The sequence below is a fragment of the Vicia villosa genome, linkage group LG6, assembly GCF_029867415.1.
Source record: "Vicia villosa cultivar HV-30 ecotype Madison, WI linkage group LG6, Vvil1.0, whole genome shotgun sequence".
Classification (NCBI taxonomy): Eukaryota; Viridiplantae; Streptophyta; class Magnoliopsida; order Fabales; family Fabaceae; genus Vicia; species Vicia villosa.
In genome coordinates, this window is record NC_081185.1 from 12,013,181 (window position 1) to 12,085,269 (window position 72,089).

General features: G+C 35.8%; 1 protein-coding gene across 1 annotated transcript; it reads left to right on the forward strand.

The window, feature by feature from the left end:
* The first annotated feature begins 38,007 nt into the window (after window positions 1-38,007).
* On the forward strand, window positions 38,008-39,597 carry LOC131613202 (uncharacterized). Its single transcript, XM_058884891.1, has one exon. It carries the CDS (start codon window positions 38,008-38,010, stop codon window positions 39,595-39,597), a length of 1,590 nt encoding a protein of 529 aa, XP_058740874.1.
* Window positions 39,598-72,089: the final 32,492 nt, after the last annotated feature.

The window sequence follows — 72,089 nt, forward strand, 5'->3', positions numbered from 1 at the left end:
CGAACTTCATGAATTTTATGTATTATAACACACGAAAATCTTCCAAAATACCAACGTATCCAAGTTTATCATACTTCGTGTATTTATGTCGTATAGCAAATGAAAATTTTCCAAAATACCAAAGTTTGCAAGTTTGACCAAATTCGTGGATTTTATGTAGTATAGCACATGAAAATCTTCAAAACTACTCAAATTTGCAAGTTTAACCAACTTCGGGAATTTTATGTAGTATAACACAAGAAAATCTTCCAATATACCAATGTATAAAAGTTTCACGAACATCGTGAATTTTATGTAATATACCACACGAAATTCTTCCAAAATTCCAAAGTTTGCTAGTTTAACGAACTTCTGACTATTATGTAGTAGAGTACACAAAAAATCTTCAAAAAGGCCCATTTTTGCAAGTTTAACGAACTTCATGACTTTTCTGTAGAATAGCTTACAAAAATCTTCCAAAATACCAATGTATGGAAGTTTAACAAAATTCTTGACTTTTATGTAGCATAGCACACGAAAAATATAAGAAGCCCAAATTTTGCAAGTTTAACTAACTTCGTGGCTTTTATGTAGTATAACACATGAAAATCTTCCAAAATACAATGTTTAAAAGTTTAACGAACTTCTGTAATTTATGTAGTATATAGCACGTGAAAATCTTCCAAAATATCAAAGTTTGCAAGTCTAACAAACTTTCTAAATTTTATGGAGTATTACACACAAAAATCTTCAAAAAAAGAATAAATTTGCAAGTTTAACGAACTTCATGACTTTTATGTAGTATAACACACGAAAATCTTCCAAAATACCAAAGTATGCAAGTTTATCATACTTCGTATATTTATGTAGTATAGCACACGAAAATCATCAAAAATATCAAACTTTGAAAGTTTAACGAACTTCGTGACTTTTACGTAGCATAGCACACGAAAATCTTTGAGAATATCAATGTATGAGAGGTTAAGCAACTTCGTGACTTTTATTTAGTATAGCACACGAAATTTTTTCAAAAGGACCAAATGTTGCAAGTTTAACGAATTTCGTGACTTTTATGTAGTATATAACACATGAAAATCTTTGAAAATACCAATTTTTTGCAAGTTAACGAATTTCGTGACTTTTTTTTAGTATAGCACACAAAAATATTCAAAAGACTAAAATTTCCAAGTTTAAAGAACTTCGTGACGTTTATGTAGTATAGCACATGAAAATCTTCCAAAATACAATGTATGCAAGTTTAACGAACTTCATGACTTTTATGTAGCATACCACACGAAAATCTTCAAAAAGACCAAATTTTGTAGGTTTAACAAAATTCATGAGTTTAATGTAGTATAGCACGCGAAAATCTATTAAAATAACAATGTATGCAAGTTTATCGAACTTCGTGTATTTTAAGTTGTATAGCACAAAAAAATCTTCCAAAATTCCAAAGTTTGCAAGTTAAACGAAATTCGTGAAGTTTATGTAGTATATCACACGAAAATCTTCCAAAATTACAATGTATGCAAGTTTAACAAACTACTCGACTTTTATGTAGTATTGCACACGTAAAATCTTCAAAGAGATCAAATTTTGCAAGTTTAACGAACTTGTGAGTTTTATGTAGTAAAACACACAAAATTCTTCCAAAACACCAATGTATAAAGGATAAACGAACTTCGTGTATTCTATGTAGTATAGCACGTGAAAATCTTCGAAAATATCAAAGTTTGCAAGTTTAACAAACATTGTGAGTTTTATGTAGTATAGCACACAAAAAATCTTCAAAAATGAACAAACATTGCATGTTAAACGATCTTCGTGACTTTTATATAGTATATAGAACACAAAATTAGTGACTTATATGAAGTATATAGAACACGAAAAACTTCAAAATTACCAAACTTTGCAAGTTAACAAACTTCGTGACTTTTATGTAGTATAGCACATGAAAATCTTCAAGAAGGCCAAATTTTACAAGTTTAACGAACTTCGTGACTTTTATGTAGTATAGCACACAAAAATCTTCCAAAATATAAATGTATGCAAGTTTATCGAACTTCGGGACTTTTATGTTGTATTGACACAAAAATCTTCCAAAATATCAAACTTTTGCAACTTTAACGAACTTAATTCCTTTTATGTAGTATACCACACGAAAATCTTCAAATAGACCAAACATTGCAAGTTTAACAAATTTCGTGACTTTTATGTAGTATATAGCACACGAGAATCTTCCAAAATACCAAATTTTTGCAAGTTTAATGAATTTCATGACTTTTATGTAGTATAGGACACAAATCTTCAAAAACACCAAATTTTGAAAGTTTCACAACTTCGTGACTTTTATGTGGTATAGCATACGTAAATCTTCCAAAATACAATGTATGCAAGTTTATTGAACTTCTTGACTTTTATGTAGTATAACACACGAAACTTCTTCAAGGATGCCAAATTTTGTAAGTTTAACTAACTTCGTGACTTTTATGTAGTATAACACATGAAAATCTTCCAAAATACAAATGTATAAAAGTTTAACGAACTTCGTGTATTTTATGTGGTATATAGCACATGAAAATCTTCCAAAATATCAAAGTTTGCAAGTTTAACCAACTTGCTAAATTTTATGTAGTATAGCACACAAAAAACTTCAAAAAAGAATAAACTTTGCAAGTTTAACGAACTTCATGAATTTTATGTATTATAACACACGAAAATCTTCCAAAATACCAACGTATCCAAGTTTATCATACTTCGTGTATTTATGTCGTATAGCAAATGAAAATTTTCCAAAATACCAAAGTTTGCAAGTTTGACCAAATTCGTGGATTTTATGTAGTATAGCACATGAAAATCTTCAAAACTACTCAAATTTGCAAGTTTAACCAACTTCGGGAATTTTATGTAGTATAACACAAGAAAATCTTCCAATATACCAATGTATAAAAGTTTCACGAACATCGTGAATTTTATGTAATATACCACACGAAATTCTTCCAAAATTCCAAAGTTTGCTAGTTTAACGAACTTCTGACTATTATGTAGTAGAGTACACAAAAAATCTTCAAAAAGGCCCATTTTTGCAAGTTTAACGAACTTCATGACTTTTCTGTAGAATAGCTTACAAAAATCTTCCAAAATACCAATGTATGGAAGTTTAACAAAATTCTTGACTTTTATGTAGCATAGCACACGAAAAATATAAGAAGCCCAAATTTTGCAAGTTTAACTAACTTCGTGGCTTTTATGTAGTATAACACATGAAAATCTTCCAAAATACAATGTTTAAAAGTTTAACGAACTTCTGTAATTTATGTAGTATATAGCACGTGAAAATCTTCCAAAATATCAAAGTTTGCAAGTCTAACAAACTTTCTAAATTTTATGGAGTATTACACACAAAAATCTTCAAAAAAAGAATAAATTTGCAAGTTTAACGAACTTCATGACTTTTATGTAGTATAACACACGAAAATCTTCCAAAATACCAAAGTATGCAAGTTTATCATACTTCGTATATTTATGTAGTATAGCACACGAAAATCATCAAAAATATCAAACTTTGAAAGTTTAACGAACTTCGTGACTTTTACGTAGCATAGCACACGAAAATCTTTGAGAATATCAATGTATGAGAGGTTAAGCAACTTCGTGACTTTTATTTAGTATAGCACACGAAATTTTTTCAAAAGGACCAAATGTTGCAAGTTTAACGAATTTCGTGACTTTTATGTAGTATATAACACATGAAAATCTTTGAAAATACCAATTTTTTGCAAGTTAACGAATTTCGTGACTTTTTTTTAGTATAGCACACAAAAATATTCAAAAGACTAAAATTTCCAAGTTTAAAGAACTTCGTGACGTTTATGTAGTATAGCACATGAAAATCTTCCAAAATACAATGTATGCAAGTTTAACGAACTTCATGACTTTTATGTAGCATACCACACGAAAATCTTCAAAAAGACCAAATTTTGTAGGTTTAACAAAATTCATGAGTTTAATGTAGTATAGCACGCGAAAATCTATTAAAATAACAATGTATGCAAGTTTATCGAACTTCGTGTATTTTAAGTTGTATAGCACAAAAAAATCTTCCAAAATTCCAAAGTTTGCAAGTTAAACGAAATTCGTGAAGTTTATGTAGTATAGCACACGAAAATCTTCCAAAATTACAATGTATGCAAGTTTAACAAACTCCTCGACTTTTATGTAGTATTGCACACGTAAAATCTTCAAAGAGATCAAATTTTGCAAGTTTAACGAACTTGTGAGTTTTATGTAGTAAAACACACAAAATTCTTCCAAAACACCAATGTATAAAGGATAAACGAACTTCGTGTATTCTATGTAGTATAGCACGTGAAAATCTTCGAAAATATCAAAGTTTGCAAGTTTAACAAACATTGTGAGTTTTATGTAGTATAGCACACAAAAAATCTTCAAAAATGAACAAACATTGCATGTTAAACGATCTTCGTGACTTTTATATAGTATATAGAACACAAAATTAGTGACTTATATGAAGTATATAGAACACGAAAAACTTCAAAATTACCAAACTTTGCAAGTTAACAAACTTCGTGACTTTTATGTAGTATAGCACATGAAAATCTTCAAGAAGGCCAAATTTTACAAGTTTAACGAACTTCGTGACTTTTATGTAGTATAGCACACAAAAATCTTCCAAAATATAAATGTATGCAAGTTTATCGAACTTCGGGACTTTTATGTTGTATTGACACAAAAATCTTCCAAAATATCAAACTTTTGCAACTTTAACGAACTTAATTCCTTTTATGTAGTATACCACACGAAAATCTTCAAATAGACCAAACATTGCAAGTTTAACAAATTTCGTGACTTTTATGTAGTATATAGCACACGAGAATCTTCCAAAATACCAAATTTTTGCAAGTTTAATGAATTTCATGACTTTTATGTAGTATAGGACACAAATCTTCAAAAACACCAAATTTTGAAAGTTTCACAACTTCGTGACTTTTATGTGGTATAGCATACGTAAATCTTCCAAAATACAATGTATGCAAGTTTATTGAACTTCTTGACTTTTATGTAGTATAACACACGAAACTTCTTCAAGGATGCCAAATTTTGTAAGTTTAACTAACTTCGTGACTTTTATGTAGTATAACACATGAAAATCTTCCAAAATACAAATGTATAAAAGTTTAACGAACTTCGTGTATTTTATGTGGTATATAGCACATGAAAATCTTCCAAAATATCAAAGTTTGCAAGTTTAACCAACTTGCTAAATTTTATGTAGTATAGCACACAAAAATCTTCAAAAAAGAATAAACTTTGCAAGTTTAACGAACTTCATGAATTTTATGTATTATAACACACGAAAATCTTCCAAAATACCAACGTATCCAAGTTTATCATACTTCGTGTATTTATGTCGTATAGCAAATGAAAATTTTCCAAAATACCAAAGTTTGCAAGTTTGACCAAATTCGTGGATTTTATGTAGTATAGCACATGAAAATCTTCAAAACTACTCAAATTTGCAAGTTTAACCAACTTCGGGAATTTTATGTAGTATAACACAAGAAAATCTTCCAATATACCAATGTATAAAAGTTTCACGAACATCGTGAATTTTATGTAATATACCACACGAAATTCTTCCAAAATTCCAAAGTTTGCTAGTTTAACGAACTTCTGACTATTATGTAGTAGAGTACACAAAAAATCTTCAAAAAGGCCCATTTTTGCAAGTTTAACGAACTTCATGACTTTTCTGTAGAATAGCTTACAAAAATCTTCCAAAATACCAATGTATGGAAGTTTAACAAAATTCTTGACTTTTATGTAGCATAGCACACGAAAAATATAAGAAGCCCAAATTTTGCAAGTTTAACTAACTTCGTGGCTTTTATGTAGTATAACACATGAAAATCTTCCAAAATACAATGTTTAAAAGTTTAACGAACTTCTGTAATTTATGTAGTATATAGCACGTGAAAATCTTCCAAAATATCAAAGTTTGCAAGTCTAACAAACTTTCTAAATTTTATGGAGTATTACACACAAAAATCTTCAAAAAAAGAATAAATTTGCAAGTTTAACGAACTTCATGACTTTTATGTAGTATAACACACGAAAATCTTCCAAAATACCAAAGTATGCAAGTTTATCATACTTCGTATATTTATGTAGTATAGCACACGAAAATCATCAAAAATATCAAACTTTGAAAGTTTAACGAACTTCGTGACTTTTACGTAGCATAGCACACGAAAATCTTTGAGAATATCAATGTATGAGAGGTTAAGCAACTTCGTGACTTTTATTTAGTATAGCACACGAAATTTTTTCAAAAGGACCAAATGTTGCAAGTTTAACGAATTTCGTGACTTTTATGTAGTATATAACACATGAAAATCTTTGAAAATACCAATTTTTTGCAAGTTAACGAATTTCGTGACTTTTTTTTAGTATAGCACACAAAAATATTCAAAAGACTAAAATTTCCAAGTTTAAAGAACTTCGTGACGTTTATGTAGTATAGCACATGAAAATCTTCCAAAATACAATGTATGCAAGTTTAACGAACTTCATGACTTTTATGTAGCATACCACACGAAAATCTTCAAAAAGACCAAATTTTGTAGGTTTAACAAAATTCATGAGTTTAATGTAGTATAGCACGCGAAAATCTATTAAAATAACAATGTATGCAAGTTTATCGAACTTCGTGTATTTTAAGTTGTATAGCACAAAAAAATCTTCCAAAATTCCAAAGTTTGCAAGTTAAACGAAATTCGTGAAGTTTATGTAGTATAGCACACGAAAATCTTCCAAAATTACAATGTATGCAAGTTTAACAAACTCCTCGACTTTTATGTAGTATTGCACACGTAAAATCTTCAAAGAGAACAAATTTTGCAAGTTTAACGAACTTGTGAGTTTTATGTAGTAAAACACACAAAATTCTTCCAAAACACCAATGTATAAAGGATAAACGAACTTCGTGTATTCTATGTAGTATAGCACGTGAAAATTTCGAAAATATCAAAGTTTGCAAGTTTAACAAACATTGTGAGTTTTATGTAGTATAGCACACAAAAAATCTTCAAAAATGAACAAACATTGCATGTTAAACGATCTTCGTGACTTTTATATAGTATATAGAACACAAAATTCGTGACTTATATGAAGTATATAGAACACGAAAAACTTCAAAATTACCAAACTTTGCAAGTTAACAAACTTCGTGACTTTTATGTAGTATAGCACATGAAAATCTTCAAGAAGGCCAAATTTTACAAGTTTAACGAACTTCGTGACTTTTATGTAGTATAGCACACAAAAATCTTCCAAAATATAAATGTATGCAAGTTTATCGAACTTCGGGACTTTTATGTTGTATTGACACAAAAATCTTCCAAAATATCAAACTTTTGCAACTTTAACGAACTTAATTCCTTTTATGTAGTATACCACACGAAAATCTTCAAATAGACCAAACATTGCAAGTTTAACAAATTTCGTGACTTTTATGTAGTATATAGCACACGAGAATCTTCCAAAATACCAAATTTTTGCAAGTTTAATGAATTTCATGACTTTTATGTAGTATAGGACACAAATCTTCAAAAACACCAAATTTTGAAAGTTTCACAACTTCGTGACTTTTATGTGGTATAGCATACGTAAATCTTCCAAAATACAATGTATGCAAGTTTAGTGAACTTCTTGACTTTTATGTAGTATAACACACGAAACTTCTTCAAGGATGCCAAATTTTGTAAGTTTAACTAACTTCGTGACTTTTATGTAGTATAACACATGAAAATCTTCCAAAATACAAATGTATAAAAGTTTAACGAACTTCGTGTATTTTATGTGGTATATAGCACATGAAAATCTTCCAAAATATCAAAGTTTGCAAGTTTAACCAACTTGCTAAATTTTATGTAGTATAGCACACAAAAATCTTCAAAAAAGAATAAACTTTGCAAGTTTAACGAACTTCATGAATTTTATGTATTATAACACACGAAAATCTTCCAAAATACCAACGTATCCAAGTTTATCATACTTCGTGTATTTATGTCGTATAGCAAATGAAAATTTTCCAAAATACCAAAGTTTGCAAGTTTGACCAAATTCGTGGATTTTATGTAGTATAGCACATGAAAATCTTCAAAACTACTCAAATTTGCAAGTTTAACCAACTTCGGGAATTTTATGTAGTATAACACAAGAAAATCTTCCAATATACCAATGTATAAAAGTTTCACGAACATCGTGAATTTTATGTAATATACCACACGAAATTCTTCCAAAATTCCAAAGTTTGCTAGTTTAACGAACTTCTGACTATTATGTAGTAGAGTACACAAAAAATCTTCAAAAAGGCCCATTTTTGCAAGTTTAACGAACTTCATGACTTTTCTGTAGAATAGCTTACAAAAATCTTCCAAAATACCAATGTATGGAAGTTTAACAAAATTCTTGACTTTTATGTAGCATAGCACACGAAAAATATAAGAAGCCCAAATTTTGCAAGTTTAACTAACTTCGTGGCTTTTATGTAGTATAACACATGAAAATCTTCCAAAATACAATGTTTAAAAGTTTAACGAACTTCTGTAATTTATGTAGTATATAGCACGTGAAAATCTTCAAAAATATCAAAGTTTGCAAGTCTAACAAACTTTCTAAATTTTATGGAGTATTACACACAAAAATCTTCAAAAAAAGAATAAATTTGCAAGTTTAACGAACTTCATGACTTTTATGTAGTATAACACACGAAAATCTTCCAAAATACCAAAGTATGCAAGTTTATCATACTTCATATATTTATGTAGTATAGCACACGAAAATCATCAAAAATATCAAACTTTGAAAGTTTAACGAACTTCGTGACTTTTACGTAGCATAGCACACGAAAATCTTTGAAAATATCAATGTATGAGAGTTTAAGCAACTTCGTGACTTTTATTTAGTATAGCACATGAAAAGTTTTCAAAAAGACCAAATGTTGCAAGTGTAACGAATTTCGTGACTTTTATGTAGTATATAACACACGAAAATCTTTGAAAATACCAATTTTTCGCAAGTTAATGAATTTCGTGACTTTTTTTTAGTATAGCACACAAAAATATTCAAAAGACCAAAATTTCCAAGTTTAAAGAACTTCGTGACGTTTATGTAGTATAGCACATGAGAATCTTCCAAAATACAATGTATGCAAGTTTAACGAACTTCGTGACTTTTATGTAGCATACCACACGAAAATCTTCAAAAAGACCAAATTTTGTAGGTTTAACAAAATTCATGAGTTTAATGTAGTATAGCACGCGAAAATCTATTAAACTAACAATGTATGCAAGTTTATCGAACTTCGTGTATTTTATGTTGTATAGCACAAAAAAATCTTCCAAAATTCCAAAGTTTGCAAGTTAAACGAAATTCGTGAAGTTTATGTAGTATAGCACACGAAAATCTTCCAAAATTACAATGTATGCAAGTTTAATAAACTCCTCGACTTTTATGTAGTATTGCACACGTAAAATCTTCAAAGAGACCAAATTTTGCAAGTTTAACGAACTTGTGAGTTTTATGTAGTAAAACACACGAAATTCTTCCAAAACACCAATGTATAAAGGATAAACGAACTTCGTGTATTCTATTTAGTATAGCACGTGAAAATCTTCGAAAATATCAAAGTTTGCAAGTTTAACAAACATTGTGAGTTTTATGTAGTATAGCACACAAAAAATCTTCAAAAATGAACAAACATTGCATGTAAAACGATCTTCGTGACTTTTATATAGTATATAGAACACAAAATTCGTGACTTATATGAAGTATATAGAACACGAAAAACTTCAAAATTACCAAACTTTGCAAGTTAACAAACTTCGTGACTTTTATGTAGTATAGCACATGAAAATCTTCAAGAAGGCCAAATTTTACAAGTTTAACGAACTTCGTGACTTTTATGTAGTATAGCACACAAAAATCTTCCAAAATATAAATGTATGCAAGTTTATCGAACTTCGGGACTTTTATGTTGTATTGACACAAAAATCTTCCAAAATATCAAACTTTTGCAACTTTAACGAACTTAATTCCTTTTATGTAGTATACCACACGAAAATCTTCAAATAGACCAAACATTGCAAGTTTAACAAATTTCGTGACTTTTATGTAGTATATAGCACACGAGAATCTTCCAAAATACCAAATTTTTGCAAGTTTAATGAATTTCATGACTTTTATGTAGTATAGGACACAAATCTTCAAAAACACCAAATTTTGAAAGTTTCACAACTTCGTGACTTTTATGTGGTATAGCATACGTAAATCTTCCAAAATACAATGTATGCAAGTTTAGTGAACTTCTTGACTTTTATGTAGTATAACACACGAAACTTCTTCAAGGATGCCAAATTTTGTAAGTTTAACTAACTTCGTGACTTTTATGTAGTATAACACATGAAAATCTTCCAAAATACAAATGTATAAAAGTTTAACGAACTTCGTGTATTTTATGTGGTATATAGCACATGAAAATCTTCCAAAATATCAAAGTTTGCAAGTTTAACCAACTTGCTAAATTTTATGTAGTATAGCACACAAAAATCTTCAAAAAAGAATAAACTTTGCAAGTTTAACGAACTTCATGAATTTTATGTATTATAACACACGAAAATCTTCCAAAATACCAACGTATCCAAGTTTATCATACTTCGTGTATTTATGTCGTATAGCAAATGAAAATTTTCCAAAATACCAAAGTTTGCAAGTTTGACCAAATTCGTGGATTTTATGTAGTATAGCACATGAAAATCTTCAAAACTACTCAAATTTGCAAGTTTAACCAACTTCGGGAATTTTATGTAGTATAACACAAGAAAATCTTCCAATATACCAATGTATAAAAGTTTCACGAACATCGTGAATTTTATGTAATATACCACACGAAATTCTTCCAAAATTCCAAAGTTTGCTAGTTTAACGAACTTCTGACTATTATGTAGTAGAGTACACAAAAAATCTTCAAAAAGGCCCATTTTTGCAAGTTTAACGAACTTCATGACTTTTCTGTAGAATAGCTTACAAAAATCTTCCAAAATACCAATGTATGGAAGTTTAACAAAATTCTTGACTTTTATGTAGCATAGCACACGAAAAATATAAGAAGCCCAAATTTTGCAAGTTTAACTAACTTCGTGGCTTTTATGTAGTATAACACATGAAAATCTTCCAAAATACAATGTTTAAAAGTTTAACGAACTTCTGTAATTTATGTAGTATATAGCACGTGAAAATCTTCCAAAATATCAAAGTTTGCAAGTCTAACAAACTTTCTAAATTTTATGGAGTATTACACACAAAAATCTTCAAAAAAAGAATAAATTTGCAAGTTTAACGAACTTCATGACTTTTATGTAGTATAACACACGAAAATCTTCCAAAATACCAAAGTATGCAAGTTTATCATACTTCATATATTTATGTAGTATAGCACACGAAAATCATCAAAAATATCAAACTTTGAAAGTTTAACGAACTTCGTGACTTTTACGTAGCATAGCACACGAAAATCTTTGAAAATATCAATGTATGAGAGTTTAAGCAACTTCGTGACTTTTATTTAGTATAGCACATGAAAAGTTTTCAAAAAGACTAAATGTTGCAAGTGTAACGAATTTCGTGACTTTTATGTAGTATATAACACACGAAAATCTTTGAAAATACCAATTTTTCGCAAGTTAATGAATTTCGTGACTTTTTTTTAGTATAGCACACAAAGATATTCAAAAGACCAAAATTTCCAAGTTTAAAGAACTTCGTGACGTTTATGTAGTATAGCACATGAGAATCTTCCAAAATACAATGTATGCAAGTTTAACGAACTTCGTGACTTTTATGTAGCATACCACACGAAAATCTTCAAAAAGACCAAATTTTGTAGGTTTAACTAAATTCATGAGTTTAATGTAGTATAGCACGCGAAAATCTATTAAACTAACAATGTATGCAAGTTTATCGAACTTCGTGTATTTTATGTTGTATAGCACAAAAAAATCTTCCAAAATTCCAAAGTTTGCAAGTTAAACGAAATTCGTGAAGTTTATGTAGTATAGCACACGAAAATCTTCCAAAATTACAATGTATGCAAGTTTAATAAACTCCTCGACTTTTATGTAGTATTGCACACGTAAAATCTTCAAAGAGACCAAATTTTGCAAGTTTAACGAACTTGTGAGTTTTATGTAGTAAAACACACGAAATTCTTCCAAAACACCAATGTATAAAGGATAAACGAACTTCGTGTATTCTATTTAGTATAGCACGTGAAAATCTTCGAAAATATCAAAGTTTGCAAGTTTAACAAACATTGTGAGTTTTATGTAGTATAGCACACAAAAAATCTTCAAAAATGAACAAACATTGCATGTAAAACGATCTTCGTGACTTTTATATAGTATATAGAACACAAAATTCGTGACTTATATGAAGTATATAGAACACGAAAAACTTCAAAATTACCAAACTTTGCAAGTTAACAAACTTCGTGACTTTTATGTAGTATAGCACATGAAAATCTTCAAGAAGGCCAAATTTTACAAGTTTAACGAACTTCGTGACTTTTATGTAGTATAGCACACAAAAATCTTCCAAAATATAAATGTATGCAAGTTTATCGAACTTCGGGACTTTTATGTTGTATTGACACAAAAATCTTCCAAAATATCAAACTTTTGCAACTTTAACGAACTTAATTCCTTTTATGTAGTATACCACACGAAAATCTTCAAATAGACCAAACATTGCAAGTTTAACAAATTTCGTGACTTTTATGTAGTATATAGCACACGAGAATCTTCCAAAATACCAAATTTTTGCAAGTTTAATGAATTTCATGACTTTTATGTAGTATAGGACACAAATCTTCAAAAACACCAAATTTTGAAAGTTTCACAACTTCGTGACTTTTATGTGGTATAGCATACGTAAATCTTCCAAAATACAATGTATGCAAGTTTAGTGAACTTCTTGACTTTTATGTAGTATAACACACGAAACTTCTTCAAGGATGCCAAATTTTGTAAGTTTAACTAACTTCGTGACTTTTATGTAGTATAACACATGAAAATCTTCCAAAATACAAATGTATAAAAGTTTAACGAACTTCGTGTATTTTATGTGGTATATAGCACATGAAAATCTTCCAAAATATCAAAGTTTGCAAGTTTAACCAACTTGCTAAATTTTATGTAGTATAGCACACAAAAATCTTCAAAAAAGAATAAACTTTGCAAGTTTAACGAACTTCATGAATTTTATGTATTATAACACACGAAAATCTTCCAAAATACCAACGTATCCAAGTTTATCATACTTCGTGTATTTATGTCGTATAGCAAATGAAAATTTTCCAAAATACCAAAGTTTGCAAGTTTGACCAAATTCGTGGATTTTATGTAGTATAGCACATGAAAATCTTCAAAACTACTCAAATTTGCAAGTTTAACCAACTTCGGGAATTTTATGTAGTATAACACAAGAAAATCTTCCAATATACCAATGTATAAAAGTTTCACGAACATCGTGAATTTTATGTAATATACCACACGAAATTCTTCCAAAATTCCAAAGTTTGCAAGTTTAACGAACTTCTGACTATTATGTAGTAGAGTACACGAAAATCTTCAAAAAGACCCATTTTTGCAAGTTTAACGAACTTCATGACTTTTCTGTAGAATAGCTTACAAAAATCTTCCAAAATACCAATGTATGGAAGTTTAACAAAATTCTTGACTTTTATGTAGCATAGCACACGAAAAATATAAGAAGCCCAAATTTTGCAAGTTTAACTTGTGAATACAAGATTACACTCAAACATGTTTTTGATTTATGGCAAACTCAAATGAGCATTCAAACAACAAGGCGGAAGCAGAAAACTCAAAGAAAAGCAAGCATTGATCACTCATGACAAGTACAAGTTGATCTATTATACTTTAGGTCGACTCAACACAAGCAGATCAAGAAGAATGCAGAAAACCAGCAGTTAGGTCGACCTACTGTCAACCCAGGTCGACCTAAAATGGAGAAAAATCCACATACTTCTGCTAGGTCGACTCACACATCATCCAGGTCGACCTAAATTGATGAAATTTACATACCAGTCTGCTAGGTCGACCTACACAACGACTAGGTCGACCTAATCTGTGAAAATGTCCCCAGAATGCATTTTGAGAGGATTCTGGTCGACCTACTCCTTAAACAGGTCGACCTAACTGGGAGCAAAATTCTGCAAGCACTACTAGGTCGACCTAAGCTCTACAAGAGGTCGACCTAACTGATCAAGAATGCCAAAAATTCTGTTTTTCTCATCTCCAACTGCTAAGCTATCTTATATATTATCAAAGGTTCATTATTCAAGACAACACCAACGACTGAAAGATACACAAACGCTTCTCATCTTCGTTCTTCATCATCTCCAACACAATTACACGTAATCATTCTTGCGTTGCGGGTTAGTGATGAGTTCGATAACGTCCATGGAATGGAATTGAAGATTCCTAGTGGGTGAAGGTTTGTGGGGTTTGTTGGTGAATAAAATCTGCGGGTTTTGTCCTCCACGACGGGTGGTTCTTGGGGGTTTTTATCAAGAGGCGTTCATTGAGGATTCGGCTGAGTGTAACGATTGAGGAACGGGGAGTTCAAGGAATCAAGACACTGCAGAAGGGAATCAAAGTGAAGCTCTTGGATAACCTTGATCTTGCTCAAGATTAAGGGGGAAGAAGATTCAAAGGATCGACATAATTGGTTTATCGTTTATCGCTTTGTTATCTTCTTTGTATATACTACTTTCAACATTAATGAAAGATTACCCAATTTCAATTTGGAATTGGGGGCAGACGTAGTCGTAGCGAGGACGATCGACGAACTGCCTAAACAAATATCGTGTTCTTGTAGCTTTTACCTTTTCATTTACTTTCTGTTCACATTTGGTTATAATAGCAAATTGATCAACGATTCGAGTGTTAAGATTGTGAATTAAGTACTTACATAAACATCACAATCCACCACACATTGAATTACCTTCAATTTGATCATTATCACCAAGTGTTTGTATATTTGTTTCTATCACTCTTACTGCATTGCAAACATTGTCCATCATACAAAAAGTTAATCTGATTTTCAATAAGAGAAACGCTTTGATTCTGCAACATATACTCTTATCACTTATCTTAAGTCTTCGACTGGTTTTAAACACATATACAATCGTTTCGATAGTGGTTCGGAATAGACGCGAGTCGATTCAGAATCACTTCCGCTGAAAAGTTGTTTAAATCCGAAAAACTGTGAACGATCTATTCACCCCCCCTCTAGATCCTAATGTTAGAACAAGATTTGTTCTGATCAATTATCTTAGTTTTGATGATAACAATAATATGAATTTTGCTTAAGATAATATGGTACTCTAATCCAACGCAATTTCCTTTTCAGGAAATATATAAAGAGTATGCATAATTCAGCGCTCAGAAGCTTTGACTCAGAAGGTTCGACATGCAACATCAGAACATGGTCTGGCAAGACATCAGAAGATGGTCGAAGCAGAATCAGAACATGGGTCTATGGAAGCATCAGAAGAACATGAGATCAGAAGCACTGAAGTTCTGATGGTATCACGCTCAGAAGCACTTCAAGGTCAGAAGATCAGAAGATGCTTTGCACCAAGCTGTTTGACTCTGATGATATTCAAACGTTGTATTTACAAACATCAGATCAGAAGAAAGTACAAGTGGAAGGCTACGCTGACTGACAAAAGGAACGTTAGAAGCTATTAAAGGCAACGTCAGTAGACACAGCGTGAACAAGGCTCGAGGTAGTTGACAAAAGCGTATAACATTAAATGCAAAGCTGTACGAAACACGCAAAGCATTAAATGGATTCAACGGTCATCTTCTCAAACGCCTATATATATGAAGTTCTGATGAGAAGCAAGGTTAACGAATTTTGAACAACTCTGAACCAAATTCTGTGAATATTAACTTGCTGAAACTCTGTTCAATTCAAAGCTCAGAATCTTCATCTTCATCAAAGCTCACTACATTGCTGTTGTAATACATTAGTGAGATTAAGCTTAAACTTTAAGAGAAATATCACAGTTTGTGATTATAGCTTTTAAGAAGCATTGTAATACTCTTATTAGATTACATTAAGTTGTAAGGAACTAGAGTGATCAAGTGTTGATCAGAATACTCTAGGAAGTCTTAGCTTGTGTCTAAGCAGTTGTAATTAGAGTGATCACGTGGTGGTCAGGATACTCTAAGAAAGTCTTAGCTTGTGTCTAAGCAGTTGTTCCTAGAGTGATCAGGTTGTGATCAGGATACTCTAGAAGACTTAGTTGCGGACTAAGTGGAAAACCATTGTAATCCGTGCGATTAGTGGATTAAATCCTCAGTTGAGGTAAATCATCTCTGCGGGGGTGGACTAGAGTAGTTTAGTTAACAACGAACCAGGATAAAAATAACTGTGCAATTTATTTTTATCTGTCAAGTTTTTAAAGCTACACTTATTCAAACCCCCCTTTCTAAGTGTTTTTCTATCCTTCATTTTCCTAAACAGGGGCATACAACCAAACATCCTATTAACTAGGTGCAAGCACTTAACCGTGTTTAGAAAAGATTCAGGAAGAGAAAAACGCTTCATTAAAAGATGGCTGGTGAATCTCAAGCAAATCCAACTCCATCTACATCTGGCTCTACTGAGCAACACAATGGAAACAATGGTTATACTAGACCACCAGTATTTGCTGGTGAAAACTTTGAATACTGGAAAGATAAACTGGAAAGTTACTTTCTTGGTCTAGATGGTGATCTATGGGATCTTCTGATGGATGGTTACAAACATCCGGTAAATGCCAGAGGCGTAAAGCTGACAAGGCAAGAAATGAGCGATGATCAGAAGAAACTTTTCAGGAATCATCATAAATGCAGAACTGTTTTGCTGAATGCTATCTCTCATGCTGAGTATGAGAAGATATCTAACAGGGAAACGGCCTATGACATATATGAGTCCTTGAAAATGACTCATGAAGGAAACGCTCAAGTCAAGGAGACCAAAGCTCTTGCATTAATCCAGAAGTATGAAGCCTTCAAGATGGAGGATGATGAAGACATTGAAAAGATGTTTTCAAGATTTCAAACTTTGACTGCTGGATTGAGAGTTCTTGACAAAGGCTACACCAAGGCTGATCATGTAAAGAAGATCATCAGAAGTTTGCCCAGAAGATGGGGCCCAATGGTGACTGCATTCAAGATTGCAAAGAATCTGAATGAAGTTTCTTTGGAAGAACTTATCAGTGCCTTGAGAAGCCATGAAATTGAGCTGGACGCAAATGAGCCTCAGAAGAAAGGTAAGTCTATTGCATTAAAATCTAATGTTAAAAAATGCACTAACGCTTTTCACGCAAGAGAAGAAGATTCTGAAGAATCAGAATCTGAAGAAGAAGATGAACTGTCCTTGATCTCCAGAAGGCTAAATCAACTCTGGAAGAACAAGCATAGGAAGTTCAGAGGCGTCAGAAGTTCAAAGAAATTTGAACGTGGAGAATCTTCTGATGACAGAAGATCTGACAAGAAGAAGGCTGTCTGCTATGAGTGCAATGAGCCTGGACATTACAAGAATGAGTGTCCGAAACTTCAGAAAGAAAATCCCAAGAAGAAGTTTCATAAGAAGAAAGGTCTTATGGCAACCTGGGATGAATCAGAAGATGATTCAGATTCTGAAGATGAGCAGGCTAACTGTGCGCTGATGGCGACAGAAGATGATGGATCAGAATCTACATCAGAATCAGATTCTGAAGAGGTATTTTCTGAACTATCTAGAAAAGAGTTAGTTTCCAGTCTAACAGAACTTCTGGAACTCAAAGCTCATCTTAGTATCAAATACAAAAAGCTGAAGAAGCAATTTGAATTTGAAACTAAGAAGCTGGAATTGGAAAATTCTGAACTGAAGGAAAAAGTTTTAAATTTATCCAAAAACAGTGGATCTCCTTCTGAAACAGAAAAAGCCATTCCTAGCATGAATCATATTCTGAAAGAATATGACTTGAGCTTCAGAAATTTTTTATCTAGAAGCATAGGCAGAAGTCAACTTGCTTCTATGATATATGCTGTGTCTGGAAATAATAGAGTAGGCATTGGTTATGAGGGTGAAATCCCATACAAGCTTGAATCTGTGGATGATATGAAAATATCATACAAGCCTCTGTATAACCAATTTAAATTTGGCCACTCCCATGATATTAGGCACACATCACATGCACAAAGCTTTCACGTTACACACACTAAGAAGCATGTGACACAACCTAGGAAATATCATGAAACTCACATTAAGAATTATCATGCTGTTCCTCCTATTGCTTACAATGTTAAACCCAAGTTCCACCAGAACTTGAAGAGAACTAACAAGAAAGGACCCAAGAAGATGTGGGCACCAAAGAAAAAGATTATTTCTTTTGTAGATTCTCTAAGTGACAAAGAAGATAACATACAACATGTCATGTCACCTGGACTCAAGATGTTCTCAACACTTGAAGAGAAGAAGGACTGTTTTCCAAGTCCTGATACTTAAATCTGCTGAAGAAGTTAAGTGTGAAGGAGATCAGAAGAGCAAGTTTATTAGCTCTGGAACCATCTGGTTAAGTTTGTTTCTAAAGCAATGGTGTTTCGTTCTTGAGTATTCTGAATGCTCTAAAAGCTACAGAATATACAATAATTGAAACATTGATTGTAGAAGAATCAATCAATATCTGGTTTGATGATAAACTTGGTTTTGAAGAATCAAAGCAGCTTAAGAATTTTGCAGATATGGTGTATCTTATCAGAAGCTGCAGAACCAAGAAGCAAATCTCCAGAAGCTATGTATATCAGAAGGAATGGATCAGAAGATCATTCAGATTTACATCAGCACACTTCAAAAGGAGCGTTTTCAGAAGAGAAACTTGATCAATCAGAAGCAGTGATCAGAATCAAAAGGCGTAAAGTCTATTCATATTCTACAGCTAACATCCATTATCTAATGGTGAACACGTGTCTGTGCGGTTAGTACAAAGCGTGCAGTTGAAAAGACGCCGACCTAGGTAACTGCTTTAAATCATTTCATTTACCACGATCTCTCTCCCCACGTCACTCGTCATTTAATGAAAATGATTTCTTTTGATTTTGAAACTATTCATTCTGTCTATTTTTTATTTTATATTCGTCTCCTTATATTCTTTTCAAATCATATCATATATCTTTTTCGCTCTCTTGTTTCTCTTTCTTCTTGCATTCTCTCATTTGAAAAGGTCTTAGTCGCTTCTAAAACCCTAACCGAAAACCCAGAATTCTGTTCTTCCTAGTTGTCCATTCTATTTCAATGGCTGCCTCTTCATCTCAAAATGTTGATTCATCTACCCTTCTCCATATTCAAGATGAAGTTAATCAGGAACTCACTCCAGTTGTTGCGTGCTCCATTCCTAAGGAAAAATTAGATGTTTTATGCGAACTTATGGTTGATTTTGATAATATTGAAGAACATGGTTTTCATCTCAAAGAAGATATAATTTTTCAAGGATGGACTTCTTTGTTTGCTGAGTTCTGTGGACTAGTCTACCCAGATCTTGTCAAGGAATTCTGGGTACATGCAGTTGTCGCTCCAAAATCCATATTGTCTTTCGTTCATGGAAAGTTTGTGATAATAACTGAGAACATCTTAAGGGTGATGTTTGATTTGAGAAATGCTGAAGGAGCTTTTGAAATCGATAAAAGGGAAGATTGGGAAGATGTGTTATCTACTCTTTACCCAGACATAAATGAAACAAAGAATGTCAAGGATTTGAAAGATCTCTACAAAATCTGGACCAAAATTCTCCTTGGGTGTTTCTATCACAGGAAAGGGACACATGCTTCTAACTTCATCAACAATGAGCAAAAATACATTCTGTACTGCATTGCCACTAAGAAGAAGGTTGATGCTATCTATATTATCTTCAACCATATGTGGAAGGCTGTGAAGGAGTCCAGAAATGCTTTCAGAGAAAAAGGTGGAACAATCATTCCTTTTGGAAGGATTATTTCAAATCTTCTGGTTCATTCCAAGATTGTTGAGAACCTGGAATCTGAAGGTATTATCAAAGATCTTGCTGTCACAACTGGGGCCTGTCTGAATGCCTTCACTTTATAGAAGATGAAAGTGATTAAGGCTATCATTAAAACTCCTCAACCTCTTGCTGGAACAAAAATCAGAAGAGAACCAGTTCTGGCTGAATTTAAAACCTTCTTCAATAGTGAGGTACCAAAAGTCAGAACTAGGTATCTGAAGTCTCAAAAAGAGGACAAAAGTCTTAAAGATCAAGAGAAAGGTGCTCCAATTATAGTGCATCGCAAGAAGGAAGGAAGGACCAAAAGAAAGCTTGATCATCCTGCTGCTACCACCAAGAAAGAAGTGGTCCCAGAAGAAGTCATTGCAAAAGTTGTTAAGGCTGTTTCTGATGACTTTGTAAAGAAAAAGAAGGAAGTTGAGAAAAAGAAGAAGAAGTCAAATAACAATGCTGAGATTGTTGAAATTGTTGAGAAGAAGAAAACTAGAAAGAGGAAGATGATTCTTCAAGAATCGGATGAAGAAAATGCCTCTCAAGAGGCTAAGAATCAATCAGAAGTTCTGGCATATGTCAGAAGGAAAGAAATCTCTAGCGGCAAAGCAAAGATCATTGAAGAGCCGAAGAGTAAGAAGCAAAAGAAGACTGAGGATGTGGCCAAAGCTTTTCTGAGAGGTTCCAAAGGTATATGCATTCTGAACCTGTTTCTGCTCCTGCTGTTCGTTCAGAAGCTGCACCAATAGAGGTTGTCCCTACACCTGAACCAGAAAAAGCCACATCAAAATCACCTGTTTTTGTTCATGTTCTTACACCTCCATCTTCTCCTATAACCATTCCTTCCTCTCCACCTACCACCAATCCTGTTCTGGATATACCACCCCTTCAAACTCTCTTTCCATCTCAATCTTTTCCCAATGCCACATTTGAACATACTTCCTCCACCTCTCAAAACAACCCTTGTGATTCTCCTCTTCCAACCTCTGCATCACATGAGCAGCTGCTCCGTGATTGCAACTACACTCCCAAGCCTCGTCCTGAAGCTGAAATGGTAGTGTTAGATTCTGATACTGAAGCAGAATCTTCTTATAGGTTGGATAGAGAACCTCATCCGTACTTCACTTTCAACCCTGTTTGTTCAAAAACCCAAATAAACTTCCGCCCTGAATACCCTATTGGTGTAGTTTTTGAAACAATAAAGAGGAATCTCAGAAGTACCTTTGATACTCTCAGAATTGCTGAAAGTTCTGGATTGAATGATGTTGCTATGCGGAACTTCTGGAGGATCTTTCGCAGAAAATCAGATGCTCTGTTTTTAGAACTTCAGGAAGCCTGTGTAGCTGCTGCCCCACGGCCTCGTGGAATTCTGAGGAATTATGAAGACTTCTGGTTTGCTAGTCTCAAAGGAAGACATCTGTTGGAAGAGAAGCCCTTCTTGGATGAGCTGGAACAATTAAGACTGGCTGCTGCAATGGAAGCAAATCCATGCAGGGATATTGTTATCTTTATTCCTGATCATCCTGTTCTGCTCGGAGACATCAAGACACTCTTTAACTATCTGAGGGAAAATCCTTCTAAGAAAGGCCCAAGCGTGGTCATTCCGGAAGTTGTTGACCCACCAGAAGTTGAAGGTCCTTCTGCTCCCAGGAATCTAGCTGCCATTCTTCAGGCACTTGAGAATGGAGACTCAGAAATTCCTGCTGCAGAATATGGAGATGCTTCTATGCAAGAAGCAGATGCTGAAGATCATGTTGCTGAATCAGATCCCGTTGAGGAAATTCCTGCAAATGATCTATCCATGGAAGCTACAGATCAAGTTGCTATTCCTGTGGTTGAAAGCGGTGAAACTTCTTCTGATCAATCTTCTCGTCTTGCAAGGACTCTGGAAGAAATTCAGAAGAGACAGGATGAGAAAAGTTCACTCAATGCTGAGTTTAGAACTTTCATGGTGAGGCAAGATGGACACAACAATGAGATTCAAGAGATGCTGGCCAAGATCCTGTCAAAGCTAGGGTCATAGATTGAGTCTGTGTTGTTACCTTCTTTTTGCTGCATCTGTTTTTTTGTGCATCTTGTCTTTCTTCTCTGTGTGTACTTCTGTACCTGTTGCTTGCACTTAAATGAAATCATCGTTTTTCCTCCGTGTGTTTCTTTTTGTTTGTCTCTGAATCTTTTCTGTTTTTTTGATGATATGACAAAAAGGGGGAGAAATATGTGATAAATGATTTGATTTAATCAGTTGCTTTCACTAACAAGAACTGCAAGTTCTATATGGTTTAAATGTTTTGCAGGTATAAAGAAGTGAAGAAAATCTTCAAAGCAAACACAAGAAGCAAAACCATAAGAAGCGTTATTCTGTAAAAAGAATAAGCTTATGGAAACTGAAGCAAGCTGAGTGCTGTCAAGCTTCAGAATCAGAAGCACCGATAATAGAATTTGATCCAAAACTTGTCTATTTGCTTTGACAAAATTCTATTTGCTCTGATACATTATTTTTAGCCTATATGGCTCTGATACATATCATGTGTTCTAATATACATTTTATGTTCTGACTTGTTCATGCTGACTTTTGTCGTTTAGTTTTTGTTCTGTAACATTTCAGGATGTAGAGATGCTCTGATGATGCTCTGGTACATTCAACAATGTTCTGATACAAATCTAGCATGAAGTGATGTTGGTAGAAATTCAAAGCTCTGAAGCTATCCGAGGGAAGCAGAAATCAGAAGCTGTGAATGTTCTAAAGATCCAGAAAACTCAAGTTCTGAAGCTGTCCTAAATGGAAGCAGAAATCAGAAGCTGTGAATGTTCTGAAGATCAAAGAAATTCAAGTTCTGAAGCTGTCCTAGATGGAAGCAGAAATCAGAAGCTGGGAATGTTCTGAAGATCAAAGAAATTCAAGTTCTGAAGCTGTCCTGAATGGAAGCAGGAATCAGAAGCTATGAGTATTCTAGGGATCTAAAGAAATTCAAAGTTCTGAAGCTGTCCAATGGAAGCAGAAGTCAGAAGCTATGAATTCTCTGAAGACAAAAGCTTATGTGATCGTCTCTACCGAAATAATCAGGGAAGTCTTTTATTAAAGTTCTTCGAGTATTTATTTCAGGGGGAGATTATTTATCTCAGGGGGAGATTGTTAATCTTAGGGGGAGACATATTCACATGCTTATGCTATAGCTGTGTAATTTGTCTTTTGCCGTCTGCTCTTTCTGATCGCAAATTCATATCATTTATATATGTTTTTGTCATCATCAAAAAGGGGGAGATTGTTAGAACAAGATTTGTTCTGATCAATTATCTTAGTTTTGATGATAACAATAATATGAATTTTGCTTAAGATAATATGGTACTCTAATCCAACGCAATTTCCTTTTCAGGAAATATATAAAGAGTATGCATAATTCAGCGCTCAGAAGCTTTGACTCAGAAGGTTCAGCATGCAACATCAGAACATGGTCTGGCAAGACATCAGAAGATGGTCGAAGCAGAATCAGAACATGGGTCTATGGAAGCATCAGAAGAACATGAGATCAGAAGCACTGAAGTTCTGATGGTATCACGCTCAGAAGCACTTCAAGGTCAGAAGATCAGAAGATGCTTTGCACCAAGCTGTTTGACTCTGATGATATTCAAACGTTGTATTTACAAACATCAGATCAGAAGAAAGTACAAGTGGAAGGCTACGCTGACTGACAAAAGGAACGTTAGAAGCTATTAAAGGCAACGTCAGTAGACACAGCGTGAACAAGGCTCGAGGTAGTTGACAAAAGCGTATAACATTAAATGCAAAGCTGTACGAAACACGCAAAGCATTAAATGGATTCAACGGTCATCTTCTCAAACGCCTATATATATGAAGTTCTGATGAGAAGCAAGGTTAACGAATTTTGAACAACTCTGAACCAAATTCTGTGAATATTAACTTGCTGAAACTCTGTTCAATTCAAAGCTCAGAATCTTCATCTTCATCAAAGCTCACTACATTGCTGTTGTAATACATTAGTGAGATTAAGCTTAAACTTTAAGAGAAATATCACAGTTTGTGATTATAGCTTTTAAGAAGCATTGTAATACTCTTATTAGATTACATTAAGTTGTAAGGAACTAGAGTGATCAAGTGTTGATCAGAATACTCTAGGAAGTCTTAGCTTGTGTCTAAGCATTTGTAATTAGAGTGATCACGTGGTGGTCAGGATACTCTAAGAAAGTCTTAGCTTGTGTCTAAGCAGTTGTTCCTAGAGTGATCAGGTTGTGATCAGGATACTCTAGAAGACTTAGTTGCGGACTAAGTGGAAAACCATTGTAATCCGTGCGATTAGTGGATTAAATCCTCAGTTGAGGTAAATCATCTCTGCGGGGGTGGACTGGAGTAGTTTAGTTAACAACGAACCAGGATAAAAATAACTGTGCAATTTATTTTTATCTGTCAAGTTTTTAAAGCTACACTTATTCAAACCCCCCTTTCTAAGTGTTTTTCTATCCTTCACCTAAGGCCAGCGTCTAACAAGTGGCATCAAGAGCTCTGGTTTATTCCGTGCTACGTGAAAAACTTATTGGAAAGATGGCTTCCGGACCTAAAGGGGCTCATAATAGAGCTCCAGTTTTCAACGGTGAAAACTATGGCTATTGGAAGGATTGTATGTGTGTCCACATCAATGCAATTGATAGGAACATGTGGACAGCTATTGTCAATGGTCCCTTTCAAATCACCATGACAAATGCAGCTGGTGCAGTTGTTCCAAAACCAGAAAATACTTGGGATGCCGAAGATGAAAAGAGATATGGATACGATTGGAAAGCGAGAAATATTCTAATCTCAGCTCTAGGAGTTGATGAATACTATCGCGTTTCCCATTGTAGAACAGCTAAAGCTATGTGGGACACATTGCAAGTTGCCCACGAGGGAACGGATGATGTCAAACTAGCTAGGATCAATACGTTAACTCAAGAGTTCGAACTCTTCCACATGGAAGATGGTGAATCCATCGAAAACATGCAGAAGAGATTCGTTCATCTGAAAAATCGGTTAAATTCTCTTGATAGACCTGTTTCCAATGCAGTTGCTACTAACAAAATCTTAAGATGTTTGAACAGGGAATGGCAACCCAAGGTTACAGCAATAAAGGAAGCAAATGATCTAAACACTTTAGACATCACAACTCTATTTGGTAAACTAGAGGAACATGAACAACACCTTAAATGCCTTGACATGCATGAGAAAAGGACAAAGAAAGAAAAGAACATGGAGAAAGAGGTAGAGAAGAAGTCAATAGCTCTAAAAGCTTCGAGCTCCAAGACCTCAAAACGAGAGCCAAAGGATAGTGACACAAGTGATGACGAAGACTCCGATGATGAGGAAATGGGACTGTTTGTGCGAAGATACAACAAATATCTAAAGAAAAATGGAGCAAAACATTCCGACAAAGGCTTGATCAACTATAGAAAGCAATCAAACATGTTCAAACAAGATGACGACAACAAAGCAAAGATCAAAGGTCTTTGCTTCAATTGTGGGAAAGCCGGTCACTACAAACCGGATTGTCCATACCTTAAGAAAGAAAAGGAGAAGAACCAAAGCAAAGGTCATAACAAATCTAAAAGAGCTTACATAGAATGGGAAAGTGATTCATCTAGTGAAAGCTCATCAAGCGATGAAGAAGAATCAGCAAACCTATGTTTCATGGCTCATCAAAACAAGAAAAAGAAAGCTGTAAGTCATCTTAAACCTGAACTCGTAGATAAGGTATCTCATTCTCAACTAAAACTTGCTTTTGAAGAATTACATAGAGATGCAATTAAAGCTTTCAAACTTTTGGCCTCAAATAAGAAAATATTTTCATATCTTGAATCAAAAGTTGAGAAAACCGAAAAGGATATGGAAGCTTTAAAACAATCTATGCTAGACATTCAAAAGGACAAAGTTGAAATAGATCCTACATCATGGTTTGGTTGTGAGACATGTCACATTTGGAAAAAAGAAGTAAGAGATCTAAAAGCCAAGTTAGACAAGGCTCTACAACCAAAAGTGACTTTTGCGGTTGATCCAAATAAGTTCAAAAGATCGTATACTCCTTTATATAGTAAATACACTTTTGTACCAAAAGTATCAACTAGCAAAACTCCATATTCTCATCATATTACCTGTCATTATTGTTGCAAAAAGGGACATACCATTGAAAAATGCAAATTTAGGAGAATTTTAGTTCCTAAAGGAGTATTTCAATGGTTGCCTAAGTGCAACAAATTGTGTACTCACTACCAAGGACCCAATGAAAATTGGGGACCTCCATTTTTAAATTAATCTTGCAGGAAAAGTGTCTTGACATTGCCGAAAGGTTGTGGTTCCTTGATAGCGGATGTTCAACACACATGACTGGAGACCTATCTTTTTTCGTTGAGTTTCAAGCAAAGAAAAAGGGGTATGTCACCTATGGAGATAACAATCGGGGAGCCATACTTGGAAAAGGAAGTGTAGGTAACCCTTCTACCACTACTATAACTGATGTGCTGCTAGTAGAAGGTCTTAAACATAATCTTTTAAGTATAAGTCAATTGTGTGACAAAGAATTTAAAGTAATGTTTACAAATTCTGGCTGCACAATAGAACATACTAAGAAAAGAGACATTATGTTTAAGGGCTTAAGAGTAAACAACATCTACATGCTAAATTTGGATGAGGTATCTAAGTCTAGTACCAAGTGTCTAGTTGCTCTGGGTGATGACTCATGGCTGTGGCATAGACGTCTCGCCCACATAAATTTTGACTTACTTAATAAAGTTGTCTCAAAAGATTTAGTAATCGGCTTACCTAAAATGAAGTTTTCAAAAGATCATCTATGTGATGCTTGTCAAAAGGGAAAGCAAACGAAAATCTCTTTTAAATCAAAGAACGTGGTTTCAACATCACGCCCTCTTGAACTACTTCACATGGATCTCTTTGGCCCTTCAAGGACTAAAAGCATAGGTGGAAACACCTATGGTTTTGTCATTGTCGATGATTACTCGAGATTTTGTTGGATAATCTTTCTACCTAGTAAGGATCAAACTTTTCCAGCTTTCACACAATTTGCAAGATTATGTCAAAACAAAATGAACAACAAAATAGTTGCAATTCGAAGTGATCACGGTGGAGAGTTTGAAAACATTCTTTTTGAAAAATACTGTGATAAACATGGAATTGAGCATAACTTTTCATCTCCTAGAACACCTCAACAAAACGGAGTAGTTGAACGTAAAAATCGGGTTCTAGAGGAGCTGGCAAGAACAATGCTGAATGAGGGCAATCTACCAAAGTATTTCTGGGCTGACGCGATTAGTACAGCATGTTATGTTTTGAATAGGATAACAATACGTCCTATACTGAACAAAACTCCCTATGAATTACTAAAAGGTAGAAAACCAAATGTATCTCATCTCCATGTATTCGGTTGAAAGTGTTTTGTTTTGAACAATGGTAAGGATAATCTTGGCAAATTCGATGCTAAAGCTGATGAGGGCATATTCCTTGGTTACTCACAATCTAGCAAAGCATATCGAATATATAATAAAAGATTACTTATAGTAGAAGAGTCAGTACACGTTTCTTTTGATGAATCTTATGCAAAATATGTCGAGAAAGGTCTTTCATTTAATGGTGCAGGTCCATCCACTGAAGACATTGTCAAGGATAAGGAAGATGAGGATGAAAGTGTTGTAAAGAAAGATGCTGCAAAAGAGAAAGATGAGTCTCACAATGAAAATGAAAAAGAAAGCATCTCAAACAATGAAGAACTTCCCAAGGCCTGGACAAACGTGAAAGACCATCCAATTGACAATATAATAGGAGACATCTCAAGGGGCGTTACAACACGCTCAAAGATAAGTAACTTCTGTCATCATTTTGCTTTTGTTTCACAAGTTGAGCCGAAAAACGCTAAGGATGCATTACTTGATGAGCATTGGCTAATGGCCATGCAAGAAGAATTAAACCAATTTAAACGGAATGATGTTTGGGACTTAGTCCCTCATCCGGGAGATCATCAAGTAATTGGCACTAGATGGGTTTTTCGTAACAAACTTGATGAAAACGGCGTTATTACTAGAAACAAAGCTAGATTAGTTGCCCAAGGTTATAATTAAGAGGAAGGTATTGATTATGAAGAGACATACGCTCCTGTAGCACGTCTCGAAGCTATTCGTCTCTTACTTGCTTATGCTTGTTCTAAAGACTTCAAACTATTCCAAATGGATGTTAAAAGTGCCTTTCTAAATGGCTATATAAATGAAGAAGTCTATGTTGCTCAGCCACCCGGCTTTTAAAATTACATGTACCCAACTCATGTCTATAAGCTGAAACGTGCTCTATACGGTCTTAAACAAGCCCCTCGGGCTTGGTACGAACGTTTGAGCAAGTTTCTCCTTAGTCAAGGGTACTCTAGAGGTAAAGTTGACACTACTCTCTTTATTAAAAGAAAAGATAAATATATTCTCTTAGTCCAAATTTATGTAGATGACATTATATTTGGGTCGACTAATGCAAAACTTGTCAAAGATTTTTCTAAGCTTATGCAGAGTGAATTTGAGATGAGTCTCATGGGTGAGCTAAATTTCTTCCTTGGCCTACAAATCAAGCAACTCAGTCATGGAACGTTTGTGAATCAAACTAAATACTGTACGGAGCTGCTCAAAAGATTTGGAATGAGTGAAGCAAAAGAAATTGACACACCTATGGCAACAAATACTAATCTAGACAAAGATGAGAAAGGTAAAGAGGTTGACGTAAAATTATACCGAGGTATGATAGGTTCACTATTGTATCTTACTGCCTCAAGACCAGACATCATGTTTAGTGTGTGTATGTGTGCAAGATATCAATCTTGTCCAAAAGAATCTCACTTGAAAGCCGTCAAAAGAATTCTGCGATACTTACGTGGAACTACTACATATGTGTTGCACCCCAAAATTTGCCCACTTATTTATTCCCCAATTGGCTTTCATGTCACATTCATATGCATACCTCACATAGGGCATTCATTCAATACATTCGTTCATATCATTGTTAGTGTTCAAGAAAATTGATGAAAAAGAGCTTCTGCGTGGGAGATAACTTTGATCAAAATTTAATCAGGAAATAATTTTGAGCATGAAGTATGGTTGCCTTGAAGAAATATATTCATTGAAGCTTCTTTGGTTGCAAACTGATTGAGAATTGGTTCCGAAACGGATTAATCGGGAAAGTCATTTGAAATCAGAAAAATCAGAAAATATTGGCTTTTTGGTCAAAGTCAAAGTCAACTGTCAAATGTTGACTTTTGGTGGAAAAATCGGTCAAAGAAATAAATAAAATCAGGAGAATGTCAAAGATTGCCAAAATTGGAAAGTTAGTTGAAAATTGAAGTTGCCATAAAAAGAGAGTTCCAACACTTAGAATTTTTTTGAAGTGTTTAAGATTGGATGACCAGTCAACTTCAAGCACGTTTTTCACATGGATCTAGGGCTCAATTTAAAACAAGGTCAACAACAAAGTTGTTCATTTCATATTGGTCTACAACTTTGTAGTTGGAGGTTTTCTCATTTGAGTTTTAGATAAAGAGATATGGATGAGAGAAGTTGGGTGTTCATAATTGTTGAAGCCAAAGTTGCATGGCAGATTCCCAAGTCACGACCAGGCAGTGTATCAAACATGTGGCGTGCCAAATTTCAGCTTGATTTTAGAGAAATACATGTGTGCTATGAACGGAATCTTGGTATTTTCATGTTCTCTTCCATGTGATCTATCCAACGGGTCAATAATCAAGTCAATGGGACAAATATTGGAAGATATATGAAGCTTCAAAGTCACTGCCTTGCAAATCTTAAGTCAAGCATCCGGCCAGGCCAAGCCCTGAGTCACACGCAGTCATTTTCACAAACAGGTGGTGCGCCAAATGTGAGGTCGTTTATTGAGCTCCAAAAATCTTCAATGGGACCAAGACAGGTACCAAACAACTCCTTGCCATATTCTCTTTCCATTAAGCTATGGTGTGTGATGATTGAATATATATTGAGCAAATTATGAAGCTTCGAAGTTGTGCCCTGGTCAAGTCCCATTTCAATCAAAACGTGAGGCCCAAGCCCAGCCAGACGCGCGAAAGCCAAGTGCAGTGACAATGCATCACCTTTCCAGGTCATTTTCTCATACTTCCAAGCAATAATTCAAAACATCACCAACATGAAACTTGCTCTATCATACATCCTCTCTACAATGAGCCAATAATGAGTCTGTTTGGTTAAGCATAGAGATAGATATAAAAGCTAGAAGTCAAGTGTTTGGAAGCAAACTCAAGCTCCTATTATCTTCCATCAGCAAGCATAGCACATCCCCACTAATTACTATAAGAGTCCATGCACAAAAGCTAAAGAAAAAGGGTACGTGAGAGCTTACTCCAATTGAACAACCCTTGCACATTAAGTTTGGAAGAGAAAGGCTAAGCTATGCTACACCCCACCATAGCCAACAATACACACTCATACTATAAATACCAAAATCATACACATATTTCAGGGGACTCACTTCTTCTTTTCCAGTTTCACTCTCATTCCTCTCCTCACTCTCTCATCATTCTCATCATTTTTCTCTCTCCGCAAACAACAACCCCTTGGCTTTCTCTCTCATCTTCAACCATAACAAACTTTCTTCATCTCTCTAACCACCATGTAACCGCCATAACAAACCTAACCAACCTACTCCGGCCACCACGAACCTCCTCTATCAACACCACTCCTCACACTCTCGCTCTCTTTCAATCTCCATCATCATCACCTACCTTCGAGCTTCAATTCTGGAATTATAAAGATCTGAGCGCCAAATTCCCATAGATCCTGAGTTCATCAGAGATCTCGTTGATCTTGTGGAAGTGTGTTCGTTATCATCATCGAGGTTCGAAAGAGTGGAAAGTAGCAAACAGAATTCTGTCGTTTCTTTCGTTCAAGAACCGTTCAGGTAAACTAATCGAACATTTCCCTTCATTCAAAATATTAGGTGTAACTCCATTGTGTGTTTAAAATGTATGACGCATCTCGTATACGAATATGGAATTGTGATTTCATGATAATAACTTGAGCTTCCATGAATGTATATCTCGTTCTTGAGTTCACTGTGCGCGTATGACTGTGGTGGTTGCTTTTAGTGTGCGTTCAGATTGAGGTTTATGTAAGATATAGGGTCTGTAGTTGCGTTCAGTGGTGATATTAGAGGAATCAAACATGAATTCTAAGTTCATATTCGAATTCCACGAGGAAATCCGAGGGGGAAGGTGGTAGTTTGGTTAGGTTTTAGGCCGGGGTAGCGCAGCTCCGGCGGTGGCGAATCGGAGACGAGGATCGGAGTTCATCTCCGACGTTTGGTTCATGTGCATGAGGTTGAGTCCGTTATGTGACGTGGCGCAGCGCTGTTGGTCTGTTGTTTTGTTTTTGGCTTATTACAATTATTGATCCGTGACGTGGCGCGTCTTAATTGGCTCATGAATCCAGTTTCGTTTTATATGACTTAAATGACTTTGCCCAATTGATTTTTATGTGCATGTTAACGTTGCATTCTTCATACCATAGTCTGAAAAATAAACACCACAGGCTGAGTAATAATTGCCACATAATAAAAATAAATGTGATGCATGAGGAATATTGGAAATAATGGACAGAAGTGAGAATCTGGGCCTCGTTTTTCACCGGGCTTAACGAGTTTCGTTTCCCCACCTCCCAGTTATGAGCCCAGTGCGTTGGTGTGAATAAATCCAGTTCATTTTCATATTACTTCTACACCCCCTGCCAGTTTTTTTTTAGAACTTAGTTTCCTTCTAATTTTTATTTTTGTTTTGTTTGATCAATTCAATTTCCATGTGGTATAAATTGATAAAAATAGTTTTTTGACTAATTAGAGTTTTTAGGAAATACTTAGTTTCTTTTAGATTTTAATTGTGGATTTTGTTGAATATTGATTGGTTGATAATAATAAAAATACATAGTTTTTTTTTTAGTTCTTAAAGATAGTCCTAAACATGAATAAAAATATAAAAATTGCTTGTGAATATTTTTCATGGTTAGTTTAGATTTTAATTCTTTCTTTTGTGAATATTTTCATATTTTGAGAAACGTCTAAAACGCCCCTAGTGGTTAAAACAACTCTTTTTGGTTAATCTCCTTTAGATTTAGTTTAGATTTTAAATAGGAATTAGAATAACATTAGATTAGAGAATAGGTTAGTGCCCCTCTTTCATTTCTTTTTCTTTTTCAACTCTAAAATACTCAATAAAAAACCTGACAAAGATCATACTGTGACTTTTCTGATGTGTAGTGAGAAAGAAATGATTGGGGCGTAGGCCCCGATGTACGTTCTTTCTCACATAGTAGAAAAGAAATGATTGGGGTGTAGGCCCCGATGTACGTTCTTTTCTACTAAACGGAAAAGAAATGATTGGAATGTAGATTTCGATGTATTTCTTATCCGCTATTTAGAGAATCGATTGTGGTGTAGACCTCGATGTGCATTCTCTAAATAGTCAAAAATAAAACTCTTTTTCTTGGTGTGATCTAAGTAGCAAAGTAAATCTCCCTTAAAAAATACTCAACCAGAAAACATTCAAAATGATTAATAAAGGCTTTGACTTAAAACAGAGTAAGGAAGCGATGCAAAGCCCTGTAGAGGGTCTTCGTCATCGTGGAACTACAATAAAAGACATAAATCAAACTTTTGCTTTTCTTTTGCCTTGTTAGGCGCTTAAGAACAAGTTAAGTCCTTTCCAAAACTAGGCGTATAAGTCTCCAAAGGTCGAGCATCGTGGATTGTGACCTTAACCGCTGTTCAACTAAAAAACACAAAACAAATGGAAACTATGGAGCCGAACTACGGTCGTTCTGATTCCTGAAAGGGATACGTAGGCATTGGGTCGCGGGGCCTAAGCGAACACACTTGTAAATAATTCCTTCTTTTCCCCGTATTTCTTTTGCATTCATTCGCATTTAGGTTTAGACATAGATACACCCTTTAGATAGAAACAAACATAGGTGGATACCATCGAGTACGATGGGCGTGAGGGGTGCTAACACCTTCCCCTTGCGTAACCGACTCCCGTGCCTAGATTCTCTGGTCGAAAGACCTTGCTCTTGTTCTGAGTTAGGTTTCCTGGTATTCCTTTCCCTTGATGGGATAAATATGCTAGTGGCGACTCTGATTCCATTTTTTCGCGGTAGCGACAGCTGGCGACTCTGCTGGGGATGTTGCTAGACCTATTGCTGGTCCATTCCTAGCGAGTCGATCCTAGCCTTTGTTTGTTTCTTTTACTGGGTGTTTACTTGTTTTATATCTAGACCTTGTATATATGTTTGCATGTTTATTTTTCTGCTTGCATATCATGTTTATTTCTGTTTGCACATCATGCATATGGATTATATTCTGTGTTCCTTGGGGTCTTCTGTTCTGTTTTGCAGGTTGGGTGGGATGTTCTATGAGGTAAAAGGCCCAATACCCAGGCCAGAGTGACACATAGGATACCTAGGATAGAGTGGATAGTCATGACGCCGATGAGATGTCAGGTCTTGTCTAGTGCGATCATGAGACCCACGCCCAGTCGAGGTCCAAATGGGGTATCATTGTTGGCATGTAGATGCAACAACATTGGTGCCTTAGGAGGACTGATAACGCTGGTTGCCATTTTGACCTACCCTGACCTAGACTACACCCGTGAGTGGGGAGGGATATACATGACAGGTACCGTTGGTGACTATTTGGTTCTGTTGGTGACTATTTGGTTCTGTTGTTGACTATTTGGTTCTATTGATGATTATGGTTCTTCTGGTTCTCTGATCTATGCCGGACCTTTGATCCTATGATATCTTCTTGCTCAGAATTATTGCCTTGGTCCCTCTAAGTCGTGGGGACCCAATCTGCATCATTTTCATCATAGCATGTTTAAATTTCAAAAAAAAAAGAAAAAAGAAAGAAAAGAAAGAAAAGAAAAAAGTTAATTCTTATGTGCATGTCATTTTTCAGGGTATCCAGAAAATATCAATCTCTGTCAAGAATGGATAACAACGTGACCGTCAATCAAGGAGCTACAAGGCGCACACACACTTATACTTTCCATCGCGAGGGTATGGTTCAATTGGGACAATTGGGTGAATTGGTCACTGGTCATAATGAAACAGTGTTCAGCGACAATTATGGCAACATATTATCTCTTCTGTACTCGCGTGTCGACGAATGGGCCTTATCCACTCTTCTTCAGTTCTACGACCCAGATATCTGTTGTTTCACATTTTCAGATTATCAGCTAGCTCCCACTCTCGAAGAGTACTCTTACCTCCTCAACATCAAGATACAACACAGAGTGCCTTTTGTTTGTGTCCCGGAGAAACCTAGGTTGGATTACATTGCCAACGCTCTTTGTTTGAGCTTGGGAGATGTTCATGATAACTGGAAGAAGAATGGCGATACTCATGGCTTCTACATGAGTTTCCTGGTTGAAAAAGCTCAAGAATTTGCTGACAAAGGAATATGGGAGGCTTTCAATGCTATTTTGGCCGCTCTGATCTATGGAATTGTGATGTTTCCCAACATTCACAAGTTCGTTGATTTGGCTGCTATATGTCTTTTTATGGACAAGAATCCAATACCCACCCTATTGGCTGACACATATTATTCCATTCACTCTCGGCATGGTAAAAGGGGGGCTATTCGAGGTTGCTTGCCGCTGTTATATAAATGGTTCAAATCTCACTTGCCTGCTAGTGGTCCGTTTGTTACCTCTACTCAGAAATGGTCTCAGAGACTCATGGGACTTACTGCAAACGACATCGTATGGTATCAATTCCGAACAGGCATATCTGAAGTCATTATCAGGTGCGAAAACTTTGGTAACGTCCCGCTCATTGGGACAAGAGGATGTATTAACTACAACCCAGTTCTAGCTCTTCGTCAGTTGGACTATACCATGAAGAGTGGGCCTTCGAATAGAGAGATTTACCAATCCGTGTACTTTGAAAAGAGATCCGACCCTGTAGCGCTTGAGGAAATCAGGAAGGCCTGGAATAACATTCATATAGGTGAGAGATCCACTCTGGGAGCCAAGAATGCCATTGCTATGGAGCCCTACACCGATTGGGTTAAGGAGAGAGTCAAGACACTTTTGTTACCATTCCCGGAAGTTCCTCTCTTGTATGCACAACCCCCGAAGATATCAGAAACTATGGTATCAAGGGAACGTTTTGACCAGGTCCGCGTCGCCAATTTGAGACTGAAAGAGAAAGATAGAGATATGGATTTGAAGCGCTATTTCCTTAAACAGACAAAGAATGAACTGGCCCGTGAACTTAAAACTCTCAAAGGAGAGTCTTCTCAAGCCAGGAAGAGGGTTAGAACTGAAAAGGACGGAATAGCTGTTGCTGCTCCTACTGAAGACCCTCAAAAGGTTATAGAGAAGACTATAAAGGAAGAAAAAGAGAAGCTCAGACGAGAGTACCAAGAAGACCTGAAAGCCCACAAGCTCCGACTGGAGAAAGAAACCAAATATGAGTTGAGGACCATGAAGAAGAAACTGGAAGAAGAGACCGCTCAGAGAATAGCAGTTGAGACCCAACTGAAAGGAAGTCACCTCTGCACCGCCCGACTAGCTGAAGAGAATGTCAAGCTCAGAGATCAAATGATGAGTGAAGCAAATGCACTTGAGAAGACCTATATCCCAGAATGCAAAGGGTGTGACGAACTTAGGGATTGCTGCAAGGATCTAGACACGCAGTTATTCCGAAAGGATGAAGTGATCCAAAGCCTTGTCAAAGGAAGAGATCGGGAGGCGACTAAGAAGCTGTTTGACGAAACAAAGAAGTGGAGCGACGCCCATTTCAGACAAGGAGGACCTTTGTTCTACATTGAGATGAATTGATAATTGAAGTTGTTTGTAGATCACCACCAGATTTGTTGGATGGGGTCTCTAATGTTCTTTATATTGAAACATTGTTATTTGTGTATGAACCTACTCGCCTTAGGGAGCTGTTATGAATGAAATGAATTGCTTTCCGTTTTCACTTGATATTTCTCTCATCACGTTGTTATTTGTTCTTGACCATCAATTCGATTTGGATACTCTGAAAATGGCACTTCACATCATATGCACACACGCACCTCATGCACATCATGCACAAACAGGTACATCAGATGGTGTTCTTATTTGACTGAATAGGTTTTCTCTTTCAGCAATTGCACCTCCGCCTACACATCGCTACTACACGAGGGCTAGTCACTCACTGCAAATGGATCAGTTAAGGGACGATCTTATCCAGATGAGAACTCAGGTTACTGCTCAGATGGCTCAGTTCATGGAAGTCATGCAAAACATGGCTGATCGCCAAGAGGAGCTCAGGACCCGAATGGACACAGTTGCTCAGGTTATTGCGGACCCCCCGCAAAGAAACCCTGCTGATATTCGTGTCAATGGTGAGCCTGTGATCGGAGGACTTGGTGTGATTCCTCCTGCTACCACTCAAGGTAATCCTTATGGGCCTCCCCAGCCCATTCCTGAAGGACAAGCCACACAACAAATCAGAAGAGTTGCTGCCATCCCCGTGTTGGAAGAGGATCGACATGAGGATCTATTTCCTGAGAGTGAGTTGGGATTTCCACTTGATGCTGGAAGGTTGTTCAGAGGACTGGAGGAAAGGATGAGGGCCATGGAGGGCCAAGGACTTGGTATGGACATTAACGACTTGGGTTTGGTTCCTGGTGTCCGCGTGCCGCCGAAATTCAAAGTGCCAGATTTTGAGAAGTACAAGGGGAATACTTGTCCCAAGACCCATGTCCGAGCTTACTACCGCAAGATGCATGTCTATTCTGAGGATGAGGGGCTGTTGATGCATTTCTTCCAAGATAGCCTAACTGGGGCATCCTTGGAATGGTATATGAGGTTGGAGAGAACTCACACCGAAGTTGGAGAGACCTGGTCGATGCCTTCATAAAGAAATATCAGTATAATGTTGACATGGCACCAAATCGCACTCAGTTACAGAATTTATCCCAGAAAGCTAATGAGTCCTTCAAAGAATATGCGCAGAAATGGCGCGAGCTGGCGGCTAGGGTCCAGCCACCCATGTTGGAAAGAGAAATGATGGACCTGTTCACCAACACTCTGGAGGGTCAATACTACTCCGCCTGCTCTGCATCCTCAAGTTTTGCCGAGTTGGTTATGATTGGTGAGCGAATTGAAAGTGGAATTAAGGCTGGTAGAATACAGAATCCAAGTGCTGCTAGTTCCTCCTCTGGGGCTGGTGGAAAGAAGCCATATAATGGGTTTGCTAAGAAAAGAGAAGGAGAAACGAGTGCTGCTTACTATGGTAGTGGCAGAAATCAGGCTCATCAACAAGTAGCCGCTGTGACTATCCCAAATGCTCCCTTCCAACATCAACAACAAGGGTATCAGCCATGTCAGTACCAACAACGGCCGAAATTGCCAGAAAGAGCTTTTGATCCGATCCCAATGACATACGCCCAAGTGTTGCCATATCTCCTCGATTTGAACTTGGTCCAATTGAGGACTTTGGCCACTCCTGCTAAGTCGCCTGCCAATTGGGATGCCAATGCAAGATGTGAGTTCCACTCTGGGTCACCTGGACATAATATTGAAAACTGTAAAGCGTTGAAGCATAAAGTCCAGGATCTTCTCGACTCCAAAGCCATCGAGTTTACTCCTACTCAAGGACCTAATGTTGTTCAGAATCCTATGCCTCCCCATTGAACCCATGCGGCAAATGCTATTGAGGTTGTTGAAGACACTCACCTGGTTAAGGATGTGATCGAATTGGGTTCATTGTTGCCATTATTGAAGAAGGAGTTGTTGAGAATGAGACTATACGCTGGTTGTGGATAATTCTGTCCTAATTGCATGGTCACTTCATCAGTTTGTGATAAGGTGAAAGATGGGATCCAACAGTTGATGGATAGTGGGTATCTACAGTTTGAGCGTGTGCGACGTCCTGAAATGGTTGAAAACGCAGTTAATGTGGCATCTATCCCGTATACTCCTGCCAAGATTCCAATTCCTACAAGAGCACCTCCTTTGGTTATTACACTTCTTGGTCCCGTCCCGTATAACAGTGAAAAAGCGATCCCATGGAATTATGGAGGAGAAGTTTTCTACCAAGGGGCCAAGTATGAGGTTAAGGCGCCGGTTGAGAAAGAAGATGTTGATAATGTTGTGGGCATTGGAAGAATGACGAGAAGTGGTCGTATTTTCAATCCTCCCCAGACTAATCGCGATGACAATACAGAAGCTCTAGCTCAAGCAAAAGGGAAAAGAGTGGTAGAAGATACGGTGGATCCGGGGCAAAGCTCTAACTCTGAAGATACTGTGGCCAAAGAGATGGAAGAGTTCCTAAAGATCATCAAGAAAAGTGAGTATAAAGTAGTTGACCAATTGAGTCAAACTCAATCTAAGATCTCGATCTTACAGTTGCTCTTATGCTCCGAGACACATCGAAATGCTTTATTGAGACTCCTAGGCACTGCCTTTGTCCCTCCTGAGATCTCAGTAAATCAGCTTGAAGGGGTTGTGTCTAATATCAATGCTGGAAATGGATTGGGATTCACTGATGCAGATTTGCCTTCTGAAGGTAGAAAACATAATAGAGCTTTGCACATATCTGTGGAGTGCAAGGGGACTATGCTATCTCGTGTTCTTGTTGATAATGGATCTTCTTTGAATGTGTTACCAAAGTCGTCTTTGATGAGGCTAGACTATTCTGGTGTTGAGATAAGGCCAAGCGAATTAACTGTGAGAGCCTTTGATGGCTCAAAGAGGTCGGTGTTTGGGGAGGTTGATTTGCCAGTGATGATAGGTCCTCAACTCTTCACTATTACTTTCTTTGTGATGGATATCCACCCGGCTTACAGTTGTCTCTTGGGGCGTCCATGGATCCATGCTGCTGGGGCCGTGACTTCCACATTGCATCAGAAACTCAAATTCGCCACTCAAGGAAAGATAGTCACAATATGTGGGGAGGAAGAACACGTGGTAAGCCATCTTGCGTCCTTCAGGTATATTGATGTGGAGGGAGAGGTCCACGAGACGCCTTGCCAAGCCTTTGAGGCTGTCCAGACTATCAAGATCCCTTATGTTGACAATAAGAAATTGGAAGCTCCCATGTCTTCACTAAAGGAAGCCAAAGCTGTGGTTGAATCTGGTCATCCTGAAGGATGGGGCCGAGTCTTAGATCTACCAATCAAGCATGATAAGTGTGGGATTGGATATCAGTTGGGGCAGAGTTCTTCTGATGGGTCCTTCAAGAAGCCCGGAACCTTCGTTCCGATCAAGTTCTCTAGTGCTGGCATCGTCAAAGATCATATTTGCGCTGCTGATGATGATATGGATAGTGATTATGACATTGAAGAATGGATCAAGCCGTGTGTCCCGGGACAGAAGCTTCTCAACTGGTCATCTGAAGCCATCATCTCAATTGCTCTTGATCAAAAGTAATGCTGTTTGTTTTTGTTTATCATGCAATAATTCCTGTGTTCTGCCCAAGACACAGTGAACATATGTAGGGCCTCATTTGTTGTTTTTCAATGTTAAAATCATTAATAAAAGGACGTTTTTGCATTCAAATATTTTTGTTCCCTGTCTTTCTTTTTTTTTACTTTTACATTTATAATAAAAAATATAATAAAAATGGCAACGTTTCTTATCAGTCATCATCCCTCCATTCTAAAATAAAGCATAAATCATAATCCATGCAGATTCACTTCTCCTCCAGATTCTGTTGACGACGATCTTGCTATGCCTCGTTATGACTTTGACAATCCTATCTACACCGCTGAAGAAGGGGATGAAGAAGATTGTGAATTGCCTGATGAGTTGGCCAGATTGTTGAAACATGAAGAGAAAGTGATCGAGCCACATCAAGAGCCTATTGAGACGGTGAATCTTGGCACCGAAGAGATGAGAAGGGAGGTTAAAATAGGGGCTTCTTTGAATGAGAATGTGAAAGAAAAGTTGATTGGAATGTTGAAGGAGTATTCTGACATCTTCGCATGGTCTTACGAAGATATGCCTGGATTAGATACTGATATTGTTGTGCACAGGCTACCCCTTAAAGAAAATTCTCCGCCCGTCAAACAGAAACTCAGGAGAACACGTCCTGATATGTCCAAGAAAATCCAAGAAGAGGTTCAGAAGCAGTTTGATGCAGGTTTTCTTGCTGTAACAGTTTACCCACCATGGGTCGCCAACATCGTACCTGTACCTAAGAAAGATGGGAAGGTACGGATGTGTGTCGACTATCGAGACCTGAATAGAGCAAGTCCGAAGGATGATTTCCCGCTTCCTCACATTGATGTGTTGGTAGATAACACTGCTCAATTCTCGGTTTTCTCCTTCATGGATGGTTTTTCTGGTTACAATCAAATAAAGATGGCACCCGAGGACATGGAAAAGACAACATTCATTACACCTTGGGGCACCTTTTGTTACAAGGTCATGCCATTCGGGTTGAAGAATGCTGGGGCAACCTATCAAAGAGCTATGGTTACCTTGTTTCACGACATGATTCATAAAGAGATTGAGGTCTATGTGGATGACATGATCGCAAAGTCCCATACAGAAGAGGAGCACCTGGTCCACCTGAAGATATTGTTCGAAAGATTAAGAAAGTTCAGGTTAAGGTTGAATCCTAATAAATGCACCTTCGGAGTGAGATCGGGAAAGTTGCTTGGTTTCATTGTAAGTGAAAGGGGTATTGAGGTCGATCCCGCCAAGGTAAAAGCTATACAAGAGATGCCTGAGCCGAGAACTGAGAAACAGGTTCGTGGGTTCCTGGGAAGGTTGAATTATATTGCAAGGTTCATCTCACACCTTACCGCCACGTGTGAACCTATCTTCAAGCTATTGAGAAAGAATCAGGCAATAAAGTGGGATGACAATTGTCAAAAGGCATTTGATAAGGTTAAAGAGTATTTGCAAGAGCCTCCAATCCTCATGCCCCCAGTGGAGGGTAGACCGTTGATTATGTACCTGACGGTCCTCGAGAATTCAATGGGGTGTGTGCTGGGTCAGCATGACGAGTCCGGTCGAAAAGAGCACGCAATTTATTACCTTAGCAAAAAGTTTACCGATTGTGAATCAAGATACTCACTACTCGAGAAAACTTGCTGTGCTTTGGCATGGGCTGCTCGCCGACTGAGACAGTATATGTTGACTCACACTACTTTGTTGATTTCGAAGATGGATCCGATCAAATACATATTTGAGAAACCAGCATTGACCGGGAGGATTGCCCGTTGGCAAATGATCTTGACAGAATATGACATCCAATACACTACTCAGAAGGCCATTAAAAGTAGTGTAATTGCTGATTATCTTGCACATCAACCTGTGAGCGATTACCAGTCTATGTACTTTGAGTTTCCCGATGAAGATATAATGTGCGTGGCAGAAACTTCCAAAAGTCAAGATCAAGAGGAAGGACCTGAACCAGGGGCGCGATGGACGCTCGTGTTCGATGGTGCCTCTAATGCATTGGGTAATGGTATTGGGGATGTGCTTACTTCTCCAACAGGTTTTCATATTCCATTTACGGCCAGGATTTGTTTTGATTGTACTAATAATGTGGCTGAATACGAGGCTTGCATATATGGTATGGAGGCGGCCATTGATTTGAGGATTAAAAATCTCGCAGTTTATGGAGATTCTGCTTTGGTGATTAGTCAGATCAACGGAGATTGGGAAACACGCCACCCCAACTTGATTCCCTATAGAGAACATGTGGTGAAATTGGCTCAATACTTTGATGAGATCACCTTCGATCACATCCCTCGAGAGGAAAATCACTTGGCCGATGCTTTGGCCACTTTAGCATCCATGTTCAAAGTCAAATGGGACAATGAAGCGCCGTCGATTGTGATCAAAAGGTTGGATGAACCTGCATTCTGTGGCGTCATTGATAATGTGCCTGATGAGAAACCATGGTTTTATGACATTAAGAAATTTCTGGAGACCCAAGAGTATCCTGAGGGTGCTACCCTCACAGATAGGAAAACTCTGAAGAGACTATCTGCCAAGTTCTTCATTGCTGGAGGTGTGTTGTACAAAAGGAATTTTGATTCTGTGTTGCTCAGATGCGTGGATAGACACGAAGCAGCAGAGATCATGCGAGAGGTGCATGAAGGATCCTTTGGTACACACGCAAGTCGACATACCATGGCAAGAAAAATATTGAGAGCAGGCTACTATTGGTCGACCTTGGAACATGATTGTTTCAACCATGTCGTGGTATGTTACAAATGTCAGGTATATGTAGATAGGGTTCATGTACCTCCAGTTCCTTTGAATGTGTTGACGTCTCCTTGGCCGTTTGCTATGTGGGGCATTGATATGATCGGAGAAATTAAGCCCACCGCCTCCAACGGACATCGCTTCATCCTTGTTGCTATTGATTACTTCACCAAGTGGGTTGAAGCTGCTTCTTATGCAAATGTCTCTAAGCAAGTAGTGACTCGCTTCATCAAACACCATATAATTTGTCGTTATGGGGTGCCTGAGAGAATCATCACTGATAATGGATCCAACCTCAATAATAAGATGATGAAGAAGTTATGCGAGAATTTCAAGATTACGCATCATAACTCTTCCCCGTATCGGCCAAAGATGAATGGCGCAGTTGAAGCGGCCAATAAAAATATCAAGAAGATTGTGCAAAAGATGGTGGTCACTTATAGGGATTGGCATGAGATGTTGCCCTTTGCTTTACATGGTTATCGTACCTCGGTGCGTACTTCCACAGGGGCAACTCCCTTCTCATTAGTATATGGTATGGAAGCGATTCTTCCGGTTGAGGTTGAGATTCCTTCATTAAGGGTATTAACAGATGTGAAGCTCAGCGAAGCTGATTGGGTCCAGACCAGATTTGATCAATTGAACCTCATTGATGAAAAGAGACTAGCGGCCATGTGCCATGGGCAAGCCTATCAAAAGAAGATGAAGAGAGCCTTCGACAAGAAGATTCGACCTCGACACTTTCAGGTTGGTGACCTTGTGCTCAAGAAGATCCTGCCTATTCATAACGATCCTAGGGGAAAGTGGACTCCGAATTACGAAGGGCCTTATGTTGTAAAGAAAGTCTTCTCAGGTGGCGCCATGATCCTCTCAACTATGGATGGCGAAGACTTCCCACTTCCCGTGAATGCCGACGCAGTTAAAAAATACTTCGCATAAACCTGATCAAAAACAAAAATAAAAGAAAAGGGAAAGATCAAAAAGAAAAAAAAAAAAAAGAATGAAAAAGAAATAAAGTACACCCGCTAAGTTGAAAACCCGAAAGGGCGACTTAGGCAAAAAAGGGGGTCCTGGTGGATTGAAAACCCGAAAGGGCGGTCCAGGAAAAAGAGGGACAAAAAGCGAATGACTGCGTCGTGCATTAGATCCTCGAGCATAGTTAGTCACCATAATTGGAGGGCTCACAAGGGCAAAGGATCAATCCATTCACCCATTTCGGAAAGCAAAGCAGAAGGAATATCGAAGATCTGCAAGGCATAGCAAGATTGGAACCCAATGGAATCTTTTCTTACGTTGCCATGTTTGTAAATGCTATTTGTTTTTCCTTTTTGGTGGCCCACCTCCTTAAGGAGGCCGCCTCCCGATGTACTCGCCTATGTTAGGCATTTATTTCTTCATTAATAAAAAGATATTTCACTCAAACTTTGTTTTTTTTTTACACCATTTTACTGTTACCGTTTTGTTTACAAAAACGTCCAATTATTTTGGTAAGCATTGCATTTCTAACATCGAAGTCCTACAAAAAGAACATGATCTAAAACGGATAGAATTGCTTAAAAATTTTGAGTACTTGGGATGGTGGACGAGGTAGAGCCATCGTACCTGGGGCATATTTGCTTGATTTGTTTTGCAGGAATCTCCGATCATTCAGCACAGTCGGATGCCAGTACCTACGCTTCAAGAAGTATCAGCCAAACATCTCTGTCAATATGGAACCCAAAGGTCTCCTTTCCCACAAATACCAGAGTTTATTTCTCTGGGGAACTCTCACCCGAGGTTCAAATGCTCCGCAGTGTTGATTAGATTCCCTCAAGCTTCGACAAAGATGTGGAAGTTCAAAAGGGGAGGTGCAATCTTCAAAGTTTCCAAACATGATCACGATAATGTCGCTCAAAAGTGTCATCGTGTCTCCTTCCCCACAAATCATCTGGTGCAAGTTTTTTCCTACAGAAGCGACACATTAAGGGTCGGTCAAGAAACCATCTGGTGTGGCCTCGCGAAGTCAGGACGCCAGGAGGAAGCCCCACAGAGCACTTAGGACGGAAGGCTCCCTCCGATATCCATCCATCATCTCTTGCATATAGTAATCATTGCATTCATATTACATTTACAAAATGTGTAGCATTTTCATGAATTTGAAGCATTACACCATTGAAAAAAAATCAAACATGCATAAGCCAAGTTTGTATGTGCTCCAAAGGCACAAAGTAATATATCCCCAGAAGAAGTCTCACTTTCTCTCTCCAGTGTGGATTGGATACAAAGTCATTCTGCACAAAGATCATTATTTCTTTGGTGATTTCCAGTTTGCTGAGCTCAATCATTTAGATAACTCATACTTTGTGTGTGGCATTTCGAATGATTGTCACTCTTGTAGAATTACACCCCGCTTTTCGGCCTAAAGGGACTTTGTAGTTCTTATGTTTCATAAATAACAATACTTCATCCAAGTCCAATGATTATTGGCATACTCTTTCAGATCTCGAGTCACCCTTCGTCTGTGTCTCTTTTTGAAGTCTAACCGAGGTTAGCAAACAAGGATCGGTTTCCCCTTCGGCTGGTTACATCCTTTATCGAGTCACCCTTCGGTTGTGTCTCTTTTTGAAGTCTAACTGAGGTTAGCAAACAAGGATCGGTTTCCCCTTCGGCTGGTTACATCCTTTATCGAGTCACCCTTCGGCTGTGTCTCTTTTTGAAGTCTAACTGAGGTTAGCAAACAAGGATCGGTTTCCCCTTCGGCTGGTTACATCCTTTATCGAGTCACCCTTCGGCTGTGTCTCTTTTTGAAGTCTAACTGAGGTTAGCAAACTAGGATCGGTTTCCCCTTCGGCTGGTTACATCCTTTATCGAGTCACCCTTCGGCTGTGTCTCTTTTTGAAGTCTAACTGAGGTTAGCAAATTAGGATCGGATTCCCCTTCGGCTGGTTTCATCCTTTATCAAGTCACTCTTAGATTGTGTTTCCTTTTGAAGTCTAACTGAGGTTAGCAACTTGTCTGGTCCTCCTTTGATACTATCCAACACCTTTGCTTTACCACAGAATACAAATTTTGATGGTACTTTTGGGTATTCAATCCACTTTCACCTCTCATGTCTAGAACTTGTGTCGTTCGTACATTCAGGTCCAAGCAGATTGAATAGGGGCAGCTGTTGCACCCCAAAATTTGCCCACTTATTTATTCCCCATTTGGCTTTCATGTCACATTCATATGCATACCTCACATGGGGCATTCATTCAATACATTCATTCATATCATTGTTACTGTTCAAGAAAATTGATGAAAAAGAGCTTCTGCGTGGGAGATAACTTTGATCAAAATTTAATCAGGAAATAATTTTGAGCATGAAGTATGGTTGCCTTGAAGAAATATATTCATTGAAGCTTCTTTGGTTGCAAACTGATTGAGAATTGGTTCCGAAACGGATTAATCGGGAAAGTCATTTGAAATCAGAAAAATCAGAAAATATTGGCTTTTTGGTCAAAGTCAAAGTCAACTGTCAAATGTTGACTTTTGGTGGAAAAATCGGTCAAAGAAAAGTCAAAGAAATAAATAAAATCAGGAGAATGTCAAAGATTGCCAAAATTGGAAAGTTAGTTGAAAATTGAAGTTGCCATAAAAAGAGAGTTCCAACACTTAGAATTTTTTTGAAGTGTTTAAGATTGGATGACCAGTCAACTTCAAGCACGTTTTTCACATGGATCTAGGGCTCAATTTAAAATAAGGTCAACAACAAAGTTGTTCATTTCATATTGGTCTACAACTTTGTAGTTGGAGGTTTTCTCATTTGAGTTTTAGATAAAGAGATATGGATGAGAGAAGTTGGGTGTTCATAATTGTTGAAGCCAAAGTTGCATGGCAGATTCCCAAGTCACGACCAGGCAGTGTATCAAACATGTGGCGTGCCAAATTTCAGCTTGATTTTAGAGAAATACATGTGTGCTATGAACGGAATCTTGGTATTTTCATGTTCTCTTCCATGTGATCTATCCAACGGGTCAATAATCAAGTCAATGGGACAAATATTGGAAGATATATGAAGCTTCAAAGTCACTGCCTCGCAAATCTTAAGTCAAGCATCCGGCCAGGCCAAGCCCTGAGTCACACGCAGTCATTTTCACAAACAGGTGGTGCGCCAAATGTGAGGTCGTTTATTGAGCTCCACAAATCTTCAATGGGACCAAGACAGGTACCAAACAACTCCTTGCCATATTCTCTTTCCATTAAGCTATGGTGTGTGATGATTGAATATATATTGAGCAAATTATGAAGCTTCGAAGTTGTGCCCTGGTCAAGTCCCATTTCAATCAAAACGTGAGGCCCAAGCCCAGCCAGACGCGCGAAAGCCAAGTGCAGTGACAATGCATCACCTTTCCAGGTCATTTTCTCATACTTCCAAGCAATAATTCAAAACATCACCAACATGAAACTTGCTCTATCATACATCCTCTCTACAATGAGCCAATAATGAGTCTGTTTGGTTAAGCATAGAGATAGATATAAAAGCTAGAAGTCAAGTGTTTGGAAGCAAACTCAAGCTCCTATTATCTTCCATCAGCAAGCATAGCACATCCCCACTAATTACTATAAGAGTCCATGCACAAAAGCTAAAGAAAAAGGGTACGTGAGAGCTTACTCCAATTGAACAACCCTTGCACATTAAGTTTGGAAGAGAAAGGATAAGCTATGCTACACCCCACCATAGCCAACAATACACACTCATACTATAAATACCAAAATCATACACATATTTCAGGGGACTCACTTCTTCTTTTCCAGTTTCACTCTCATTCCTCTCCTCACTCTCTCATCATTCTCATCATTTTTCTCTCTCCGCAAACAACAACCCCTTGGCTTTCTCTCTCATCTTCAACCATAACAAACTTTCTTCATCTCTCTAACCACCATGTAACCGCCATAACAAACCTAACCAACCTACTCCGGCCACCACGAACCTCCTCTATCAACACCACTCCTCACACTCTCGCTCTCTTTCAATCTCCATCATCATCACCTACCTTCGAGCTTCAATTCTGGAATTATCAAGATCTGAGCGCCAAATTCCCATAGATCCTGAGTTCATCAGAGATCTCGTTGATCTTGTGGAAGTGTGTTCGTTATCATCATCGAGGTTCGAAAGAGTGGAAAGTAGCAAACAGAATTCTGTCGTTTCTTTCGTTCAAGAACCTTTCAGGTAAACTAATCGAACATTTCCTTGCATTCAAAATATTAGGTGTAGCTCCATTGTGTGTTTAAAATGTATGACGCATCTCGTATACGAATATGGAATTGTGATTTCATGATAATAACTTGAGCTTCCATGAATGTATATCTCGTTCTTGAGTTCACTGTGCGCGTATGACTGTGGTGGTTGCTTTTAGTGTGCGTTCAGATTGAGGTTTATGTAAGATATAGGGTCTGTAGTTGCGTTCAGTGGTGATATTAGAGGAATCAAACATGAATTCTAAGTTCATATTCGAATTCCACGAGGAAATCCGAGGGGGAAGGTGGTAGTTTGGTTAGGTTTTAGGCCGGGGTAGCGCAGCTCCGGCGGTGGCGAATCGGAGACGAGGATCGGAGTTCATCTCCGACGTTTGGTTCATGTGCATGAGGTTGAGTCCGTTATGTGACGTGGCGCAGCGCTGTTGGTCTGTTGTTTTGTTTTTGGCTTATTACAATTATTGATCCGTGACGTGGCGCGTCTTAATTGGCTCATGAATCCAGTTTCGTTTTATATGACTTAAATGACTTTGCCCAATTGATTTTTATGTGCATGTTAACGTTGCATTCTTCATACCATAGTCTGAAAAATAAACACCACAGGCTGAGTAATAATTGCCACATAATAAAAATAAATGTGATGCATGAGGAATATTGGAAATAATGGACAGAAGTGAGAATCTGGGCCTCGTTTTTCACCGGGCTTAACGAGTTTCGTTTCCCCACCTCCCAGTTATGAGCCCAGTGCGTTGGTGTGAATAAATCCAGTTCATTTTCATATTACTTCTACACCCCCTGCCAGTTTTTTTTTAGAACTTAGTTTCCTTCTAATTTTTATTTTTGTTTTGTTTGATCAATTCACTTTCCATGTGGTATAAATTGATAAAAATAGTTTTTTGACTAATTAGAGTTTTTAGGAAATACTTAGTTTCTTTTAGATTTTAATTGTGGATTTTGTTGAATATTGATTGGTTGATAATAATAAAAATACATAGTTTTTTTTTTAGTTCTTAAAGATAGTCCTAAACATGAATAAAAATATAAAAATTGCTTGTGAATATTTTTCATGGTTAGTTTAGATTTTAATTCTTTCTTTTGTGAATATTTTCATATTTTGAGAAACGTCTAAAACGCCCCTAGTGGTTAAAACAACTCTTTTTGGTTAATCTCCTTTAGATTTAGTTTAGATTTTAAATAGGAATTAGAATAACATTAGATTAGAGAATAGGTTAGTGCCCCTCTTTCATTTCTTTTTCTTTTTCAACTCTAAAATACTTAATAAAAAACCTGACAAAGATCATACTGTGACTTTTCTGATGTGTAGTGAGAAAGAAATGATTGGGGCGTAGGCCCCGATGTACGTTCTTTCTCACATAGTAGAAAAGAAATGATTGGGGTGTAGGCCCCGATGTACGTTCTTTTCTACTAAACGGAAAAGAAATGATTGGAATGTAGATTTCGATGTATTTCTTATCCGCTATTTAGAGAATCGATTGTGCTGTAGACCTCGATGTGCATTCTCTAAATAGTCAAAAATAAAACTCTTTTTCTTGGTGTGATCTAAGTCGCAAAGTAAATCTCCCTTAAAAAATACTCAACCAGAAAACATTCAAAATGATTAATAAAGGCTTTGACTTAAAACAGAGTAAGGAAGCGATGCAAAGCCCTGTATAGGGTCTTCGTCATCGTGGAACTACAATAAAAGACACAAATCAAACTTTTGCTTTTCTTTTGCCTTGTTAGGCGCTTAAGAACAAGTTAAGTCCTTTCCAAAACTAGGCGTATAAGTCTCCAAAGGTCGAGCATCGTGGATTGTGACCTTAACCGTTGTTCAACTAAAAAACACAAAACAAATGGAAACTATGGAGCCGAACTACGGTCGTTCTGATTCCTGAAAGGGATACGTAGGCATTGGGTCGCGGGGCCTAAGCGAACACACTTGTAAATAATTCCTTCTTTTCCCCGTATTTCTTTTGCATTCATTCGCATTTAGGTTTAGACATAGATACACCCTTTAGATAGAAACAAACATAGGTGGATACCATCGAGTACGATGGGCGTGAGGGGTGCTAACACCTTCCCCTTGCGTAACCGACTCCCGTGCCTAGATTCTCTGGTCGAAAGACCTTGCTCTTGTTCTGAGTTAGGTTTCCTGGTATTCCTTTCCCTTGATGGGATAAATATGCTAGTGGCGACTCTGATTCCATTTTTTCGCGGTAGCGACAATATGGCCTATGGTATCCAAAGGGAAATGAGTGTCATTTGGTAGGATTCTCTGATTCAGATTTTGCTGGCTGCAAATCCGATAGAAAAAGCACCAGTGGAACGTGTCATCTATTCTCAAATTCATTGATAAGTTGGCATAGCAAGAAACAAGTATCGGTTGCATTATCTACTGCTGAAGTAGAATATGTAGCTGCTGGAAGCTGCTGTGCACAAATATTATGGCTCAAGCAACAACTCCTTGACTTTGGTATTAAGCTTGATCGCATACCTATCATGTGCGATAACACAAGTGCCATAAACTTGAGTAAAAATCCTGTCTTACACTCACGTACCAAGCATATTGAAATAAGACATCACTTTCTACGAGATCATGTAGAAAAAGGAGACGTTACATTTGAACATGTAGAAAGCAAGAAGCAACTAGCTGACATATTCACCAAACCTCTAGCAACGGAGCAATACTTCAACATTCGTAGGGAATTAGGGATACTCGATATCTCTAATTTGGGCTATTTACGTTTGTTCTCTCTTAATATTATTCCTTTACTTTATATATATATATATATATATATATATATGTTCTCCCTTGCTAACATTTTTCTTAGCGTAAAGGTAGTTCATCATCTAGCAAGGCGTCATTCCACATTGATTAAAGGCTGCCATTAAAGTTGAGAAAGCGGTAACGTTATTGTTGTTCACTTCCAAAAATATTATTGATACTATAATATGCTATCAATTAACATGCTTATAGTGACTTCATACATATATCGCTCTTGCTCATTTGACTCTCATGCTATAACTGACTACTTTTTTATGAATGCTAGCATTTTATCTATGGTTCTCTCGTTACTCTTCTATTTTCGTTGTATCTCTTTTTGATGTTGACAAAGGGGGAGATAGATGCTGAGTGTACGGGGGAGCTGTGTTGAGAGATTGACTTGTTGAGAGATAGATGCTGGATGTACGGGGGAGCTGTGTTGAGAGATTGACTTGTTGAGAGATAGATGCTGGATGTACGGGGGAGCTTTGTTGAGTCTTTATCACTTACCACCAAAGCTTCGACTAATGGTTTGCCATCATCAAAAAGGGGGAGCATGTGAATACAAGATTACACTCAAATATGTTTTTGATTTATGGCAAACTCAAATGAGCATTCAAACAACAAGGAGGAAGCAAAAAACTCAAAGAAAAGCAAGCATTGATCACTCATGACAAGTACAAGTTGATCTATTATACTTTAGGTCGACTCAACACAAGCAGAAAATACAAACTCAAAGAAATATGTTGTCTTCATCAAAACTAAGTCTTCAAGTAATTATGGAGAAGCTTGAAAATACATTCTCCCCCTCTTCAAGTATTTGCACTTTGTATATTTTTGGTCATTTGTACAAGCTCCCCCTATCTTGATAGCTCCCCCTATCTTGATAGCCTTCTTTTATAGGGCTGCATAATTTTATGAATACAAACAATATACAACAAATACAATATGTCTCTTCTCCCCCTTTGGAATTATCAAAAAGGATGGGGAAAAAGATCAAAGTGAAGAGATAATTATATAGAAAACATAAAGAAAACACATAACTAATTGATATAGAAAAGAGATAATTAGAAAACACACAACTTATAAAGCTAGACAAAGTCATACATATGAAGCAAGAGTACTATAATGTTTTGAACATAAGAACTTAAAAATAGATATACGACATAAAACATAATACGAAACATAATATAAAACACAAAGAAATTTTCCTAAACTTGATCTTCATCCATTTCTTCTTCATTGTCTTCCTCATTTTCTCCTTGGTTTTGGTTTTGGTTGGCAAGAGCGGCAAGGAATTTGGAACGGAGATTGTCAAAGTGAGTGTTGATGTTGAGGTTGATGCGTTCTTCCATACTACGCATATGATGGTAAAGAAACTCATTTGTGTAACCACCTTCCGGAATAGGATTTGGATTTGGAACCATGTTAGGAGGAGGAGGAGGAGGTTGCTCAATGTGCTTATAGATTCCATCAATATCTTTAAAAATTCCCATTTTCTTGTTTGCGGCCTTGACACTTATTTCACAAGCTCTAGCGGTCATCTCAACAAAAGGTTCTCTATTCAATGGAACCTCACAATATTCCAAAAGGCGGGAAATAAGATGAACATACGGAAGACTTCCTCGAAGATTTCTTTGATGAAGCATGTAATGCATAACCACATAAGCCCAATTAACTTTGATGCGGTTTTTAATTGCAAAGATGAGCTGCATATCAATATCACTAATTTGGGAATGGTTAGATTGTTTTGGGAGCAGAATATAGGCAATCAAGTAGTGTAGCATACGGTCACTAACGGAAAGTGTAGCGGAATAAAGATGAACACGGTCCGAGGACGCGTTCCGACTTGCTAGTTCCTGCTCAGAGACACGACTAATGGTGAAATAGTAAGCATACTTTTCATAATTTTCAAACCCTGCTTCATCACATACAACATTATGTCGAATACGGACACCTTCAGTGGGTAAACCTAGACAATTTCCAAATTCCTCTAAGCTTAAAACAATGTCAGTTTTCTTAACAATAGCAGATAAAGTGCAGTTCCTAGAGATTGAAAGTTTAGCATAAAAGTCCTTGGCTAGGTCAGGATACACAACAGAAGAAGTTTCAATAAAGTCCTTAATTCCTTGAAACCTTAGTAAAGGATGAAAATGAAAGCTATCGGAAGGGAAGGATTCAAGGTTACCGTATTTCACAGAGGTGAGAGCTCTATTCCGGAATGGAAATTGGATCCTTCTTTGCATCAAAGTGGGTTGAGGAGCTTCTTCATCTGAATTGATTGGAGGGTTTGAAGTACCTTCTCCCATTTTTGCCTTGCCTTTGGAGTCTCTTTTTGAATGTGCCATTGATGGAGCTTGGAAGAGTTAGGGTTTTGGAAGGAGGGAGAGGTGTTTCACGTTTTGTGTTGAAGAGGTGTGAAAAAGTGATTCTAAATTGGCTTATTTGGTAAAGGAGTAAATAAAAGTGATTATATAGTAGATAGTATAAGTGGGAAATTTAAGAGTGATGTGGGTATTTGGTGAAATGTGAGTGGGTATTAAAGATATGTTGAATATTTGACCAATGAAGGGGAGATGAATGTAAGACCAAGCAATAAAGATATTTAAACTAAAATTAAAAAAAGCAATTAATAAAATACATGAGTTCTGCATAACAAGGAAAACAAAAACGCAGTGATGTAACCGGTTACCTACTTCATGTAACCGGTTACATGATGTCAAACATGAATAAAAAATAAAAAAGAAAAGAAAGTTTCAGTAATGTAACCGGTTACCTATTTCATGTAACCGGTTACATGATGCAAAAATGTGTAAACAGAGACGAGAAGGAGTAAACATTCAGTAATGTAACCGGTTACTTACCTGATGTAACCGGTTACATGAGCAAAAAAAACTAAAAAATTCTAATTTTGAATTTAGTTTAACACATGTAACACATATTTAAATCATGTAATATTTTCACATAATGAATTTGTGAAACTTTTTTTAAAAGTAGAGAGAGTTGGTAGCATGCACCTTGAATGATGATCTTGATTTTAAAAATTTTCAAATGTCATTTTCGTCTAAAATGCCTAGATCCCTTTGAATCTTGAAGAACGATTCTTTTGTAAGTGGTTTCGTAAAGATGTCAAGATTTTCTTTGTCATTGTTGAGAATAGAGCACTTGCATCAAAATGTGAAAGTGAGCAATGTTTGGTTTTCTTCCTTTGAAGAGTTCATATGGAGTCTTCTTTAAGATAGGTCTAATGATTACTCGATTTCCAACATAACATGTCGTACTAACCGCATCCGCCCAAAAGTATTTAGGAAGATTTGCATCACTAAGCATTGTTCTTGCAAGTTCTACTAGAAACCTATTTTTCCTTTCAACTACTCCATTTTGTTGTGGAGTTCTTGGTGCTTAAAAATTATGAGAGATACCATGTTCTTCACAAAATTCTTCAAATGATGCATTTTGAAACTCTCCACCATGATCACTTCTTATGGATACAATCTTTAATGATTTTTCATTTTGGATTTGTTTTGCATACTTCTTAAAGGCTTTAAAAGCATCACTTTTCTGCACAAGAAACAAAGTCCAAGAATATCTAGAATAATCATCAACAATAACTAAAGCGTATACATTACCTCCGAAGCTTCTTGTCCTTGATGGACCAAATAGATCCATATGCAATAATTGAAGTGGTCTTGTTGTAGTCACCACATTCTTTGGTTTGAAAGATGATTTGGTTTGCTTTCCCTTTTGACATGCGTCACATAATTTATCTTTGACAAACTTTATCTTAGGTAAGCCAATAACAAGATCATGTTTGGTTAACTTATTTAAATGATCCATATGAATATGGGCTGCTCTTTTATGCCATAACCATGATTCATTATTGTTTACCAAAAGACATTTTACTTTCAAAGATAAATCATTTAAAGAAATCATAAAAATGTTATTAATTCTTGTACCTTTGAGTTTTACCTCATTGGTGACTTCATCGATGATCAAGCATTCCTCCTTAGTGAATTTGATCTTGAAGCCTTTGTCACAAAGTTGGCTAATGCTTAGAAGATTATGCTTTAGTCCTTCAACATAAAGAACATCTTCAATGGATGTGAAAGGTGGTGCACCAACTTTGTCTTTGCCAAGAATTCTTCCCTTATTGTTGTCTCCATAAGTGACAAAACCCTTGGCCTTTAACCTTAGATCTGAAAATTGGTTTAAATCTTCCTTCAAATGCTAAGAGCCACCACTTGTCAAAAGCACCATAGATATTAAGTGGTCCTCAAGCAAACCTACAAAACAAATTAAGTTTTATTTGGTACCCAATGTGCTTTGGGTCCATCATAGTTAGTTCCTTTCTTAACCCACACATAATGTCCACTTGCCACACTAAAATTTCTAACATAGCAAGCATTAGGTGTATGACCAATAATACCACAATAAAAACAAGTAGGAACAAAATTACTTCTATATCTAGGAACATAAGGTTTCTTTTTATAGAATATTTTCTTAGGATGGTGATGAACTACTTTAGGCTTATTAATTTTATCTTGAGATGTTTGGTCACTAGCCTTAACAAAAATGGTTTTGTTAGAACTTGGTTTTGAGAACTTTGAATAACCAAGTCCACTTTTATCATTAGAATACCTTTGTTGACTAAGGATACCTTCTAAACCAATTTGTCCTTTTTCATATCTTTCTAAGACTCTCTTTAATTGGACAATTTTGAAAAGAAAGTGATTCACAATTATTACATGCAGTTTTTTGTTCTATTTTATCAACATATTGTTTCTTTTCAATCTCAAAGTCCTTTTGCATGGTATCAATTTTTTGTTCAAGAGATTTGATTTGTTTCTCTTGCGTTGATATGGTTCTATATAACATCTTGCATTCATTTAATAGTTCTTTTATGGCACCTTGAGTATCATGATCATAAATGGAAAATTCATTACTAACCTCATCGTCTTCATCATCGGAATGATGTGATGCCATGAAAACTAGATTTGTGCTTTTGTCACTATCCGAATTGGATGATGAACTTGTATCAATGTCTTCCCATGCAACATAGGCCTTTTTATTCTTGAAGTCCTTTTTGTCTTTGACACCACCAATCTTGGAAAGTTTAGGACAATCATGTTTTATATGACCTTGCTTGTCACATTCATAACATGTGACACCTTGTGTTGAAGTGGAAGCCTCCTTTTTCTTTCCTTTTCTTTGAGATTATTCCATTTTCTTGGTAAAATTATCATCATCTTCACTAGTGGATTCTTCTTGGTTGTTATCAAGTTTGACTCTCGTCTTTATGACAGTGTCTTTTGAATCTTTTACTTGAATTCCATGCTTCTTCAATCTTTCAAGTTCTTGGAGTTTTCCGAACAATGTTGAGGATGACATTTTGGATAGATTATTCTTTTTGAATATCTCCATAACTTCCGGTTGCCATTCACTGTTCAAAGATTTAAGAATTTTAAGATTCAATTCATCATTAGTAAAAATCTTACCGAGTGCTCTCAACTGATTTGTTAAGTGCACGAATCTTTTCTGCAAGTCGAGGATTGATTCTTGTGGCTGTATTCTGAATAACTCGTATTCTTGACTTAAAATTTTTGATCTTAATCTTTTATCTTCAGTGGTTCCTTCATAAGTTTCCACCAATGTATCCCATATTTCCTTTGCCGTTGTGCATGCCGAAATGCGGAAAAAGTCGTTCATGCTAAATGCACTTTGAAGAAGATTGATTGCCTTTTTATCATAGATGACCTTTTTCTTATCATCGTCATTCCATGAATCTTTAGGCTTTGTTGATTCAACACCGTTGACAACAAATGTAGGAACAAAGGGACCATTTTGGACAGCTTCCCATATTTCTATTCCTTGTGCTTCTAAATGAGCCTTCATTCGGATTTTCCAAAAGTCAAAATATTCACCACAAAACAATGGAGGTTTTTTGAAGATACCACTTAATTTGATAACCGGATTTGCGGAAGCCATTCTGGATCTTTAGGAACAAGTTACCTATAACTTGCTCTGATGCCAATTGTAAGTTTAAGAGTGCGCCTAAGAGGGGGGGGGGGGGGTGAATTAGGCTTTCAAAAATTTAATCGGTTTTATGAGAATACTTCTAATAATTTTTGGTTAAGTGTTTGAAGGTTTTTGAATGGTTCTTTTCTTTTCTTTGGTAAAGGTGATGAAAGCGATAAAATGCGGAAAAGTAAAGAACGCAAGGATATATACTGGTTCCCCTCACAATCCGAGAGTACTCCAGTCCCCTTTCAAACACTAAAGAGATTTCACTATAGTTAGAATTATTGTACAAGCCTATGCTTTACTATCTAACCTATAGGGTGATCAAAGGTTCTTAACACCTTTAAGATCAAGCAACACTAATGTGGATGAAGAACAATCCTCTTCAAACACAACACTTACTTCCAACAATCCTGGATAGTAAGGGAACAAAACAATCTTATTTTCAACCATCCTGAAAATTAAGATATAATTTCTAAGTATAATTTGAGTAGAAGTTTGTATAGCAATATCAATCTTGGATTGATCTTCTCTTTCAAATAAAACAATTCACAAGGATATGTTAGTGCTCAATGTATATGAATATATGAGAATATTTTTCTGAAATGATATGTAGCAATGCAGAAAATTTCTCAATGAAATTTGAAGAATATGGAACACTTTGTTTGAAAATATTTGTGAGAAAAAGGTTGTGAATATTATGAAAGAGGTAAAGAATAAAATCTGAAATGTATATAATATATAGGTGACTTTACACCTTTTAGAATGGTTGCATATTGATGAAACAATACAATGATTAATAGCTTGAAAGACAAAAACGTTTGGTTTCAAAACAATCTGAAAAAGTGCCACTGGTTTAGATGTAACCGGTTACCTAAAGCATGTAACCGGTTACATGATAACGTTATGCCCAGAAAATTCAAATTCACGACCATGTAACCGGTTACCTAAATGATGTAACCGGTTACATCATGTTGAAAAACATCAATAACAAATGAGAAACACTACTGACAGCAATGTAACCGGTTACATGTTTTTGGTAACCGGTTACATCATACTAAAGATGTTTAAAAACATATTTTAAATGGGCTAAGACTTTATGGTATGCATTTGTATGAAACTTTGATAAATGCATTTGTATGAAAGTATATCTTTTGAGCACTAAACGATATCAATGTAAAAGAGTTTTAGTTTTGTACCAACATTTTAAGATCAATCAAACCAAGTCTTTAATCTTCATGAAAGTTGTAAGTCTTGATGTTCTTTCCATTTATCTTTGCTCATCCTTTTTGAAATATGTTGTCTTCATCAAAACTAAGTCTTCAAGTAATTATGGAGAAGCTTGAAAATACATGTACACATATACCATACTTAAAAACATCACCGATCCGATGCACCGCATCGTCTCATCATAACTCACCATTTTCATCACCGAATAAGTATGTACACGCTGCACAATCATTCAAATATTCACATATATTTACATCAAATATATCATTCAATCATCACCGTCATATTATCACAACAATCATGATAATAGTCACAACAAATCTATCACCGCATTAACACATTGTCACATTAAAAAACATATGCACACAATGTTACATTCAATCATACATGTCCACATATAACATATAATCATCACATTAATAATAATAACGGTTCATTCCATCGTCCCACGAAAACATTGTCATGTTTACACAATTCCACATACACACAATGTATATCACCGAAGCAATTAAATAATCTTTTAAAAATAATTCGCGTCACCGCCCATCTCACCAATTCATCATATAAATATTTAATTTGCTTCACAACGTCCCAAACGGCACCAAGAAAGGATACACGGATCAAAAGATACGTTATTTTAAAGGTTTAGAAAAATTAAACACAGCAAAGTTCGCTCAGCGAAGCCTGACAGAAACGAATCCTTCAGACCTCCGCTCAGCGGACCTCTAGCGACGTCCAACAGAAGCAAACGACGTTAGGACCTCCGCTCAGCGGACCTCTAGCGACGTCCAACAGAAGCAAACTACGTTAGGACCTCCGCTCAGCGGACCCCCTCCGCTCAACGGACCTGCGATTTCACCAATTCTCAGGTCTGCGACAGACCTGCGATTTCATACCCTTTACACCCAAAAACAATTCCAGACATCATATACAAGCATACAAACATCAAATTTCTCATCACACATCATTATACATCAAAACAAACATCAATAACAAACAATCTATGCAAATTCATTAATTATCCCAAATCATAACATAACTAACAATATCAAATCCCAATATACCCAATCGAATCGAATCATACGTTAATCCATCCTATTACCCATAATCACATAATAGAAATTAACCGGAAGAGTCCCCCTTACCTTAGCCAAGAATCCGGACATTTCTCCTTCTTCTCCATCAAACCCGTAAGACTATTTTCATCACTTTCAGCAAGAATCTCCAATCTTCAAACCCGCTTATATCCCTCACCAAGAATTTCCCTGACACGAATTAATATATCAAATCGAAGGAAATTTTGTGTAGAATCCGAATCTTCAAGAATTACCTGATTTGGAGCTACGAGCAGAGAGTTATGACCCATTTTGCGAGGGCTGCACCATGAATACGAAAATCCCTTTTCTCCATGAATTCTCCTTCTCTCCCTCTTAGGTTTTCCTTCTCTATTTCTCAATTTTCTCTTATTTACTTGTTTTATTAAAACATGGCATAATTTAGTAATGGGCTCAACATTTAACACCCCCTCGTTACTAAATACTCCACTTGCCCCAAAGACCAATACTCAATAATTCTTCCAATTAGGTCAACGAAAATACCAAATAAATTCCAAATAATAATTTAATTTCCGATTAAATTAATATTAGAAAATATGGGGTGTTACAACTCTCCCCCACTAAAAGAGTTTTCGTCCTCGGAAACATACTTCAAGTGAAAAGTCTCGGATAGGAGTCCTTCATCTGACTCTTCAGTTCCCATGTAACATTTCCATCAGTCGATCCTCAAAAATCCATCTGATATAACCAATAGGAAGCACATCTCACGCATTCAATCTCAGCTCTTACGTCGCATGCATTTGACCACCCAAAGGTGTACTACTCGTTATACCTCCAAAAGGTTTAACAACAATAGAACATTGAGGTACAACCCATACAATACGCCCAATAACTGAATAATATAATTACACAACTCGTGGTATAATCACACCTGATCAACACTGCAGCAATGCATTCCATATTCGAACGTACCAACCTGAAACACACTTTCCCATTTGCGCGATAAAGTAATACTTACACTTTTCACCAACTGCTTCCTTCAAGAAAACTCAATAATAGTATTTTTCATACCATTGAATTCAAATTATCTGACTCCTCTTAAGTCACACCATCAACTATCCAACACTTTACATTCTGCTTCCGCTACACTACTCCGATTACTCATTACAATCATCTACACCAATTAGATTTCTTAGTTTTGCCCAATTCCAGCTCTCTTTACTCATTCGTTTAAAATCCTCCTTTACCATACATGGTATTAATTTACCACTTAGCAATACTTATACTCATTCAATAACAAATTCCTGAGTTACTACATTTATTAAGACATTCCAATCATCGGAACGAGTATACATGAGTAGTTATAACCACACTCATCAACCTCAATATACCATTGCTTACAAAATAGCTCAACTGAGTCCCACTCTTCTCCAAGAATTAAATTAACTTCGTCCTTCATAGAGTATAATTCCTCATTATATCTGGAAATCTACAATAACACCTTTCAACAACACAAAATTATTATAGCATCATATAGTATCAACTCATCGTCTTAATTTCGCCGAATGCACACTCGTCGACCACGTACAACCATAATAACATGTTCATCATCTCGGAAATTATTCAAAAGAGTTCTAATTCCCCGGCACAACATCTTTACATCCACTAGATTCTAAATCCAACATATAGATTAATACATGTTCTCTATGTAGGCTCCCGACATATTAATTCCTCACTGTCCACGAGTAGTACTCACAACACAACTCCACATCACACTTTCTCTACACGACTCTGATTACCCATCTTAGGTCATCATCCAATATATTGCACTCTTTCATATTCACTTCTTCATAAGTTCACACAACATGGTGAGTGATTTATTCTTTACGGCTTAGTATCCATCGCATCTTATACCATTAAGGTAACAAAACAAGTTCATTCTATTTATATGATTCCGCCTACTATCAAGTCCTCAATTTGTCAATAGATAGCCGACAACCACATTTAAGCATAAACTGTCGTTACTACATAATAGTGTCCCTTCTGAGTTTGCACTCACTCATTAACATCGTCATAGTCCAATAATTCACTACGGTGTCCTTCTTCTGGAATATTATTTCAAAGCTCAAAAACATCAAGAACACAAACCTGCTCACTAAACCTCGTTATACCGTTCTCGTCGATTCTGAATTCACCGCCTTTACCTTGGTAATTCAAAGTCAACTTATCGGCCAACTTAACATTAGCTTTCTGACCTTCTCTAATCCCATCAAGAATACCACTAGTCAGCTTTAACATACCCAATTTAACACTCTTAGGAGTACCTTCACATATCAATCTCAAATATCTAAATTTTCCACTTAAATCCAACTCTTTCACCATCAGCACCAACATATTTAAAGACTTCTTACTCAACGCATAAGCTAGTACTTGCTGATTTTGCATCAATACACCACCCAAACTCATCGGTGACGCATCACAATATACCACAAACGGTTCTAAAGTTTATTTCACCTTTACTACTAATCCACCCCTCACTTAAGATCCATCGGCACTCAAATCATCTTTATTACCGAACATCTCATCAACTTATTCATCAACAACATATACTACTCAACTTCGTTTCACACAATCGCGGTAGTAGGCATTCTTATTCAACAAGTTTCACACTTCCTTAACAAAATTCAAAATCTCTCTTCATAGGATCACCTCTACTGTATTTATAAATCTCCCATAAGTTAGAACATAATTTTACCTCTTCGAAGGCTCAAACGGTACATTAATCCGACACTCGGAACTCAAGATATGAATTTTCCAATCATTATCCGAAATGCAACATCGACATCATGCAGCGACGCTCTATAAGGTATTCGCAAAACTCTTCAAATGGTATATTCAATTCTTAAAATTACTTCTCAACAACCTTCTAATTATTCCTTCAATCCGTCCAACGCTGACACTGACATCCCGTGCGGTACCAATAAGTCTAGTTCTAAGAACAAGAGTAACCATAACTTCACCTCTTTCCAACGTCTCCCTGTCACAATTAATTATGTTACAGCTCCTGCAACTATTTTTATAACAAAGTTCATCTCGTTAGCTTTCCGACGCTTCAAACGGAACTCAAATCGGATGTCCAGAACTCTAGTTATGAATTTTCGAAGTTCTGCAGCTATTCAGCAATTTTCCTGCGTTTTGCTTACGAAAATCTCACTCCAAAACTCATTCTCTTCAACTCGATCACATTCCAAACAGCCCCTTATCATATCTCTTCACTTCCAAACATTCTTATAACTTGAGCAACACATCCCATCGCCGAAGTGCGATTTTTGAAACATTACGACATCAATCCTCATTGTAAACTTGCAGCTGAACCTCTTCCGAGACGTAAGGCTATTCAACTGACAACTTCGCAGCACACCAGCAGAGCTGATACATTGCAACTTTCTAATTTTCCTCTCCTACAAACAATCATCAATTGCATATAATCATCCTCCTTCAAGATGCTCCAACTTAATTACCAGCCAAGTCTTAATTCCAAGTCACCTTCAATTCGGAAAACAACAACTCCAACAACGCTTACACTGTTGCCAACAACAGCCTACTGAATCAATCATCTTACAACTAAAACATAACCGAGAAGCAAAGCTTCTCCCCCACTTGTTTCAAACCAACTTCTGCAACAAACAACCAAGTACCGACAGTGATTCACTCACATGTCGCGTACCAAGGGATAATACGCCGACAGTATTCAACAGTCGTGCAACTCAACTGACTCGACAATTGGCCGGACGGACCGACTTGCTCTGATACCACTATTGTAACACCCTTCTAAACCCCGCGGTAATTTAAATAAATATATCAGAGTAAAAACATAAACACAAGGGTGCCACAGTTATTTAAAATAAATAAACCAATCATGGTCAAGTCATGCTTTATTAGGAAACGATTTACCAAAAACACAATTATGTTTATCACAGCGGAATAAGAAACATCATCAACATAGCCAAATGGAAACATAATACAACACTAAATAAAATAGATAACTCTCATAAATCTCTATAACTATCGTCCCCCAGTGTTACAAGATCAGAGCATGACCGACACGACCCAAAACAACGGATAAACTCTACGAGTCATCCTCACCGAGCACTAATGCCGCTACTCCTCAATCTGAAAATGTCAACAAGTAAGGGTGAGTCTCATTCTCAATTAATCAATGTTATGCATCCATAAGCAACAAAACATCATAATATATCATTCACCCAATTTGTCATATATTCAGATATTCAATGATCATTCATCAATCACAACAAATACAACAATTACAACAAATACGACACCAAATATAACACTGAAATTCAATTCAATCATGTTATGACAAAGATGCATATGACCAACTGACACTATGCATGTGGTACCAATAAACCGTGGAATCAATCCACCTAACCGATCTACGCCTCATCGAGATACGGCCCACTGACACAATTTCCGCACAATGGGAAATATGTCCACCAAAGATCCAAACATCACCGGGATCCATCATCAAATGCATATGAATGAATGTACACATATACCATACTTAAAAACATCACCGATCCAATGCACCGCATCGTCTCATCATAACTCACCATTTTCATCACCGAATAAGTATGTACACGCTGCACAATCATTCAATTATTCACATATATTTACATCAAATATATCATTCAATCATCACCGTCATATTATCACAACAATCATGATAATAGTCACAACAAATCTATCACCGCATTAACACATTGTCACATTCAAAAACATATGCACACAATGTTACATTCAATCATACATGTCCACATATAACATATAATAATCACATTAATAATAATAACGGTTCATTCCATCGTCCCACGAAAACATTGTCATGTTTACACAATTCCACATACACACAATGTATATCACCAAAGCAATTAAATAATCTTTTAAAAATAATTCGGGTCACCGCCCATCTCACCAATTCATCATATAAAATATTTAATTTGCTTCACAACGTCCCAAACGGAACCAAGAAAGGATACACGGATCAAAAGATACGTTATTTTAAAGTTTTAGAAAAATTCAACACAGCAAAGTTCGCTCAGCGAAGCCTGACAGAAACGAATCCTTCAGACCTCCGCTCAGCGGACCTCTAGCGACGTCCAACAGAAGGCAAACTACGTTAGGACCTCCGCTCAGCGGACCCCCTCCGCTCAGCGGACCTGCGATTTCACCAATTCTCAGGTCTGCGACAGACCTGCGATTTCATACCCTTTACACCCAAAAACAATTCCAGACATCATATACAAGCATACAAACATCAAATTTCTCATCACACATCATTATACATCAAAACAAACATCAATAACCAACAATCTATACAAATTCATCAATTATCCCAAATCATAACATACCTAACAATATCAAATCCCAATATACCCAATCGAATCGAATCATACGTTAATCCATCCTATTACCCATAATCACATAATAGAAATTAACCGGAAGAGTCCCCCCTTACCTTAGCCAAGAATCCGGACATTTCTTCTTCTTCTCCATCAAACCCGTAAGACTATTTTCATCACTTTCAGCAAGAATCTCCAATCTTCAAACCCGCTTAACTCCCTCACCAAAAACTTCCCTGACACGAATTAATATATCAAATCGAAGGAAATTTTGTGTAGAATCCGAATCTTCAAGAATTACCTGATTTGGAGCTACGAGCAGAGAGTTATGACCCATTTTGTGAGGGCTGCACCATGAATACGAAAATCCCTTTTCTCCATGAATTCTCCTTCTCTCCCTCTTAGGTTTTCCTTCTCTATTTCTCAATTTTCTCTTATTTACTTGTTTTATTAAAACATGGCATAATTTAGTAATGGGCTCAACATTTAACACCCCCTCGTTACTAAATACTCCACTTGCCCCAAAGACCAATACTCAATAATTCTTCCAATTAGGTCAACGAAAATACCAAATAAATTCCAAATAATAATTTAATTTCCGATTAAATTAATATTAGAAAATATGGGGTGTTGCACCAAATTTTGCAAGTTTAAGTAACTTCGTGAATTTTATATAGTGTAACACATGAAATTCTTCCAAAATACAAATGTATAAAAGTGTAACGAACTTCGTGTATTTTATGTGGTATATAGCACATGAAAATCTTCCAAAATATCAAAGTTTGCAAGTTTAACCAACTTTGTATATTTTATGTAGTATAGCACACAAAAATCTTCAAAAAATAATAAACTTTGCAAGTTTAACGAACTTCATGAACTTTATGTATTATAACACACGAAAATCTTCCAAAATACCAACGTATCCAAGTTTATCATACTTCGTGTATTTATGTCGTATAGCAAATGAAAATTTTCCAAAATACCAAAGTTTGCAAGTTTGACCAAATTTGTGGATTTCATGTAGTATAGCACATGAAAATCTTCAAAAATACTAAAATTTGCAAGTTTAACCAACTTCGGGAATTTTATGTAGTATAACACAAGAAAATCTTCCAAAATACCAATGTATAAAAGTTTCACGAACATCGTGAATTTTATGTAATATACCACACGAAATTCTTCCAAAATTCCAAAGTTTTCTAGTTTAACGAACTTCTGACTATTATGTAGTAGAGTACACAAAAAATCTTCAAAAAGGCCCATTTTTGCAAGTTTAACGAACTTCATGACATTTCTGTAGAATAGCTTACAAAAATCTTCCAAAATACCAACGTATGGAAGTTTAACAAAATTCTTGACTTTTATGTAGCATAGCACACATAAAATATAAGAAGCCCAAATTTTGCAAGTTTAACTAACTTCGTGGCTTTTATGTAGTATAACACATGAAAATCTTCCAAAATATAATGTTTAAAAGTTTAACGAACTTCTGTATTTTATGTAGTATATAGCACGTGAAAATCTTCCAAAATATCAAAGTTTGCAAGTCTAACAAACTTTCTAAATTTTATGGAGTATTACACACAAATATCTTCAAAAAAAGAATAAATTTGCAAGTTTAACGAACTTCTTGACTTTTATGTAGTATAACACACGAAACTTCTTCAAGGATGCCAAATTTTGTAAGTTTAACTAACTTCGTGACTTTTATGTAGTATAACACATGAAAATATTCCAAAATACAAATGTATAAATGTTTAACGAACTTCGTGTATTTTATGTGGTATATCACATGAAAATCTTCCAAAATATCAAAGTTTGCAAGTTTAACCAACTTGCTAAATTTTATGTAGTATAGCACACAAAAATCTTCAAAAAAGAATAAACTTTGCAAGTTTAACGAACTTCATGAATTTTATGTATTATAACACACGAAAATCTTCCAAAATACCAACGTATCCAAGTTTATCATACTTCGTGTATTTATGTCGTATAGCAAATGAAAATTTTCCAAAATACCAAAGTTTGCAAGTTTGACAAAATTCGTGGATTTTATATAGTATAGCACATAAAAATCTTCAAAACTACTCAAATTTGCAAGTTTAACCAACTTCGGGAATTTTATGTAGTATAACACAAGAAAATCTTCCAATATACCAATGTATAAAAGTTTCACGAACATCGTGAATTTTATGTAATATACCACACGAAATTCTTCCAAAATTCCAAAGTTTGCAAGTTTAACGAACTTCTGACTATTATGTAGTAGAGTACACGAAAATCTTCAAAAAGACCCATTTTTCCAAGTTTAACGAACTTCATGACTTTTCTGTAGAATAGCTTACAAAAATCTTCCAAAATACCAATGTATGGAAGTTTAACAAAATTCTTGACTTTTATGTAGCATAGCACACGAAAAATATTCAAGAAGCCTAAATTTTGCAAGTTTAACTAACTTCGTCGCTTTTATGTAGTATAACACATTAAAATCTTCCAAAATACCAATGTTTAAAAGTTTAACGAACTTCTGTATTTTATGTAGTATATAACACGTGAAAATCTTCCAAAATATCAAAGTTTGCAAGTCTAACAAACTTTCTAAATTTTATGTAGTATAACACACAAAAATCTTCAGAAAAAGAATAAATTTTGCAAGTTTAACGTACTTCATGACTTTTATGTAGTATAACACACGAAAATCTTCCAAAATACCAAAGTATGCAAGTTTATCATACTTTGTATATTTATGTAGTATATCAAATGAAAATCTTCCAAAATACCAAAGTTTGCAAGTTTCACGAACTTCATGAATTTTATGAGTATAGCACAAGAAATTCTTCCAAAATAACAATGTATACAAGTATATCGAAATTTATGTATTTTATGAAGTATAGCACACGAAAATCATCAAAAATATCAAACTTTGAAAGTTTAACGAACTTCGTGACTTTTACGTAGCATAGCACACGAAAATCTTTGAAAATATCAATGTATGAGAGTTTAAGCAACTTCGTGACTTTTATTTAGTATAGCACACGAAAAGTTTTCGAAAAGACCAAATGTTGCAAGTTTAACGAATTTCGTGACTTTTATGTAGTATATAACACACGAAAATCTTTGAAAATACCAATTTTTCGCAAGTTAATGAATTTCGTGACTTTTTTTTAGTATAGCACACAAAAATATTCAAAAGACCAAAATTTCAAAGTTTAAAGAACTTCGTGACGTTTATGTAGTATAGCACATGAAAATCTTCCAAAATACAATGTATGCAAGTTTAACGAACTTCGTGACTTTTATGTAGCATACCACACGAAAATCTTCAAAAAGACCAAATTTTGTAGGTTTAACAAAATTCATGAGTTTAATGTAGTATAGCACGCGAAAATCTATTAAACTAACAATGTATGCAAGTTTATCGAACTTCGTGTATTTTAAGTTGTATAGCAAAAAAAAATCTTCCAAAATTCCAAATTTTGCAAGTTAAACGAAATTCGTGAAGTTTATGTAGTATAGCACACGAAAATCATCCAAAATTACAATGTATGCAAGTTTAACAAACTCCTCGACTTTTATGTAGTATTGCACACGTAAAATCTTCAAAGAGACCAAATTTTGCAAGTTTAACGAACTTGTGAGTTTTATGTAGTAAAACACACGAGATTCTTCCAAAATACCAATGTATAAAGGATAAACGAACTTTGTGTATTCTATGTAGTATAGCACGTGAAAATCTTCGAAAATATCAAAGCTTGCAAGTTTAACAAACATTGTGAGTTTTATGTAGTATAACACACAAAAAATCTTCAAAAATGAACAAACATTGCATGTTAAACGATCTTCGTGACTTTTATATAGTATATAGAACACAAAATTCGTGACTTATATGAAGTATATAGAACACGAAAAACTTCAAAATTACCAAACTTTGCAAGTTAACAAACTTCGTGACTTTTATGTAGTATAGCACATGAAAATCTTCAAGAAGGCCAAATTTTACAAGTTTAACGAACTTCGTGACTTTTATGTAGTATAGCACACAAAAATCTTCCTAAATATAAATGTATACAAGTTTATCGAACTTCGGGACTTTTATGTTGTATTGACACAAAAATCTTCCAAAATATCAAACTTTTGCAACTTTAACGAACTTAATTCCTTTTATGTAGTATACCACACGAAAATCTTCAAATAGACCAAACATTGCAAGTTTAACGAACTTCGTGACTTTTATGTATTATATAGCACACGAGAATCTTCCAAAATACCAAATTTTTGCAAGTTTAATGAATTTCATGACTTTTATGTAGTATAGGACACAAATCTTCAAAAACACCAAATTTTGAAAGTTTCACGACTTCGTGACTTTTATGTGGTATAGCATACATAAATCTTCCAAAATACAATGTATGCAAGTTTAGTGAACTTCTTGACTTTTATGTAGTATAACACACGAAACTTCTTCAAGGATGCCAAATTTTGTAAGTTTAACTAACTTCGTGACTTTTATGTAGTATAACACATGAAAATATTCCAAAATACAAATGTATAAATGTTTAACGAACTTCGTGTATTTTATGTGGTATATCACATGAAAATCTTCCAAAATATCAAAGTTTGCAAGTTTAACCAACTTGCTAAATTTTATGTAGTATAGCACACAAAAATCTTCAAAAAAGAATAAACTTTGCAAGTTTAACGAACTTCATGAATTTTATGTATTATAACACACGAAAATCTTCCAAAATACCAACGTATCCAAGTTTATCATACTTCATGTATTTATGTCGTATAGCAAATGAAAATTTTCCAAAATACCAAAGTTTGCAAGTTTGACAAAATTCGTGGATTTTATGTAGTATAGCACATGAAAATCTTCAAAACTACTCAAATTTGCAAGTTTAACCAACTTCGGGAATTTTATGTAGTATAACACAAGAAAATCTTCCAATATACCAATGTATAAAAGTTTCACGAACATCGTGAATTTTATGTAATATACCACACGAAATTCTTCCAAAATTCCAAAGTTTGCAAGTTTAACGAACTTCTGACTATTATGTAGTAGAGTACACGAAAATCTTCAAAAAGACCCATTTTTCCAAGTTTAACGAACTTCATGACTTTTCTGTAGAATAGCTTACAAAAATCTTCCAAAATACCAATGTATGGAAGTTTAACAAAATTCTTGACTTTTATGTAGCATAGCACACGAAAAATATTCAAGAAGCCTAAATTTTTCAAGTTTAACTAACTTCGTGGCTTTTATGTAGTATAACACATTAAAATCTTCCAAAATACCAATGTTTAAAAGTTTAACGAACTTCTGTATTTTATGTAGTATATAGCACGTGAAAATCTTCCCAAATATCAAAGTTTGCAAGTCTAACAAACTTTCTAAATTTTATGTAGTATAACACACAAAAATCTTCAGAAAAAGAATAAATTTTGCAAGTTTAACGTACTTCATGACTTTTATGTAGTATAACACACGAAAATCTTCCAAAATACAAAAGTATGCAAGTTTATCATACTTTGTATATTTATGTAGTATATCAAATGAAAATCTTTCAAAATACCAAAGTTTGCAAGTTTCACGAACTTCATGAATTTTATGAGTATAGCACAAGAAATTCTTCCAAAATAACAATGTATACAAGTTTATCGAAATTCATGTATTTTATGTAGTATAGCACACGAAAATCATCAAAAATATCAAACTTTGAAAGTTTAACGAACTTCATGACTTTTACGTAAAAGAAATTCTTCCAAAATACCAAATTTTTGCAAGTTTAATGAATTTCATGACTTTTATGTAGTATAGGACACAAATCTTCATAAACACTAAATTTTGAAAGTTTCACGACTTCGTGACTTTTATGTGGTATAGCATACGTAAATCTTCCGAAATACAATGTATGCAAGTTTAGTGAACTTCTTGACTTTTATGTAGTATAACACACGAAACTTCTTCAAGGATGCCAAATTTTGAAAGTTTAACTAACTTCGTGACTTTTATGTAGTATAACACATGAAAATCTTCCAAAATACAAATGTATAAAGTTTAACGAACTTCGTGTATTTTATGTTGTATATAGCACATGAAAATCTTCCAAAATATCAAAGTTTGCAAGTTTAACCAACTTGCTAAATTTTATGTAGTATAGCACACAAAAATCTTCAAAAAAGAATAAACTTTGCAAGTTTAACGAACTTCATGAATTTTATGTATTATAACACACGAAAATCTTCCAAAATACCAACGTATCCAAGTTTATCATACTTCGTGTATTTATGTCGTATAGCTAATGATAATTTTCCAAAATACCAAAGTTTGCAAGTTTGACCAAATTCGCGGATTTTATGTAGTATAGCACATGAAAATCTTCAAAACTACTCAAATTTGCAAGTTTAACCAACTTCGGGAATTTTATGTAGTATAACACAAGAAAATCTTCCAATATACCAATGTATAAAAGTTTCACGAACATCGTGAATTTTATGTAATATACCACACGAAATTCTTCCAAAATTCCAAAGTTTGCTAGTTTAACGAACTTCTGACTATTATGTAGTAGAGTACACAAAAAATCTTCAAAAAGGCCCATTTTTGCAAGTTTAACGAACTTCATGACTTTTCTGTAGAATAGCTTACAAAAATCTTCCAAAATACCAATGTATGGAGGTTTAACAAAATTCTTGACTTTTATGTAGCATAGCACACGAAAAATATAAGAAGCCCAAATTTTGCTAGTTTAACTAACTTCGTGGCTTTTATGTAGTATAACACATGAAAATCTTCCAAAATATAATGTTTAAAAGTTTAACGAACTTCTGTATTTTATGTAGTATATAGAACGTGAAAATCTTCCAAAATATCAAAGTTTGCAAGTCTAACAAACTTTCTAAATTTTATGGAGTATTACACACAAAAATCTTCAAAAAAAGAATAAATTTGCAAGTTTAACGAACTTCATGACTTTTATGTAGTATAACACACGAAAATCTTCCAAAATACCAAAGTATGCAAGTTTATCATACTTCGTATATTTATGTAGTATAGCACACGAAATCATCAAAAATATCAAACTTTGAAAGTTTAACGAACTTCGTGACTTTTACATAGCATAGCACACGAAAATCTTTGAAAACATCAATGTATGAGAGGTTAAGCAACTTCGTGACTTTTATTTAGTATAGCACACGAAAAGTTTTCAAAAAGACCAAATGTTGCAAGTGTAACGAATTTCATGACTTTTCTGTAGTATATAACACACGAAAATCTTTGAAAATACCAATTTTTCACAAGTTAACGAATTTCGTAACTTTTTTTTAGTATAGCACACAAAAATATTCAAAAGACCAAAATTTCCAAGTTTAAAGAACTTCGTGACGTTTATGTAGTATAGCACATGAAAATCTTCCAAAATACAATGTATGCAAGTTTAACGAACTTCGTGACTTTTATGTAGCATACCACATGAAAATCTTCAAAAAGACTAAATTTTGTAGGTTTAACAAAATTCATGAGTTTAATGTAGTATAGCACGCGAAAATCTATTAAAATAACAATGTATGCAAGTTTATCGAACTTCGTGTATTTTATGTTGTATAGCACAAAAAAATCTTCCAAAATTCCAAAGTTTGCAAGTTAAACGAAATTCGCAAAGTTTATGTAGTATAGCACACGAAAATCTTCCAAAATTACAATGTATGCAAGTTTAACAAACTCCTCGACTTTTATGTAGTATTGCACACGTAAAATCTTCAAAGAGACCAAATTTTGCAAGTTTAACGAACTTGTGAGTTTTATGTAGTAAAACACATGAAATTCTTCCAAAATACCAATGTATAAAGGATAAACGAACTTCGTGTATTCTATGTAGTATAGCACGTGAAAATCTTCGAAAATATCAAAGCTTGCAAGTTTAACAAACATTGTGAGTTTTATGTAGTATAGCACACAAAAAATCTTCAAAAATGAACAAACATTGC

Bases quoted from the DNA above. Each gene is read 5' to 3' on its own strand.
- LOC131613202 (XM_058884891.1), top strand. From the start codon at position 38,008: ATGGTCACTTCATCAGTTTGTGATAAGGTGAAAGATGGGATCCAACAG.